Source organism: Anastrepha ludens, chromosome 5 (assembly GCF_028408465.1).
Source record: "Anastrepha ludens isolate Willacy chromosome 5, idAnaLude1.1, whole genome shotgun sequence".
In the NCBI taxonomy this organism is placed as follows: domain Eukaryota; kingdom Metazoa; phylum Arthropoda; class Insecta; order Diptera; family Tephritidae; genus Anastrepha; species Anastrepha ludens.
In genome coordinates, this window is record NC_071501.1 from 29,094,910 (window position 1) to 29,166,998 (window position 72,089).

Sequence of the window (72,089 nt, forward strand, 5' to 3'; positions counted from 1 at the left end):
TATCGTGAGATGATAACGAACTTTTTATGGCCCGAATTGGAAGATATGGATGTGAACGATATGTGGTTTAACAAGACGGTGCCACTTGTCACACAGCTAACGAAACAATGTCTCTTTTGCGCGAAAAATTTGATGGCCGAATAGTCTCACGTCGCGGCGATGCCAATTGGCCGCCAAGATCATGTGATTTGACACCGTTGGACTTCTTTCTTTGGGGTTATTTGAAAAAAGGTGTACGTCAATAAGCCAGCAACAATTCAAGAGCTAAAGGATGAGATAATTCGGCACATTAACGGTATAGAATCTCAATTATGCCTCAGCGTCATCGCCGATATTTTGTTTTATTCTTCATTGAGCCATACCAATATTATCATAATAAAGAGAAATGATAATAATTTCCTCAAAAAATTGTATTTGATTCAAAATCAACACCGGCCCTTAAAATTTAACCACCCTATATTTCAGCAAGACGGGAACCCGAAACATACCGCCAAAATTGTTGAAAAGTGGATCAAAATCAGGAATTCCAGTTTTTATAATGGCCAGCACAGATTCTGACCCGTGGTGAACTTCATTGGCACTAGAGATTGTAGGTAGGCGATTGAGGAGCAGTGATATTTATTACTTCCAGAGAGAAACAGCAGAAGCAAATTTATTAAATTTAATACTATAATTTATAGATTCTTAAAAATTTATAATTTTTGTTTTTTGGACCACTGGCAATGCTTCAGAATTAAGAAATATATTTTTATATGTTCGAATGGCTGTTCTATTAAGAATACTGCGCTTGCTTATGTAGGAAAAAAATGTAAACTTTAACCCTGTTCTTATTGTTTAGGAAGGTAAAAACTTTCAAATCAAACCCTGCTAGTACAGACTCGACATCAAATATAAAATTTTTTCTAACAGCGATTTCCCTTGATAGTCATTGAGATGTCTCTAACTGCATATGTATCAGGTCAGTCCATAAGTTCGTCCGTATTTTACCCATAATTTCACTTTTGTACGATTTTTGCATACAAAAAATTATTCGCGGAATATAACGGAACTATTTATATTATATTTTTTTTTTTTATATATTGTGCATTCAACAAGTGATTTTAATCGCGGATAGAAGCACGTGTTGTTAAAAAATAAAATGGAATTTTCGAACGCGTATAAGAGGCATGTTTTGTATTTTTTTTATGAAAGTGGTAAAAATGCAACAACTGCTGCTGCAGAAATAAACACCGTTAACGGAGAGGATACCGTGAGTGTAAGGACTGCGCAAAAGTGGTTTTCAAGATTCCGAAGTGGTAACTGCGACGTGGAGGATGCCCCGCGCGCTGGTCGTCCTGAAGTCTTTAACTCTGACGCCTTACATTAGGTTAAATCCATCGCATGGAACAGTTCACAGGCACCTGGTTCAGTTGGAAAAGGTTTCAAAGCTGGGAAAATGGGTTCCGCATACACTTTCCGTCGTCAACTTTCAGCAGAGAGTGAGTGAGTGTTCCCAGCTGCTGCAACGGCTTGAAAATGAAAGTTTTTTGAACCGTATCGTTACTGGTGATGAAAAATGGGTCCTTTACAATAATCCTGTTCGCAAACGCCAATGGTTAGATAAAAATGAAACACCAGAACCGACCCCTAGAGATGACCTTCACCCCAAGAAGATGCTCCTGTCTATTTGGTGGGATATGGCCGGTATTGTTTATTATGAACTTCTGGAACCAAACCAGACGATAACTGCTGATTATTATTCTCATCAGCTATCAAACCTGAATGAGACACTTAACAAAAATCGACCGTCTTTAGTGAATAGACGCAAAGTTTTGTTTCACCATGACAACGCAAGACCTCATACCGCAAGGCAAACATTAGGCAAGCTGAACGAGCTCGGATGGGAGCTAATGCCGCATCCATCATACTCTCCGGATATTGCACCTTGTCATTATCACTTTTCCGTGGACTTCAATCCCATATGAGTAATAAGAACTACTCCTCGAAAGAAGTTATAAAAAGGGATATCGAAGCGCATTTTGGCTCCAAAGACAAACAATTTTTTGAGTAGGGAGTTAAAAATTTGCCTGAACGTTGGGAAGACATTGTAAATAATGAAGGAAAATATATTATTGATTAATAAGTACTTTAAACATCTTTTTTATTAATTTTAAAACCACCTTTAAAAAAACGCACAAACTTTTGGACTGACCTGTTATACCCTATGATCAAAAAGTAGCGTGAATGTTTAAATAAAACAAATCAGAGTTACATTTTAGGCAAATTATTTTATCTTCTTCAAAATATGACCCGTTTCAATCAAAACGCATATGTCAAAGTTTAACCCAGTATTCCATGCACCCTGCTAGGCCAATGAAGGGACGGCCTTCAGCTCCCTCGTCGCATTCTCTTTGATCTCTTCTATCGACTGAAATCTCCTTCCACGAAGTGGTAACTTCAACTTGGGAAACAAAAAGAAGTCGCACGGGGCCATATCAGGTAAATACGGTGCTTGCACGATGGTATTTACTTGGTGTTTGGCAAATAATGCAGCACAATTTGGGCGCGGTGCGATGGCGCGTTATCATCATGCCAAATCCAAGAATTGTTTGCCCACATTTCCGGTCATTTGCGACGTACAGCATCTCTCTTATTGATTGTCTGGCCAGATGGAAGGTACTAATGGTGCACTATGCCTTGGCAATCGAAGAACCCGGTACTTTTTGATCATAGGGTACCTCTTTCATTAATACTGAGCTCAAGCTTGGAGTCACTTTTCGCGAGGGCAGACTCTATTTGGGATGTATACAATTTTCGGTTCACCAAATCTGAAGCTCAAATTGTTGGCTAGAGGCAGTCAGCTGAAAATCCGGCTTCACTCTCGGCTTTAGCGTATCTTCTGGAGCCATCCACTCCTTTCTTCGCTTTATGTTGATGTCTAGGCACCATTTCTCAGCTCCCGTGACGATTCGGTACAAAAAGCGCAGTTTCTGACCGCGTCTTGCTCGATGGCGGTGAGATGCTGAGAATCGATTTGGAGGCAACTTTCTTTGTTTTTTTTTGCGTTGAGCTCGTGAGGTACCCAGGTTCCCATTTTTCTGATAAATCCTATTGAATGAAGTTGGTTGGAGACCGTTCTCTTTAAAAAGTGATTTGATACGTTCTACATCGAATTCAGAAGGTTTGTCGCTGCGGGACGTGTCATCGACGTGGAAGACACAATTTTTGAACCATTTCCGTGATGTAGATTCCCCTACGAGACCTTTTGAATACACGTCGCAAATATCCCGCGCTGCCTCGGCCGCTTTTTGACCTCGATGAAAAACAAAGAAGAGCAAATGTCGAAAATGTTGATTTTTGCCTCCTTGAATATTCCAGCCTCAAAGCCTCAAAACTAAAAAAAAAATAAGTAACTCAAAAATACGATTAACATGGTTGTGTAGAGCGGTCGTATAAAACAAACAGCAAACAAATCGTTGTAAAATAAAAGAAAATATAAAAACGCTATGAATTTATTCCCCAACCTAATATCAGAAAACCAGTTATTTTTTATAAAAAAAAGTTGTAGAAATAGATGAACTTTTTATGATCCGAGAGATCCTGATTTAAGCCGGATTGAAAATTTATGAGCTGTTCTAAAGAAACGGCTAATATCTGACGTAATTTCCTCAAAGAGCATCGACGAACTATGATGGTCAAGAATTTAGAAAGAATAGCGTGACCTTTCACACTCAACTATTGAAAAACTGATCGAGAGCTCGCCAAGACGTATAAATAGCATCGTGAAGGCTTAAGGTTTGTGGAGAAATTATTAATATCAAGGTTTATGTAATAAAAATTAACGCCGAAAGAAATTGGCTGAATAGAAATTCTACTTATTTTTGTAATTTCTTTTTCATTTTTAAATATTTTGTAAACTTGAATTAATTATCTATTTTGAATTATTAATAACTTGAATTATTATTTACTATTTCGTAATAATCGAAGCATTTAACCATTTAACCTTAAAATTCCAGCCGAACCCTCCGATGCTAGCGCTGAAATACTTTTAGTTTGTATAATAATTTTATTGTTATGTAAACCTTTATAAAATAAAATAAAATAAATAAATAACCTTAAAATTTTATAGCATTATTTTGAAAAATAACTGTACAGCAATCAAAAATGCATAAATCTAGCAAGCACTCAGCCAGTTCTGCTCGCCACTGTACATATAAAATCGCCAATTCAGGACAAAACACAACGACACATGCACCTACATGGGCACATGTATATGTCTATATCGCCGTAAAATAGGCAATGAGGCAATGAAGTCACTCAATGAAACAGTCAGACAGCCATAAAGGCAGGCGACCGGCAGTGAGTTGCTTGTATTGAAAAATGTCATTGACGGCAAAAATGTGTGTAACATCAACGGTTTTCAATTCGCATAATGGACAGTGAGTTGCATGCGCGCACAAGTGTACAAATAAATAATGCATGCAAATGAACAAACAACAAATTTAACATGGGTGTGCGTTTTTGCTTTTATATGTCAAACGCAAATAGTCTTAAAGGAACTGTGGATGTTTTTTTAAGTTTAGGTGCGATCAGATATGGCGAGGAAAGTGATTTCTCAACTTAGGCTGCCATCGAAGAAATCTTCAGTCACTCATCGTGTGAGTGGTAGTAGGCGATAGTATCATGTGTGAGAAAGTTAATTTCAGCTTTCCAAAAGCTAGGAAAAATTCTAATCTAATGCAATAATTCGCATATCATAACTATAGGCAGGTCTGGAGAATATAACCAAGCCTTTTTTTGGAACAATATAACAGCCAACTCTTTTCAAATTATTTAAAAAATAGTTTCATTCGGAGATTATGTATGCCTTCTAACGAAGAACACAGCAATTCGTAAATCATACATAGGTAAAAAGTACAGGAGTAAGTCAATCATATTTACTAATGAAATGAGGAAACCATTTTAACTCAAAACGTACTTACTGTTCAAAGAGTACTCTAATCCTTATTGTTGTCGCTCAGTCTTTCGATAAGATTATAAATATTCTAAATTAAAAAATGCAGTTCATAGGTATATGTACGTACATACATTAGAAGGGCACAAAAAATTAGTTTTATTGAAATCAAGCGTTCAAGAAAAATGACTTGAGATTTTAGGCTTTTGTTAATTAAAGGCCTTCTTTGTTAATTAAATGTTAAATAATTAACTGCACAATCTTCATCAGTGCTAGTGTCCTCAGAATTGATTGGATTTACATCTTTGGATGCCATTTCCAACAAATCCGCTTCGTCAACTTCTCCTTCCATCAACACATCTTGAACCTCCTCAATAGCCATATCCACAATATCATCGCCTTCGACTGATTTAGCAAGTTCTCATATACCACCAATTTCATTTTCTGACGATTCAGGCACATTTTTTATTTCAACTGAAGAGAGCCATATTTTCTTCCGTCACGCATTTAACGGGGATGTTTTCAGCTCTTTCATCGACACAGATATGATGTCGATACAGTGCTTCGTTGAAAATTTCTTTCAAGCTTGCATTACATTATTTGATTTTGAGTTGATTACATCTAAAATCCACTGTAAAGCTATTCTAATGTAATAAGTTTTAAAGGTATAAATAATTTCTTGATCCAATAGTTGGAGCAATGAAGTAGTGTTGGATGGTAGGGACGTTGGGATGATTCAAATCTTGTGGGTGACATAGAGAATTATCTAATAGTAATAGCACCTTGAAGCTCAAATTTGTCTGCCTTAAGGGTACCCGGTGGTCTAGAGCACGAAAATTTCACCTATTTTCAAGATTTTTTTTTTCCATTAAAAATTTAAAAAACGATGTTTCAACTTTTCGGGCTTATTAGTACGTTTATTGAGCATACAAAAAAATTTTTTTTTTACTTTTGAAACAATATTTATTACAATAAAAATGCCGCTGAAGATGACCCTCTCGAAAAATCGAACCCGGATGGCGTAGATGATTTCGAGACTTCTACTCATCTGAAACACAAAATTCAAGAAGATTCTTAATCAGAAAGAGTGCAGTTATGGTCGGAACTAGAACAAATCGAAAAAATGAAAAATTGACAAAATGGCGCACTTTTGAAAAAAAGTTCGTAAAATCGGGTTTTTTCACTAGTTTTTTAGTTTAAAAAATAGGAAATTATTTAAATAAATCTATGATTCTAGTTCCGACGATAGCGATACATGTTGTGAACAACATATTCAAATTTCAAGTGATTCGGTTGAATAGTTTTTTTGTTTTCATCCCCGCCGTGCCGAAAAAAGTCGTTTCAAGATAATTGAGTTTAAAGTTTGAGGGACAGGAGCGCGCGGACCGCTCTCTACCTACTTAATGGGCTGTAGAAGCTATAATATTGGAAATTTCCGCATGAAAATTTCACAGTATATTCTTAAAAGCCTAAAGCCTAACTTTCGAAATATCGAAAAAACAAAAAATCGATTTTTTGGCATTAATAGACCACGGGGTCCCCTTAAACAACGTTCAACGTCTGGCAAAAAACAATTTAAGAACCAATCTTTACGCTCCCTGTACACTTCTTATTTATTTTTCATTTTTCTTGGTAGTCCGCACTTCATTCAAATTAAAGATTTTTCCCATGTGAGATGCTTTTTCTCCTTTCAAAACACGATCAAATTTGTATCTTTACTTCTAAAGAAATACATTTCTTCTTGAACGTTGTTTCTATATCTTTTTCGGGCATGGCTTGGGACTGAAGCTTAATCTAAAAAGTTATTCTTTAACACACCGTGGCTCGACGCAGGCTACCCACCAACAGCGTGACACACTTTTGTTTTCAGGCCACGAAAACGAAAAGAAACAATTTCCTCAACACTCACTGAGATAGAAATTTATACATCCCAGTGGCAACACTGTATCTTTAGGACGCCAAGCACCGCCGCGGCTTTAGAAGTACGGTACTTTACAAAGGTTTTTGCAATTTTCTTATGGTGTTATGGCGAAACCGTGTTATAAGATGGCGTGTTGAAAGAGAGCTACCTGTAGTACCCAAGTTATTCGGGCCTGAAATTAATTATTTAATCCGCGGAGGTGTGATACTGACGAACTGTCAAGATTTCGAAATGGGAAAGGGGTAAGATAACCTATGAATCGTAAAGAGACTTGTATGTGGACCAATTTCGGGGCTGGTATAACTATTACATCTACATGCATATATTTGGTTTTTGAACAGAAATTTTTATAGCACATGTGCATGAAATGATAGTTTTTAATAGCACTGTTATAATACTTTGGTTATGTGCATACGACTTTTATGTATCTATGTATCCTGTAAATTTTACGATATCAGTTGGTCCAATAGAACAGTTAAAATAAAACTTGCATTACTCCTGTGCTTTGGGAAAACGTTCGAAAAGCTTTCCTGGTAGATGTGGAACTGTGTGCGTAATAATCAGCCCATTTTTGCTTTTGGTTAAGTTTCTTTGCGCTTTTGGCTTTTACTTTCAGCTCTTATAAGTAAGCTTAGTAAGCTTTTGTTAACAGAATTTGGTGAAATTGTTTGCTCAATTATTCGTTCGTATAAATGGCATACCAGAGAATGCATACCTACATATGAAAATATTGGCAAGAACTTCAATATAATATAAGATTATTTTATGCTGTGTTCAAAAAAAAAATACCATAAAGATACGTAGGTGCTAAAATATTCTCGTCAACAACCGGAAACGCAAAGCTCTGTATATAGGAAGAAAAATGGTATGAGGTATTTATTACACTTCAACTTCAAATAGTCTAAAATGTCTCCAACTCTGCTTTTATTCATAGCAATTACATATTTATAGCAATTACATACATGGATTAATACTCGGAGATTTGGAAATGCCTACAAAGGAGCGACCGCTATCATTAAAAAAACGGCTTCTATCATTTGGTGTTCTGTGCCTGGGGTGCAAATCCGGAGTCCATCGAATGGTTGGTTGGTTGGTTGGTTAAAGTGGTGATTCTTCGAGAATCCAACTAGCGCTTCCGCACCATTTTGTTGCCACATTCTCGTTACCAATTTGTTCAACGGTTATTGACAGCATGACTATATCCAGTCTGTGGGGTTTAAGAACCTTGTTAGGTTGTTGACGTCTAAGCCAGACAGTTGTTCGAGACTCTCGAACAGCGTTTGGCCCAGGGTTAACATTCTGCCCTTCCACAGGGCAGGGCATTCACAGAGAAAATGGAAGATTGTTTCCTTTTTTCTCCGGTTGTTTATAAATGTAACAGTATGTGTTGTGAGGTATGCCCATTTGGCTGCTTGTTCTCCGGCAGACCAAAATCCAGTTATGACTGCCGTTAGTCTCCAGGCGTCCCGTCGTTTCATGCTTATTAATGTCGACGATTGATTGCTTTTATTCTTGACTCCTCCTAATGATGTGAATACCGATTCTGCAAGAGCGTTATTCATGGCAGATCCCCCTCTTGCCAGTTCATCTGCTTTTTCGTTACCTTCAATGTTCCGATGTCCCGGGGACCAGATTAAGGTAACTTTATCGTTTTCACTCAAGGTGGTGAGGCTATTCCCCATTTAGAGGTTGTTGTATCCGAACCCAGTTCCTGGATTGCAGCTTGGCCATCCGAAAGAATAGCAATATGTCACTTAAAAGAGAAATCTGCGAATAGTAGCCTACAGGCTTCCCCAATTGTCAGTACTTCCGCCTGGAAGACACTGCTGGTATAAGGGATACGCACAGATTTCTCAATTTTAAGTCTGTGAGAATATATACCAGCTCCAATACCACAGTCCATTTAACTGTCATCTGTACACACTGTAGTGTCGAAGTTATTCAGAGAGAATCCCTTATTCCATTCTTCCTTAGATGGGAAGAGAGTGGCAAAATTCCTATTGAATGTTTCCGTCGAGACGATGTAGTCAGTCCTCACCGAGGCTAACTGAGTTTGTCGCAGTAATAGACTGGCATGACCATAAGTTTTTTCTTTCCAGCGATCCGCTTCATTTAACCTAAATGCACTCATGGTTGCCGTCTTCTTAATATGTAGGTCGATTGCAATAACGAGCGTTGAGAGCCTCCCTAGGACATGATCTGATTGCACCGACCGTTATTGCACAGGCTGATCTTTGTGTTCTGCAAAGTAGCTTGATATTGTAATTTCTCCTTAGAGCTTTCCATCAAACTACCGAACCATACGATAAAATAGGTCGTATAACCACCTTATACACCCATAATGTATGTTTAGGTTGAAGACCCCATCTTCTTCCAAGCATACGTTTACAGGCATATAAAGCAATTTCAGCTTTCCTTACCCGTTCCTCGACGTTTAATTTCCAGCTAAGTTTGGAGTCCAAAATTACTCCTAAGTACTTTGCGCTGGGTGAAAAAGAGAGAGTTTGTCCGCTAATATTTGGTAGGGTAAAAGTTGGTACCTTATACCTGGTGATGAAAAGCACAAGTTCTGTTTTACGCGGGTTTAAACTTAGGCCACATCCTGTGGGCCAAGAGATAAGCTCGCCTAACGTCCTTTGGATGATCCCATTGATCGTATTAGGACACAGTCCTGACGCCATTAGCACCACATCATTGGCGTACGCCACCGCCACCATCAAATGGTAATCACGTACCAACCCATTCTGCTACGGTGACCGCCATAACTTGGAGTTGGCGACCTTTGGGATTTTGTCAGCGACAGGTGTCAAGTCACACCTCCTAAGTCTAATGAACGTGAGGCGTTTACGAACTGGAACATCTTTCTCATCCTTAACTTAAAAGTATCGCTCAGAAGAAATAAGAATAATAATAAGAAATAATAATAAAGCTCTAGATTATCGGCATTTGAAGGCTTTGAAGTTTTGAGCTTCCCTGTTATTTCTCTATCTTTTCCAGAATCTATTGTGCCAAAGAGCCTGCTGCTGGCACCTCATTTACGTTGTGATCTGTTAACAACCCAATGTCAGTAGAAAATTTTCGGCTGGTTAGCATCAAGTGTTGGTGGTGGTGGAGATGCTGTCTTAGCGACACATCCCAGGCCCAATTAGCACAAAAGATGCCATTTTGATACACAACTTGGAGAGCCACTGCTTTTTATTAGTCCAACCATGACTATGATTTGACTATGAATCTGCCTATGTCGTCTATTCTCTTTTTTGCAATTTGTTTCAAGTTAACCGTTGAAAATTTCCCCGTATTCTGATTTATCTCGTCAATCGTAGCGTAGCGTCGTCTTTTCATGGGCCTCTTTAGTTTCGGGAACAAGAAAAAGTCACAGCGGGCCAGTTCTGGGGAATACGGTGGCTGTGGCATAATTAGTGTGTTGTTTTTGGCCAAAAAGTCGTGCACAAGCAACGATGCGTGAGCAGGGGCGTTGTCGTGATGCAAGAGTCAATTTTTGTTCTTCCACAAATCCGGGCGTTTCTGGCGGATTGCTTTGCGCAAATTGCGCATAACTTACAGGTAAAATTCCTTATTGACCGTTTTACCCTGTGGCAAGAACTCACGATGCACAACGCCCCTGCAATCGAAGAAAACGGTAAGCAAAGCTTTTACAGTCGACCGAACTTGGCGCGCTTTTTTCGATCTTGGTTCGTGCGGCAGCTTCCATTGAGATGATTGAGTTTCGGTTTTCGCGTCATAGCCATAAACCCACGATTTGTCACCAGTTATGACCCTCTGGAGCAAATTTGGGTCGTCGCGGACAGAGTCCAACATCTCATTAGCAATGTTCATGCGATATTGCTTTTGGTTTGGTTTTGGTACGAATTTTGCGACGACCCGTCTTTGGCAAATCAATAGCACGAGCCAATCGATATGTCTAGGTCCTCAGCAACTTCTCTAACGGTGATTCGACGATTGGCCAATACCATTTTCTTCACTTTTCAATTTCACTTCATCAATTTTTTCGTCTGTTGTTGAAGTGCTCGGACGTCCGACATGCTTTTCGTTGTTCACATCTTCTCGGCCTTCTGAGAACATTTTGTACCACCGATTTGGTCCAAAGTAGCTTCTCCGTATGACACAGTCAACAGTCGGAATGCATCCGCGCACTTAACTTCGTTTTTCACACAAAATTTGATACAGGTTCTTTGATCCATCTTTTTGAATAGGTAAAAATCGAAGATGAGCCGAAGCACGTGCAAGCAAAGCAGCTGTCAACAATTAACTGAACATTCAAAATCCCCACAAAAAAATCGAGATTCAAATATACGTAACCTGCGAAAATTCAAAATTCACGATACTTTTTGAACACACCTCGTGTATAGGAAAAATTATTCCTTGCAGTGAACTTGCAGGTAGAGAGCGGCATATCTCACATCTCGCATATCAGATCAACGATATTGAATTGGAAATACCCTTTCGTCCAAGCTCGTTGGTACGTTGCTGTACTCGTATCAGCTGAAAAGCGACCAGCTCAACTATTCCGCTAAGGGAACTGCGATGTCTGCTACAGTTTTGAGGTATTTGAAGTGTTTTCAGTGTTTTTTTTTTTTGTATTTTTTGTTTTTGTGTTTTTGTTTTTTCAACCCACTCAAGTACGATTCTGTAACTACGCATAATCTATTTTTTCCTTGTTAGCGTCAACACTCATTACAAATTCTTGTTATTTATTTGGAGTCGTTGCACTACACGCTAAACATTTTTCGTAGAATCACAATCACCATAATGGTATTTATTCTGAACACCAGTACACGGTACTGGGCTGTTGTTTTTGCGCCGTCCCACGTGATGCCGGCATCTGATAGCCCACACAGCATCGACCTTCGCCAAGTAGACTCTGTCCGACCGCGACCTCTGCTCCCTTGCGTGTGCCAGTCCAGTGCCATTCTCGCGATTTCGTATAGCTGGCCAATATTTTGGACAGCAAGCAACTGTTAATCATTACTAAGTATCCTCAATGCTTCACTTTTGGTACTAAGTATGTTTAGGTACTAAGCGACAGCAAATCTGCGCTCATGGCCTTAGATAGCTCGCCAACCACTTGAAGGGTAGTTGAGTCCTGTTGCTAACATGGGTCTCGGGACACGTGGTTTTTTTTTCCTTGGTCTCTACGCGCTTACTGCGTTTCGAGTAGTTTATTATTTCAATTAATTTGTATTTTAGTGCAAATATTTTTATACATATGTGCAGTATGACATTCAGATAGGTTGCAAATATTTTCGATTGAATGCCTGCGATTGGATACAAGCAGTTTATTAGTTATTCTACTATATTACTATTATGATTAAGTCATGAGGTAGGAATGTTTGAAGTATTGAAGTTTTTTAAATTATGGATAATTTTTTTGACAAAATCATTGAATGATGTTATCAAACTAGGATCCTTTGAAATTTGTTTAATATTAAATGCTGGAATATCATCATGTTTCGTGTCTCTGTCGTGCACTGTGAAAGCGTGGGCAGTCGTGCAAAAGATGATGCATACTCTGCACAGTGAGTTGGTCACACGGGCATTAGTCTTCGTCAATGACTTTGAATCGCTTTAAGTATGCCTTATTGAAACCATGTCCAGTAAAGAGTTGTGTCAATTCGAATGATATCCCAAAGAGTTGTCGGTATAGTTGCGTATCTTCAAGAATTGGGAAGAAAGTCTTCGTAATGGAGCCAGTGCGAGCGAAATGCAGTGTATACTCGATCAACTCCTTGATTTGCAGCTTCTTTTGCCTGCTCATCTGCGCGCTCGTTTCCTTCAATACCGATGTGTGATTTGACCCAGTAAAACCCAATTTTGTATCCCTGGCGAAAAAGGGGCAGGTGCTGATGAATTGATGCTATTAAGGGATTAGGATTGCTCCGATTTTGGATATCTTCCAAACAAGAGCGACTGTCGCTATATATGACTAGTTTTTCCGTTTTCAATTCTTTCTGAGCCCACTTCAGTGCAGCGTCAATTGCTAGAGCTTCAGCCCTTGGAAAAGGTAGGTTTCTCAGAGAGTACACTCTGCCCAGCATGTGGAGAGGAGGATGAGACGGCGGACTACTTTCTGTGCGTCTACCCGGCCTTCGCTCGAATCAGGCTTAACGTCTTTGGCACTGATGTGTTAGGAAGCGAACACCTTGGCTCCTTTGCACCACAAGATCTACACAGATTCCTTCGAAGGTTGGGTAGATTTAAAGAAAATTAAAAAAGGAACCCGAGTGCAGTGCAATGGAATTAATGTTGTCAGAGTGCTGTACTTGCTAGTTTGTCCCGACAAAAAAACAGAAAGGTGTGTTTTTGTGGCGCGCTGTTCTGCCCACAGCTTTTACCTTTAGGCATTGTTGAAAATATCTTTTTTCTAATAAGAATTGCAACACATAAATAAAGCGGCATACTTACCGTCGCTTTAGCTCACCAATCTCTTGAAATGCACAAGAAAACACATAATTGAGTTTTTTTTCTTTTAAATATGTATGTATGCATATTTATATATATCTTTTTATTATTTTGTATTAGAAGTATGTACTCGTATGTATGTATCTTGTGGTATGTACTAGCATATAATTTATAAATATTATTTATATTTCAATGTACACATTTATGCATGTTTGGTATAGGTATTTAAACTTATGGCTATCTCATTAATATTTATGTAAAATCTAGGTATATAAAGCCTTGCATATTTATAGGCGCACAGACAGGTCAAAATACTAAATCATTTAGATTTTATGAACTCCAAAAACATGTCAATATAGAAACTACATGAAAATGTTTGTTAGATGGAAGTTTACATATATGTGTGTGTGTGTGTAAACATATATTTCTCTTATGTATACAGAGGGCATCATACCAAGTTCACCAAAAATTGACCAAATTCGTTTTGTGTTGTTTCTCTTTGTGAATATTTTCCTTTAGTTTTTACGTATGTATGTTTTTTGTATGTATTTGAATTTATATTAATTTGTTTGTTAAGAAATTTCTTTAACCTAACTAAATGCGTAGATTCTCTCATTCATATATTTTATTCGTACAATTTGAAAGAGTTTTTCAAGAGTTTGAAGCTTCGCTTGGTTTCTTTGTTTTGCTCCTTTCACAAGCTTCTAAATTTTACATACTTTTTTTGTTTTTAAATTTTGAAGTGTTTACACTCAGAACTCATTTTGCAGATTTATCGATTGTTTTTTTTTTTGTTTTTCTTTTTATTAAAATTTAAATAATAAATTTTTTCTGCAGTGTTTGTTGGTAAGTAAATCCTGTTTGATTCGAGCTCATATATATTTTTTTACTATTTATTATTGCATTAAAACTTTAATTTTCAACTAAAATAAGTCATTTCGAATGCTTTGCAGGTTAGTCAGGGCGGAGCGCAACGCGATCTTTACGAAAGACGTTGCATTGATTTGCGTCGAAAAATTCCTCATCAAAAAAAATTAGAGTGAAGCCAAGTCTCGACCAAAATTATAACAACAAAAATCACAGTGGGACTTAGTGCGAATGCCACCCATATTCTTAAATTAATTTTCAAATCTTTAAAGAAGCTTACTCTATTAAGACTCGTTAGACTTTGTTGTTGGGAGGATCGTTCTTTTGAAAATTTTGAAAAGCGCGAGCCTTCACAGGAGCTGGCAAGAAAGACGTTCGATTGATGGTCGGTATTATTACAGCACACAACCCATGGGGTCAGCATATGACCACCATTGGAGTCATTGAGGACCCAATGTGCCTGTCTTGCTTGGAGGAAATGGATAGCACTGAGAACTTTCTCTGTGAGTGCCCTGCCATTGCTAAAGCAAGGCTACGAATTTTGCGTTCCGATGTCGTGAGAATGAGTAATATTCGTTCTCTAAAACTGGAGGATATTTACAGGTGTACCAAAGAATATGGAAAACTCTCAACTACCTCTGTCTCTGTTTCTATTCTTTCCTATCTCTTTCTCTGATACTTTACTCCTTGACTATATACCCTCTTACCAGAGCTCTAAATATGCGCAATGGGCTTTTTAGCCTGAGTGTTTTAGGAGCCACCAAATCCCTTGGTGCTCTTTGGCTCGACCAATTCAAATGTCAATTTCAAAATTTCAGTTTCAACTGGCTAAAGCGTGGGATTTGAAACTTGCTCAAAAGCAAATGGCACAAATTAATTAATGGCATAAAAATTAATTCTCTGTAAAGAACTAATACCTGTATCTTTCTTAATAAGGCTAAAACAGGAAATAAGCGACGTATTGATTTTAGGGTTTTTAACAACATAGTCAATAATGTCTTCAGTAAAAACCGTAGGCTTAAAAAAGGCTATGTGAATCCATTTTTTTAATGCCACAACATTTAGTTCTATCTCGATTTGCTTTTTTTGCACTATGCAGGAGGCTGCGAGGCAGTGTTTGCACCAATACTGCTTGTCAGCAGCAGCAGCAGCAGCGAATGATCAAGAGTTGACATCGGTAAAAATATGAGAGGTGTTAGCGTTAACTCCCACAGCAGAGGATGTAGCAGCAGAGAATGCAGCAGACTATTCAGCAGAGATTTTATCAGTTACAGAAGTAACAGCGGCAGCGGCAGCGGCGAATGAGAGAGAGGCATCATCATGAAGTAATCGATGAGAGGAATTGCCACTGACTCCTACAGCAGAAAATGAAGCGGGAAGTGCAGGATAATCAGCAATAAAATGTGGAGATGACGTTCGGATATCACCACAGAGCAACATTTTTTCATTTTGCCTTATTTTTTTTTTACTAATAGGACTATGAATAAGTTCGTTACGGTTTTACAACAGATGGCGTAACTTGATTATTATTCCATCGATCCACATTTCCAAACATTCATTGGAGAGCTACTGTCGTAAGGCACAAACGTCAGTATAAGTTTTTTATTTGAAGCGTAAACAACAATATTTTTACCACACTTGAAAATGTCGAATTTCGTGCCAAATAATGTGTTTTTGCGGGGAATTCTTTTTCATTATTTTAATATGAAGAAAAAAGCAGCCGAAAGTCATCGTATCTTGGTGGAAGTTTACCATAAGCATGCTCTATCTGAGCGAACGTGCCAGAAGTGGTTTGCACGCTTTAAAAGTGGTGATTTTGGCTTGGAAGACGAAGAACGCGAGGGTGCGCCGCCAAAGTTCATGGATACCGAATTGGAGGAATTGCTCGATCAAGATCCGGCTCAAACGCAAGAAGAGGTTGCAAAAACTTTGGGAATTGATCAATCAACCATTTCCAAACGTTTAAAAGCCATGGGAATGATCCGAAAGGTAGGCCATTGGGTGCCGTATGAATTGAAGCCAAGAGACGTTGAACGCCGTTTTATGGCATGCGAACAACTGCTTCAACGGCACAAAAGAAAGGGTTTTTTGCATCGAATTGTGACTGGCGATGAAAAGTGGGTCCATTACGACAATCCAAAATGTCGGGCAACGTATGGATACCCTGGCCATGCTTCAACATCGACGTCGGCGCAGAATATTCATGGCCTGAAGGTTATGCTGTGTATCTGGTGGGACCAGCTGGGTGTTGTGTATTATGAGCTACTGAAACCGAATGAAACGATTACGGGGGATGTCTACCGACGACAATTGATGCGTTTGAGCCGAGCACTGCGAGAAAAACGGCCGCAATACGCCGATAGACACGACAAAGTTATTTTGCAACATGACAATGCTCGGCCACATGTTGCACAAGTGGTCAAAACATACTTAGAAACGCTCAAATGGGATGTCCTACCCCACCCGCCGTATAGTCCAGACCTTGCGCCATCCGATTACTATCTCTTCCGATCGATGCAACATGGCCTGGCTGACCAGCACTTCCGTAATTACGATGAAGTCAAAAAATGGATCGATTCGTGGATTGCGGCAAAACCGACCGAATTTTTCACAAAGGGAATCCGTGAATTGCCAGAAAGATGGGAAAAAGTAGTAGTAAGCGATGGACAATATTTTGAATATTAAATTTGTAACCATTTTACGTCAATAAAGTTTCAAATTTCGAAAAAAACCGCACGAACTTATTCATAGTCCTATTAAAATTCGTATTATGCACACTTTTCGAGTAGTGCTTTAATTTCAGCAGTGAGCGCACATAAGGCTCGGCGCAGCGAAAGTTAGACTGCAACAATTGAAACTCAGCTTGCATTGCCTTCGTATTGGTTAAGAGTTGAATATTATCATCTCGTAACTAATTAACAATAGCAACAATGCGGCTACTCTCAGTTCTGAGTGCAGCAATTTTAGGTAATGTACCCCGCAATGTTAATTGATAGCGCATGTCAACATTATCCATATGTGCATGAACAATTAATAATTCCTGAGATGGAGAATCAGAATTCAACATTGTTGTTAGATGCGGAAATGAATCGCTCAAATTATTACTTTTTTAGGCAGAATTGCTACAGTCGTTTTCGGTTTTTTATGAGGAGCTTTTGAGTGGGTGCCAGTACATGGGTGTTCAAATTTATAATTTTCATTCTGCAAGTTTTTCTTTTTTGACTTGTAAGTAATATACTTGCCGGTGTAAGAGAAAAAATACATACTTTTATTTTCGATAGAATTTTTTTCGTATTTTACAATAAACAATTAAAAATAAATTTCTTTTCTATTAAAGTTTAGTTTAAAAAATTTGGTTTAAAATAAATAAAAGGGTTTGCTACTGTAACATACAGGGTTGCCAATATTCGACGGACCCATCTGGCAACCCTGTATCTTTTGACAGAGACGTCAGATCGCTTAATGACATACCGCGTTGGAAGCGCCAGTCCAGGCAGATTTTTACCATGGAACAGTACACGCCAAGCGAGTGCTCCCAAATTGTTGAAATTTACATTCAACAAAAGAAGTCAATTGTGAAAACTCAACGTGCGTATAAAAAATTAAATAATGTGAAAAGTGCGCCTTCTAAGAACACCATTAAACGTTTGTACGAAAGGTTTTCGACTAGTGATGCTCTTTCTAATCCAAAGAGGCCAAATCAAAACCGACCAAGGCGTCGCCAAGGACATCCCAAAATCGCCATTCTCAGCAGTTGGACATTGCTCGGACCACTTAACAACGAATTATCCTCATTGATTTGCATTTATTTCCGTATAAGATTCAATTGACGCAAAGATTGTTGCCTGCGGACAAGCCTCGTCGATTGGAATGGGTCCGAAGAGTCATCGAAATCCGTCGGATCCCTCGAAAATGGGCAACCCTGTAAACAACTAAATACGCATATCGTAAAACTACTTTGAATATATTCTTGAATAGCCAGGCGGCCAGTAAATCTTTGAATGCGCCTATACTAAGATTAAAGACTGCACAGGAATGCCGGGCACACCTTAATCATATTAGCGTCGCATTCAAGGTCAGCTATATTTGAGTTCCGGGTCACAGAGATATTGAGGGAAATTGTAAGACCTTTCCAGAGAGGATATTTTGAAGGCCATGACCTTCCAACCCTATGATCAAGAAGTACCGGGAAGGTGATGTTGACTGTTTTATTCGATTCCCAAGGCGTAATGAGTACCTTCGGGCCAGACAGTCAATAAAGAATATTATTTATCCGTTTTGAAGCGTTTGAGAGATGCCGTACGTCGTAGACGACCGGAAATGTGAGCAAACATGGATTTTGCATAATGATAACGCGCCATCGCACCGCGCCCAAATTGTGCTGGATTATTTGACCAAACTCCAAGTAAATACTATCGTGCAAGCACCGTATTCACCTGATATAGCCCCGTGCGACTTATTTTTGTTTTCCAAGTTGAAGTTACCACTTCGTGGAAGGAGATTTCAGTCCATAGAGGAGATCAAAGATAATGCGACGAAGGAGCTGAAGGCCCTCCCCTCGTCGACCTACCAGGGGTGCATGGAGGACTGGGTTAAACGTAGGCACATCTGTGTTGCTTCAGATGGGTCATATTTTGAAAGAGGTAAAATAAAATTTGCCTGAAATTTACTTTGTTTTCTTTTATTTAAACATTCACGGTACTTTCTGATCACAGCCATTGGCTATTTGGTAGGCATGTCTTGAAAATACTTATAGGAGTGATAAAGATGAAACGACGGAACGTCTGAACGTCTAAACATTCACGGCAGTCATAACGGGCTTCCGATCTGTCGCGGAACAAGCAACCAAAAAGGGCAACCCTCACAACACACACTGTCAAAGGTGTAAGCAACCGGAGAAGGAGGAAACAATCCTCCATTTGCTCTGTGAATACGCTGCCTTATGGAAGCAGAGAATATCTACCCTTGGCAAACCACTGCTCGAGAGTCTCGAACAACTGTCTGGCTTAGACGTCAAGAACCTAATAAGGTTCTTAAACTGTACAGACTGGATATAGTCTTGCCATAAAATGACCCTAAACAAGTTGGTATCGAAGATGTGGCAACAAAATTATGTAGAAGCGCTAGTTGGATTCTGGATGACCCAAGTAGGTGTTTTCTCACATGAATATTGCATAAGTTGTAGAAATGAGAAAGAGGACGAAACAATTGAGCACGTTTTTGCTGTTGCGATAATTATCTAAAATCGGAGCAAATTTTCTAGGTAAATATTTTTTCAATTATCTTACGGAACTCTCTGGCGTGGGAATGGGACCAATGCTGCGCTTCTTAAGCGCCACAAAATGGTTTCACGAAGAAAACCAAATCAGGTTCCCGTGTCGCACAGTAGTATCACAACGAACCTGTAAGGTATAAGTGAGTTGGTCGTACAGACCGGGTACCAACGTAACTCATCCTAACCTAACCTAACATACAGAAAAAATTCTGTAGAAAATATTTGTGTTTTTTCTGTTTATCTCTCCTTTTAATTTTTGTTTCTATTTTAAAAATTAATTTTATTTAATGGAAATTTTTTTAAATAGAAAAACAAATATTTTTTCGATAGAATTTTTTCCGTACTTAACAATAGATAAAGAATTAAAAAAAAATTGTTATTTTAAAATTTTTTCTTTTATTTAAAAACAATTTAATTTAATTTAATAAAAAAATATTAGTTGTAAAATAAGGATAAATAGGTGATTTTTTTTCTCTTTCACTTACTTTAATTTTTTTCTATTTTAAAGAATGGTTCTTTTTTTGAAATTAAAAAACAATTATTTTTCTAGTATTCTAGCGTTAGTGCACCAGCCTGCCACCTCAGAGGTTGGGTGTTCAAATCCCACGTAAGGCACGGTCAGGCGGCCTCGGTAGTCTAGCGTAAGTGCACTAGCCTGCCACCCCAGAGGTTAGGGGTTCGAATCCCACGTGAAGCACGGTTCTCGCACTTTTCCAAATTTACCTACTTTCCCTGTTTCTGTTTGTAGAAAAGAATCTCTTTCCTCAAACCCAAAAACGTATCCTTTCCATCCATTGTGGGTGCTAAAACAAGCAACAACAAAGAAAACTCATACAGTTACACATTGCATCAGTGGCTCCAGCAACGACAGATGGTCATTCCACTATTTAGGACTGATAGCGGTCAGGTTAATCATCTACCCTGTCAGAAAGCAAATAGATTAACGAAACCAACGCAAGACTGAGTCTTGTCGAGGCCCTATGCTCCCGAGAGGAGTGAATAAGGAGAAAAAAAATTACGGAGAAACTTCTGTACAAACTTAATTTTCTTTCCCTCTCTCTTATTTTTATATTTGTTTTTGTCTATTTAAAATAAAAAAAATTGTATTGGAAAACAATTTAATTTAAAATTAATAAAAAAATTATTTGTTATTGTAAAATACGGAAAAAATTCAGTGGAAAATATATTTGTTTTTCTCCTACTCTTATTTAAATTTTTTTTTCATTTTAAAAATTCCTTTTTTTTTATTTAAATTAAATAATAACTTATTTTTTAATTAAAAAGAAAACATTTTTCTCATTTCTTTCCAACAAATTTTTTTGAATCTAAGCTTTTTTAAATTGTTTTTTTCTTAAGACAAAAAAAAATTGTTTGGGGAACGAGTATTAATGAACCCCACTGTATTATTGTACATATTTAAATTATTATCTTTGTGAACTAAAACCATTTCTTTTTTGTCATATCTTTTTCTTCTCTAAATGTTATTGACATACATAAGTATGTATGTATTTCTATGCCCTTAAAGGTATAATCCAGAAGCTATCATAAAGAAGTGTTAAGCAAAATTGAAAATTATTATAAAATTTATATCAATTTAAAATTACATATTTTCCCCCTATAGCAAAATATTATAATATAGCCAAATTTGTAAGTCTTAACTAAGGTTCAAATGCTTTCTCTTTTTCTAAATACGTATTGTCTTTTCTAAAATTGGTAATAGTTATAATAAAATTTCACTCTCGAGTTAATGAAAACAATTTCGCCCATAAAACTTCAAGAATGCAATTTGTCGCTTACATTACATTTAGCTTTATTACACTCAGACGGATATTTTTCTCATCACTAAAAACATTTTCCACTTTGATTTGCAGACAGTGCAGTTGATACGATAAAATGGGAAACAAATTTTAATACTAAGACAGCCAAAAACTAGTATTTTTTTATCGAAAATAGTTCATTTCTTACACATTTATTTTTGCTTTTTTGCTAATGTTCAAAAGTAGTTTGTAACTAAAAAAAGTTTATTAATGAAATATATGTACATATATATACAATATTTTTTTTAATTAATAGGAATTTAATGTTCACTTATAATGTTAAGGATGCTTTTTGAATTTTAATATTAAAGCTTGAAATTTATTGCTCTTAAAAATTGTTCACAAAATGCCAAAATTTAAAACTTAGCATAATTGGATCTATACAAGTAAAAATTGGATCAATAAAATCAAAAAAAAAAATGAAAAAAGTAAGCTAAACCAAAAATCATAAATAAAATAAAATATAATTAAACATTAAAATAAAAGTAGAAATGAATATTTTAATAAAAATTATATTAAATTCTAATAAACATGAAATTCAAAACAAGAAAAAGTCAAGATAGAAATAAATATACAAGTAAGAGTAAAAATAAACTTCAAAATAAAATAGAAGTAAAAGTTAGAAAAAAGTTGGAAAAGTAAAAATTACAATAAATAAAAATAAAATTTTAAGCAAAATAAAAATTTTAAATAAAATAAAAGGGAAAATTAACGAAATATTAAAAATTTAAATAATAATAATAATAAAAAAAATAAGTGAAAATAAAAGCAAAAGGCAGAGTAAACACTTAATTAAAAATAGAAATATAAAAAAAGTTAAAACTAAAAAAAAAATTAATTTAAAAACAGAAATAAATAACAAATAAAAGCAAATTCAAAATTCTAAATAAAAATAGAAACATAAATAAAAGTAAAAGTTAAAGAAAAATAAAAATACAAAAGTAAAATTAATATTTAAAAATAAAAATAAAAGTATAATAAAAGGTTAGGTTAGGTTAGCCTGGTTGGCAACAAGCCACGTATAGACCTTTTGGTCCCTAGCGATACCAGATGGAGACCGACCTCTATGAATACCGACAGTAGAAATCATGTAGGATGTCAGCGCTTTCGGCGAATCTAAGCAGAGCTGGGAGATCCGCTTTTGAAAGGTCCTCCAGACCCTCAAACAATGAGGATCCCAGGCATTTTAAACGCGTTTTTAATAATGCCGGACAGACGCACAGAAGGTGTTCTAAAGTTTCCTCAACATCATCTCTGCGCTTCCTGCATTTGTTCGTGTGCAGCCAATAGATTATGACTTGTTAGCATACCTATGATAGTTCTGCAGTCCTTTCGCGAGAGCGTAAGTATGAATTGAGTCAGTGTTTTTGTCGTTAGTTCTACACATAACTTTTGCTGTTTGGCATGTGGTCAGATTAGTTCACCTAGCTTCCACTCACCTTTTCATGTAGTCGTCCGTTTCGTTGTATATTGTATTTAGCGGTTTTGGTATGTCGTTGTCTTGTTCAAAAGGTAGTCTAACAGCACATTTGGTATCTCATCTACTATTTCGTTCCCCATAATGCCTTTGTGACCAAGTACCCAGTAGATATGCAGCCTACTGTTTGCGGCTAGCCTTTCTATGGCCTCTCTGCTCCGTCGAACATTTTTGGTCTTAATACAAAATGAGCTTATTGATTTTATTGCTGCTTGACTGTCCACGTATATATTAATATTCTTGAGTTCTTTCTTGTTCTAGTGTAGGCTAGCTCCGGGGCTTTCACCACAGCAAAAACTTCCGCTTGGAAAATAATGCTGTGGTCTGGCAGCTTGATCGGCTGCCTTATCCCTAGTTTTGAGCAGTAAATGCCCGCTTTATAGATGTGAAAAGTTCTATGCCAGGCTTCATGCCTTTGTGCCATCCCTCCGCTTCAATTGTAGTGTGAAACCTTCTCTCCCAACTAAAGTACGGAGTCATGTAGTCTGTGCAACCTGACCTCCACTTTCCTATTGAGTTGTGACCGAAGGTTCTGCAGGTGAATACTTAATAGATCTCATTATAGTTTCTTTCTTATGTCTTCCAGTTCAGCATTGTTCCTAATGTAATAAATGCCATCTGCCAGTCTAAGCGGACCATAGATCTTTCGGAGCACTCTTCTTTCAAAACACATTAGCTGTCTCGTTAGCTTTCAACGACCATAGTTCACAGCCTTATGTAAGCACAGGTCTTATCAATGCTTTACACATTCTTAATTTTTACTGACTCGATAATATTTAAGATCTGAGCAATTTTAGATTTGCATTATATGCTTTGTTGGCTGCCCGTATTCTGTCATTGATTGCTATCGACATGTCCCACACTCCAGATCATTGGATACAATGTTTGAAATAAAGTTTAACATATAAACAATAATAAAAATAAAATCAGCAATAATAAATAAATAAAAACAAAATTAAAAGTAAAAATTAAAAGAATATTAATAATAACAAGAATAATAATAAAAAATATATAAGTATATTAAAAATACAAAAAATAAAAAAATAAAAAAGAGGAATAGTACAATAAATATTTATTTAAAAATAGAAAAATAATAAAAGCAAAAACTGAACTAACTAATACTAAAAACATGAATAAAAGCTAATGCAAAATATAAATAAAAAAATAAAATAAAACTTAAAATAAAAAGAAAAACTAAAAAAAGGATTAAAAAATAATAATAAATAAAAATTAATAAAATTAAAATGGGAATAAAAGTAAAAGATAAGTAAAAGTAAATATAAAAGTAAAAGTAAAAGTAAAAGTAAAAGTAAAAGTAAGGGTAATAGTAAAATAATAAATATATATATTATATATGTGTACTTATTCATTCCGTCATGTAAAGATGCAAAATAGGTGTGTAAATCCGGATCAAGATCAGCATCAGACGATGTAAAGAAAAACGGTTTGTAAAGAAAACTACTTTTTAATACACAAATACAACAAATACGTTGTGCGGCAAGGCAAGTGCATATTACACGACATTGACTGAAAGCCTACTAAGTCAGTCGAGAAATATTTTATATATCTCTACCTCATCTAGAGAGAAGCCGGACTCATTTTAACTGATCGATTTCCTGCTCTATAACCGGCACTCTCAACTCCCTAGGCTAAATAAACTCCTTCCTAGCAAAGAGTTCGTGAATATTCGATCCATAGCTACCATCTAGGTGTACAGGCATTCAGGGATTCGCACAAAGAATATAAATTTAGAATAAATCTTAGGAGTTGGTATGATTAAATTCTAAATTTTTAATATAAACGATTTTTTCGTTGTCTACCTAAAAAGTTAGTCCTTTTGGGCGCATTAAATATTTTTAATATCTTAGTTCAAAATATATTTTTTTGTTTAAACATAACAAAAACCAAAAGTTATGATTCACAACTCACAAATCTTTGTAGTTCGATGTTTTAATTACGCGCAGGGGTATAAATTATTTGCCAAAAATATTTCTAAATATTTCGTAAGGAACTTAATTTTTAGTCTGCCGCAAATGAGTTAATGCTTTCTGGAGTTTCGTAAGTGGTTATGAGGAACTATGAATTTTGAGTTTCTTTCGCGGAAATATTTTCTTCTAGACGTAATCCATTTCTTTCGCATGTTTTTATGTTAATTTTTAAAGCTTTCTTTTGATTTTAGGATAGTTTCTTTCGGTTTTTGTTTTTTTTTCTTTTTGTTTTGAGTTTGTAGCAACTGCACTGTCTACTTCGTTTGCTTTTTTAAATTTTTTTTATATTCTATGCTAACAACAAATACAGAGGCAACAGAGACAGAAGATATACCTAAGTATGATGTCTTGAGCAACTTTCGATTGCTTGTTTAGAATTTCATTTTGAATAATTTTTTATTGTTATTTTGGTTTTTTCTTTGTTTTACTCGCTCATCTTTTGTATGTATATATGCACATACAAATATATCTGTAATAAGCTGGTTAGGAGCGATAAGTTTTTATGATACACTCTCGCTATTGTTGCATATTTTGATATGTTGGCATATATTTATATGGTTTTTATTTGTTTAAAGTTTATATCCTTTTATGCTGCACTTACTTTACTTGAGCTTTGGTTAATGTTAAATGTTTGTTTTGAGAATTTTCACCAAAAAAAAATTAGAAAAAAATAAATTTACATATTTAAATATCTAAAGAAAATTTCTTAAAACCCAAAAAAAAAATAAAAAATATATTTGAAAAAGAAACATTTTTGTTTAAATAAAAAAAAAAATATTTAAAAAAATTTTAATAAAAAACAATTAAATATTTTAAGTTTAAAAAAATGTTTCATATTTATTTTTCAGAAATAAATTTCTTAAGCAAATTTCTGAAAACCCAGAAAAAATATTAAAAATATAAACATATTTTTGTAAATAAAAAAAATTCGGAAAAAAATTTTAATAAAAACCAAATAAATATTTTACTTTTCAAAAATAAATTTCTTACGCAAGCTTAAAAAAAAATATTTTTTGAAAATATGAGAATAATCTTTTAAATAAAAAACAACATAGCAAAAGAAATATTAATAGTTCATTTTCCTAAACACACAAACGTAAACAAATATTCCTAAAAACATTTTACTCAAAAATATTTGAAAAAAGTATCTGAAAAAATACTAAAAAAATGTGCATATATACACTTACATATGTATACATATGTGTTTAGATATGTTAAAAAAAATTTCGCCATATCAAATTATAAAAAAAAATTATATATTATTAATATAAATAAAATTTCTTAAGCAACTTAAAAAATATTAAAAATATAAAATAATTGTTTATATACAAAAATTTAAGATAAAAATATTTTATTAATCTAAATAAATTCTTTTAACCAAGTTAAAGAAATATTAAAAATATATATTAATATAATAAAAATATAAAATATTTGTTGTATAAAAAAATTTAAGATAAAAATATTTTATTAATCTAAATTAAATTTCTTAAGCAACTTAAAAAAATATTAAAATTATTTAATAAAAATACAAAATATTTGTTTATATTATATAAAAAAATTTAAGATAAAAATATTTTATTATTCTAACTCAATTTTCTTAAGCAACTTTAAAAAATTTAAAAATATATAATAAATATATAATATAAAATATTTTTGATATAAAATAATAAATAAACAAATATATTTAAAACAAAATAAAGAGTGGTTAAATATCAAGGGCCGGTGTTGATTTTGAATAAAATACAATATTTTAGGAAATTATTCTCATTTCTCTTTATTATGATAATATTGGTATGATTCAATTACGTATAGAACAAAATATTGGCCAAATAGCCACCGCGGCCTCGGCGGCACACCTCCACCCGGTGGTCCAAATTTTTGATGACACTGAGGCATAATTGAGGTTCTATGCCGTTAATGTGCCGAATTATCTCATCCTTTAGCTCTGGAATTGTTGCTGGCTGATCGACGTACACCTTTTCTTTCAAATAACCCCAAACAAAGAAGTCCAACGGTGGCAAATCACATGATCTGCGACGTGAGATTATTCGGCCATCAAATTTTCGCGCAAAAGAGCCATTGTTTCATTAGCTGTGTGACAAGTGGCACCGTCCTGTTGAAACCACATATCGTGCACATCCATATCTTCCATTTCGGGCCATAAAAAGTTCGTTATCATCTCACGATAGCGAACACTATTCACAGTGACGGTCAGGCAGTCATTTTTGGAAAAAATACGGCCCAATGATGCCGCCGGCCCATAAACCGCACCAAACAGTCACTCTTTGTTGGTGCATTGGTTTTTCGGCAATCACTCTTGGATTATCATTCGCCCAAATGTTTCCTCACGAAGTGCGCGATATGCATTTTGATTTGAACGCCCGTTTTCATAATAAGCCTGAATAACTTTAACGCGTTGCTCGATTGTACAATATATCTTTCCACAGTTCAAATTGAGATAGACTGAAATTGAAAAATGACAAATGAAATGCAGAAAAAAACTGACGTGTGGTTCACATTCAATATCGGCCGTTGAAATTTAATCACCCTTTATTAGAAAAAAATGTACACCTTCTAAATGTTAAGAAAAATAAAAATTCGTTTAAAAAAATTAAAAGTACATTCGCAAGCAATGTAATAAAATATATATGTCCTTTAATGTGTAATGTTTCATTTGGGAATTTTTGCATAGAAAATTATATAAAAGATGCTAAAAAAAATTTAAATACCTACTTGGTTTTTCTGAAATAAATTTCTTTGAGAATCTCAAAAACAAAAATAGTTTATTAAATACATAAAAATATTACTTTCAATAAAAAAATTGGAAAAGAAATATTTTATAATATCTTAGTTTTCTAAAATAAATTTCTTAAGAAACGTAAAAAATGTATTAAAAAATTTAATAAAATCAAAAAAATTTATATTTTTTTAATTTGAAAAGAATTTTTAATTTTTTAATTTAAATTTTAAATTTTTAAACAACTTAAAAAAGTATATTATTAGAAAAATAAAAAAAATATTTTAATTGTTTTATTTTTTTTAATTTATTTTCAAATGTTAAACAAATATATATATTTGCATAAAAGATATGGTGTTACAAAAAATAATATTAAAATAAAATTTATGTTCCTTTTAACAAACTACTTTTCAGCAGTATTTTTCAGAAATAAATTTCTTAAAGAATCTCAAAAAAATATTTTATTAAAAATATAAAAATATTATTTTCAATAAAAAAATTAAAAAAAAAGTTTATTAGATCAGTTTCCTAGGGAAACGAAAAAATATTCTTAAAAAAAATGTATTCAAAAAATTGTATTAAATCAATTTTTAAAACAACTATACTCTTTTATTATTTTTAGAAATATATAAAAAAAATTTATGTTTTTCTAATTTTTTTTAAATTTATTAACAAATGTTAAAAAAAATATAAATTTGTATAAAAGATATGGTGCTACAAAAGGAAATTTTGAAATAATATTTACGTTCCTTTTAAATAACTACTTTTTCAGTAGCTCGACAAAAGCCTTTACACTTTTCGCAAATTGGCACAATAATATTTTTTTTTAATGTACATAATTTTTTCTTAAAAACATTCCCCTTTCATGCAAAATCTGCCTTTAAGCAAATGCAGGTAAAATACTTTCCCCCTTCCTCTTGGTTTTGCGTTGTGTTTTTTGTTTCTTTCCTCTGTTTTGTTTAGAAGCAAATTATTCTGTTGCTTAAAAATTTCCATACATTTTACAAATTTGCCGATCATTAAATTTAAAAAAGAAATTATTTTCTTTTATTTTCTCCCTCCCCCACCACTTAAGTGTCCATATACTCGACACGCGCTATCGGCAAACCCTCTTCGTCCTGCTCGAAGACAACAACTTTACGTTTCTTGCGTTTCACTTTGTATTCCGCATGCGTGGGTCTTGCCGTTGGATCGATGCTGTTACCGTTACTTAACGCTGCTGATTTATTTATCGTCGTCACACTATTTCTAGAATTACTGTTACTCTCTCGATCGTTGTCTCGTTTCGATTTGACATTCGCTATCGTTTTTATTCGTTCGTCATCGCTTAGGCTTGCTGTGCGTTTCTTATTCACGCCATTACTGTTTTTGTTATTGTTATTATTATTGTTCGCTTTATTATCTGTACCTTGGTCCCTTTCGTTTTCCTTCAACAACTCACCTGTGCTTTGTGATTGCTGCTTTCGTTGTTGTTGTCGCTGATCTTGTGGTAATTCATTTGGTAGCGCTGGCAGATCGCAACGTTTTTTCAAGTGTTTATAAACGAGTTCAACTCGTTCCACCAAACGATTTACATATTTCGTTGCTGTTCGATCTACCACCGAGGGTGCCTTGATGCAATCGTTGCCACCGAATTCACAAACCTATAAAGAAATTACAGATAGGAAAGAAATGTTTAGAGTTAGCACTTTTTGAAGTGAAAACTTCTTTAGAATCGTTGGGAGTGATTTGAGACTCGATGAAACGAAAAAGCGACACTACGAAGCGTTATATGTTGATATACGTATATGTGTGTGGCTGCGTACTGCTGAGCCACGCTAGTATAGTGAGTATTGTAGTATTTATACTACACCTATTACTTGCTTTGGAGTTTAGTTCAAGTGTTTGTATGTATGCTAGTACGTATGTATGCGGAGCCACGGTGAGCGAGAAGGCATTATGTATACCTATATAACACATTATCTAATACTTGCTTAGACCAAGCGTCCTACGAATGTTTGCGTGTATGTTAGTACGTCTGTGTAATATACGCGTTACGACGCTCATAATAGCAACCGCGTGTGCTGTCTTGCGTCCGTATTTTTATATTCGTAAATATTTTCATTTTTAAATATTTGCCGCAATTGCAGGCGATGTTGCAATATACCACAATCAAAATGACGGTGCTCGTATTGTAACTCCACAGATAGATCTGAATGAATTTAAGTGGCGACTTTAACGTAAATTTTGCTTTGGACACAGCGGTTCCTTTAATTGACTCTCTCAATACAACATTCAATTTAAAAATGTGTAACAATCGCACTGAATCGACAACACGATCAAAAACAACAATTGACGCGGTATTTCAAAGATATGGTGACAACATCGAAACCAAAGCATTTGTATCATATTTTAGCTATCATAAGCCACTAGTATCATTTGTTGAAATTGAAAACATTGGGGATGAATAATAATAAAATGAAGAAAATAAAATATGAACTTTATAATAATATTATAATGAACCTATAATTATCCCGCTCCTAATGCTGCTTTCGTCTCATTCTCTCTCAGTTTGTTTTACGAAAGGTTTCACTTCTATCGCGTCTAACGGTTAGACTGGTATTTTTTTTTGTGTTGAAGAGAGCAAAAAATAAGGAGCCGGAAGACAGATTGAGTTTTATCTTATCGTGTGTTATCTCAAAAGCAGAAGCAGGACCCTCAAAGCGCTGAAGATCCTACGTCACTAAATTTTCAAACTCATAACGGTGATTACCGGTCACTGGGTGATCGGAACCCATGCGGAAAGCTTGGATTTCCGTACCACCTCCCTTGTAGAAGCTGTGGGGATCCGGCAGAGAAAGACACTGTTGAACACTTTCTTTACAAATGTACGGGTCTGGGGATAGGCTCTTGGGGAGCCTATGTGCCCCTCGGGGATAGTTTGAGTCAGTTCTCCAGCCTAAATTCCGTTTATCTCCTCCATTACATCAACAGTAGGGATGGCTGTAAATGGTTTTCTTCAGTTTTTGGTATTTTTTGCAGGGAGTCGTCTACATTATTGTATCAAAACGGCACTCTAGTGCTATTTGTAGTGTACCCGTGGTACTCTTGCCATTTAACCTGCCTACCTAACGTTGAATTTAGTCATTTCACCCAGTATGTGCATCTCAGCTCTTAAACATGGGGAGTATAATCCCCTACCTATAGAGTGGTAGTTATATTAGTTAGAATTTTGGGATGGACTCGTTTAATTATTTATTGGAAATCATTAGCCCGATATGTGAAGGAGGTTATAGCTTAGAATTGGAAATCATTAGCCCGATATGTGAAGGAGGTTATAGTTTAGAATAGGTTGAATTAGATAGTTCGCAGAATGGATTAGGGTTCGCGAAACGGAGCTTAGATGTTTTAAACAAGCCTTGTGTTAACCGGAAAGTTAAGCAGCAGATATCGAGACGATTTCAACACATCTCCATCCAGACTGATACCACAATGGAGTCTACAAAGTTATGTAGAGTCTCAACGGATAGATTTTCATTAGCTGTTACCCGGTTACCCACACTACTAGAAGGGAAGCAATTACTGATAATAGCCTTTATACTCTTTACATACAGACAGATAAATTATTTCATAAGCTCGTTTAGAATTTCACACTTTTGATGCAAAGGAAAGACTGAGCCCACCGTGTTCGTGGACGACAAAAAGGCCTCGAAGTTTTATTGAGCCTCACATCACAGATTTTCATCGAACAGTGCTCAGTTTACCCTTACGACAAGAGAATATTCCTCTTGTAGCTGGTGAGTAGTTACTCTTTAAAAGTTAGAAGCCTATTTAAGGCGAATGAATGAAATACTAAGCGTATTGTAATCGCGGTCATATGCGCGCTGAAAGTGAACGAACTATCGAAAATTACTCTCAGTAGGTAGTTAGGAAGGAGGCCTAGTGGTTGCTAATACATATGACACTCTCAGTAATTAGGGTTTTTTACAGTCAGTGTTGTCTGTGTGTTATCGATTTGAATGTTGCGTACAAGTTTGATATATTTCCTTCTTAATGCAGAAGTTGATATTATAAGGAAAGAAGTAAGGCGCCTTACAGTGAAGAAGCGAATAAAATCTAATAGCTGACGATTTACCTTTGCACACAAGCACTCATTTTATTACGGACGTATAGCATAGAACGGATTATGGTGTTAGTGAAACTTCATCTGATGATTGGGCAAGCTTCGAGGTGTAGAACTTTACCGGTACTGGGGAAATAAAACCACCCTGCTGTTTGTATTATAATACCACCCTGATCAAAGAGTTCCCGGATCAACCGCTAGGTGAAGCTCAAAGTCACCTCATTTGAGTTCTGGTTTTTTCTTGTTACATTCCACATCTGTGATAAACCTTCCTACCGAAATTTTATCGCCATTGCTTGACATTTGTAAAAATTACGCCGGTTTGAGTGAGTCTCCCTTTTATGAGTCCGACAGGAAACCCAGACATCAGACAAGTGAGTGGAGAGCTTCGAAAGAAACAAGACAAAAAAACAAAACACGTCGTTTTCAGTCATAAAAATAGCGATGCTCACGGTTTTTATGGATTACAACGGTTTTGTACACCACGGATTTTTGTCAGAAGGTCAGACGCCACACGACGTCAACGTAAAGCAATTCGCCAAAAAAGAAAATATTTGCGGGAAGAGAACCCATGGACTTTGTGTCATGATAACGCGCCATTGCACACTGACGCCATTATCGGCGAATTTTTGACCAAGCACGAAACAAATACCATTCAACTGACTACCTGCGGTTTCTTTCTGTTTGATCGAGTCAAAAATCACGATGGGGACCGCGTTTAACAATCGATAGGAAGTAATCGAAAAATCGAAGACGGCTCTGATGGCTATACCGAAAATGGAGTTTCAGAAAACTTTACAGGTGAATCAAACGCTGGCATAAGTGCGTTTCAGTTGATCGGCAGCACTTTGAAGGCGATAATATCATTTTTTAGGAATAAATTTGTATTTTGAATTTTCTGAATATATTTAGAGAACTTTTTGATCAACGTGTATATGGTTCTGAAAATCTCTCAAGTTTTTCTCAAAGTCTTTTCGAAAATAAAGTCTTGACATACCACCTGATTCTGAATAATGGTCTGTAAGTAGTATTTAGTATTAGTAATTTTATCCACTTACTCGATAATGTTGCAAAATGCCATCAGTTGGTGGTACATTTAATGATCCTTTTGCCGGCGAAAATTCCCAAACAAAATGGTTGCCAGCTTCGATAACCGATTCCGGCTTACAAATGTATTTAGAACGTTGTTTTTGGGGATGGAGTTTTAGGCGCCTAAAAATAAGTAAAGAAATGATAAAAGTGAACATCAAGTGAAATAATGGAGTGAGAAAAGGTATAGCTTAAGTGCTTAGTTCTGCCATAAGTTTTGTTACAAGTTAAGCTCATTATAGATATGAAATTATAATACTTTTTTTAATGAAGTTAGTTTTATTTAATCTTGTAGATATGATTTTAAATTTTCATTTGAAATGATCTTCAAATGATGGCCTAATCTAATAGCTATTGCAGCACGCCCGACTTCCATGGGTATTAAAGTCGCTGCGCGAACCAAAATTGTGTGAGACTCTCCAAATTTCTGTGAGGTCTTCGACCTTCCAATTCTACCCACAAATTATAGTCCAATGGATTCAGATCTGGACTTTCAGACGACCAATCCTCCGCGGCTATGGAATATTGTTTTTTAGCCACTGCTGGGGCGGAATCTTGCTTGAAGATCCAACACTCTCCATTGAAGGGAGTGCTGCTCAACTGCTTCACCATGTCTTCTAAGACATTCTCCTGGTACACTTTTGCTCCGGTCTGAACCCCTTTTTTCGCAGATATGAAGAGTTGTAACGCCACTACAAGACACTCGCCACCAAACGATCATGGAGACTGGATGGATGAACCCTTGAAACAACACTTTTCGTGTCTTTAGAAGTTTTACCATAGGCTTTGTTGTTTTGCTTATTATTAAAAACTTTTTCAACACTGAAATTTTCTCATCTGTGAAAAAAATATTTTCTCTGTTAAGTCTAATTTTCTTCAAGCGCGTTGTCAAAAGATCACCAGTTGACCGACGGAAGGCTTTCGTGTGGAGATCATCTCTAAATTAGTCTTGACATGGATTTGCATTTTCCTGGACATGATTCTCCGCTTTCTAAAGCAGATTTCTGTGAATTCTTTCTCGAACTGCCTTGTGGCTGCACTGGTCCGAACCACGTGAGGACGACCACTTCTTTTTCTGTCTATCACTTCAGACGTTTCAAATATTCTTGAAATATTCAGTTTTTTCAGCAGTTGGTAAATCTGACTTCAACTTTTACCACACTTTTGTAATGCAATCACTGCAATGCGATTTTCTTTAGTTCCCCACTCCATTGTTAACAAGCGAAATTTGCCGCGAAACTGAGTTAATTTATGAGTAGACAATTCATACGAAAACAAGCAAAAATAACGAAATAGAAAAGGCTAAGTATATTCAGGACTTACAAATAGTTTTTCAGGACATTTTCCATATTCTTAGAATTTCTGAAAACCTTATTGCTTCCCAGGAAAATAAAAAAAACACATAAAACACCAAAAAGGTTTTCTGCAGTTAAATGTTTCGTAAGCTAAAGAAGCAGCGCAACGATGCAATTCAAAACCTTTCGGAACAAATTAATAGCACGAAGAGCAGCTCTTATTATTATTATTATTGCATTGTGGAACGCACTGCGACTTCTGATGTGGGATATTGCGCTTGACTGCTAGCCTAAAATTGTTGGCTTCAAATGAATTTGAGTACCTCATCAGGCGTTTTGCTCCATTCTATAATAAATTTAGCCGCCTAGGTGTATGAGTCTCCGTCTTTAGAGAGCTGCATATTCGCAGAGAATGTGATCTAGATAAACTAATAACCCTTAAGAGTTTATTAAAGGATATTTAACTCTTATTTTCCTTTTATCTACAAAGCCTTTTTATTTAAAAAATGCATTTGCAGCTTTCGCCACTCAATTCGACTGATTATGGACTGCTATTGGCACTAAGAAAATACTTCGTTACTAAAATTTTTTTACATTAAACCACCTCGTTTTTATCAGACCAACAAACTCACTTTAGTAAGACATTATCCGTTTCACTCAGCAAACCCCTCATTTCCACTTAAATTACAATCGCGGAAACCATAATTACCAACACTTAATGTAGTTGTTTATTTGCCGGCTTCTTGCTGAAGTTCTTGAATTTATTAGTCGCAACTCATGCGCCAATATTCGATTGAATGGTGCACAGCTGCATACATTCAAACTTAATCCGTTTATGTACTCACCTGCGCGTCTTTCGTTGTGTCACCAATGAGGCGCGTAGTCCGGGGTTTTTATGGGCGTATGGCTGTTGTTGTTGTTGTTCCTGCGATAGCATCTGCGAGTGGCTTTGCAATATCAACGGATCGTCGGGGAATTGTAGATAGAAGAAGGCATTTTGAAAGGAGTAGGCGCCAAGATTGCGATAACGGAAGCGATGATTGAGCGAGCTGAACAGCAACAACAAAGTAAATAAGATAAGACATTACAAGTTACAAAATGACTATTCCATATAAGATATGCTTGTAAACAATTGAGCGAAGGAGTTGATTTGAGGTTAAGCTGCAAAGCAGGCAGCTCGAAGCAATTAGTGCAGATATTATGTTAATGTTAATAGTCTGTCTGTTTGTGTGATAGGCGGCTACTTCCACTGCCATCATCGAAGAAAGCAGCGCAGTGATGTTGGCTGCAGCAAGCGCACACACATCTACAATGCAAACACGTGCCATGTACCTACGCAGGGCATCAGCTGCTGCCTTATAGGCAGCATATTTGTGCGTATATACATACATACATACATTGGTGTTCACAATAAAAGCAGCGCGACGTATTACAAAGTTTAGAATATTTATTTAATTGTTGCTTCTTTTTTTGTTATTTTTGTTCAACGACATATTTCATTCTACAGAAAAAGCAAGACTTTGTACAAAATTAAAATAAACACATTAAAAAAAACTTGCATAAAAATTTCAATATTTTTAGTCAGAGTTTTTAAGAAGATTCAACATTTTAGATGCAGTTTTATAGCCTATGCAATTTTAGTGTAGCGCTAGTTGAAATATTTCACTGATTTTTATAATTTTTTCCACTACCGATGTTATTTATTTTCTTGCATATAACGAATGCTCAAAGTTTTATTAAAATAAAATTGTCAAAAATCTATGCACCATTTTACCACTTCAAGCTTGCACTTTATTATAGCAAATTCAATGGGCTATCAAGCTGCATACCTAAACTTTATCTATATTTAGATGCTTAAAAAATTTTAAATTTTTCAAAAAAATGCTTAACCAATAAAAAAAATTTAAATTTTTTTAAGAAAAAAATTAAAAAAATAAAATTGTTTTAGAAAACAATTAAAAAACTAAAATTTTTTTTAGGAAAATTTGCTGGTTAAAAAGTTTGAATATTTTCAAAAAAATTTTAGAGAAAAAGAATTAAAAAAACCATTTTAGGAAAACAAAAATTACAAGATTACAAATTTTTTTAACAGCATATTCTGAAATATTTTAAAATCTATAATCTTTAAATCTAAAAAATTTTAATTTTTTTTCCCAAAAATTTTTTTTTAGAATTTGAAATTTTTATAAGAAAAAAATTAAATTTTTTTAGAAATAAATTTTAAAATTTTCTTAGAGAAAAATTAAAATTTCAAAATTTGTTTAGGTAAAAATTGAAATTTTAAAATTTTTTTAAAGAAAAATTTAATTTTTAGAGAAAATTGCTAGTTGAAAAATTTGAAATTTTTCTAGAAATATTAAATTTTTTTTTAGAAAAATTTCAAATTCTAAAAAAAAATGTTTGGGAAAAGAAATTACATTTTTTTCTAAATTGGTTTTTTTTTTAAATTTTTTTTAGAAAAATTTGTTGGTTAAAAAGTTTGAATTTTTTCAAAAACATTTTAGAGAAAAAGAATTAAAAACAATTTTTAAGAAAACAAAAATTACAAGGTTAAACATTTTTTCACCAGCATATTCTGAAATTTTTTAAAATCGAAAATTTTTAAATCTAAAAAATTTAAATTTTTTTCCCAAAAATTTTGTTTAGAATTTGAAATTTTTCTAAGAAAAAAATTAAATTTATTTAGAAATAAATTTTAAAATTTTCTTAGAGAAAAATTAAAATTTTAAAATTTGTTTAGGTAAAAATTAAAGTTTTAAAATTTGTTTAGGTAAAAATTAAAATTAAAAAAAAAATTTAATTTTTAGAGAAATTTGTTGGTTGAAAAATTTGAAATTTTTCCAGAAATATTAAATGTTTTTTTTAGAAAAATTTCAAATTCTAAAAAGAATGTTTGGGAAAAGAAATTAAATTTTTTTTTCTAAATTTGTTTTTTTTAATTTTTTCTTTAGAAAAATTTCAGTTTTTTTAACCAACATATTTATGTAGATAAATTCTGGGTATACAACTGGTTAAAAAATTTGAAATTTTTTCAAATTATATTAAAAAAAATTAATTTTTTTTAGAATTTGAAATTTAAAAAAAAAAAAATTTATTAGAAAAAAATTTTTAAATTTCTTAAGAAAAAATTTTAAATTCGAAAATTTTTTTAGAGAAAAATTTAAATTAAAAAAAAATTTTGCTGCTTGAAAAAATTATTTTTTTTAATAAAACTTTAATTTTTCAATTTTTCTCTAATCAAATTTTTTTAAGTTTTTTCTCAAAAAATTTAATTTTAAATTAAAAAAAATTTTTTTTTTTAGAAAAATTTCAAATTCTAAAATAAATGTTTGAGACAAAAAATTTTATTTTTTTAGATTTAAAAAAAATTCAAATTAAAAATTTTTATCCAGCTGTATACCCAAAATTTATCTAAATATGTTGGTTTTTAAATTTTTGAAAGTTTTATGAGACAAATTTTTAGAGAGAAAGAATTAAAAAAAAGTGTAGAAAAAAAAATTGTAAAATTTAAAATTTTTTCACCAGCATATTTAGTTAAATTCTGGGTATACAGCTTTATAGCCCATGGAATTTAGTATAATAAGTGTAAGTATTTTTTTCCTAAAAAAATTAAATTTTGTACTGTCTGAGTTTGAGTCGTTTTTGTTGAAGCATAATTAAATTGTTATAAAAAAGTAAAAAAAAAATATATAATTAGTATAAAAAAATATTACTACTATTTTTGCAAACACCGCTGTACACATCCACTTGCTTCTGCTTGTCTGCGTGCCTGCTAGCCTAACGGTGTTTGCGTATTTTGTTGTTACTTACTTAATTAATTCGTTGAGCGTGTCGTTGTGGCGTGGCACAATGAATTCATCCAAATCCACCATCGCTAAATATCGGTAGCGATGCATTGTGCGGTAGAGGCAATCGTTGAGTGCCGCGAAGAGTCCCTCTGTGCGTATTTCCTTTTGTGAGCGCATACGCAAATTCCACGGCAGGATATTAATCGTTGGCTTAGCAAAGTGTGTACTTTTGTAACGCCTCACCGATGGCAATGTTGGTTGTAAAGGTGGTTTTGGTGGAAGTTGCGGTGGTGGTGGTGGTGGTGGCTGCAACGCGCCGGTTACTTCACCTTCAAACGCTGTAGCTGCTGTCGGCCGTGTTTGCAGAGTTGAATCTGAACCTGAGGCAGCCGTGTGATTGGCACTCACACTGTTGCTTTTGTGGTCGACACCATTACCGTCGTTGTCTTTGTTATAATTGTTATTGGTATTGAGATTGTAGTAACCACTAAGCACAGCTGGGTCGTTTATAATTAAGAAAGGCATGGCAAAGAAATACAAAGAACAAGAAAAGATGTTGAGTTTAAATTGGAATTTAAGTTTACGTTTTCTACTTCCGAATATATACAAGAAAATTGCTGAAACCTTATAATATTATTCAAGAAGTAATTTCGCTTGAAAGATCCAACATTAAGTTACTAGCAATAATAGAGGATGAGAGCCAATTTACATGATGACTTTTCACCCTGGATGGTAGTTTGCTTTCATTGAACTCACATTTTCGTATTCTTATTCAAACAGAGTACTTTGGGCTCGCGCTAACGAACGAAAGAACCACAGCAAATTATCACCAACATCCAAAAAAAAAATCCGAAAACAAAAAGTCATCGTATAAGTTCACGAAGTCTTTCGAAGACTTTTTTTTCGCAGGTAGTGGTCCCCATTATGGTATCAAAACGGCTCGTAAGTACTACTTGTAGTGCACCTGGGGTACTCCTGCCATCTAACCTGCCTACCTACCTTCGAAGGCTTCTTTAAAAGACAATGTGCAAAAAACCCAGGGTGAAAACACTTTGTGTAAATTCTCTCTAAGAAAGTGGCCCTTCAAAATAAAGCTACAGGCACATAGGCTAATTCAGAAGAAATGTTGTCCGAAAGATTTAATATGGTGCCATTGGGACTGTGAAGCATAAGACAGTCCTCGAAAGATCCGTCTCAAAGTAACGAGAACTGACTGACCTGAAGTCACTAGGATTGATTCAAGAGGAGTTGTTGCTTGTAAGATTCAGCACGGAGTCTGTAAGACTAATTCAAATGAGATGTTCCTCAACACATCCAACAAGAAGTCAGAGAGGGGGTTTTAAGAGGGGATGGTTTACAATAAAAATTCTCTAGAACCGACTCCAGATGAGATGTTGTAAAAAATCTAACGCAAAGTGAGTGGAAGCTACTGAAGCAGACTAAATGTTGCTTAAGGATTCCCAAAAGATCCAGCAGGAAATTACATGGGCTGAATCAGTATGACATGCATGTCGAAATGATATAAAACCGAAAAAAGTAAAGGCAATTGGATTGAGTAGAGATGAAAAGTTGCTTCAAAGATCCTACATGAGGTCATTATAAAATAATTGACTCGAAACATCTGACCTGGGCTAGCTAAAACTAACTGCAAATTACATATTCCTTAAAATATCCAGCATGAAATCACTTAGATGAGATATCCAGATGAGACACAAAATCCAACGCGAAACTACTGGAACTGACTGGATGTTGCTTAAAAATACAACACGAAATCAAAAGAATTGAGAACTTGCTCGAAAGAAAAATCACTTCCAATAATTGAAGAAGAGAAAATGAGTGAAGGTTCTAAAAATAAGTCTCAAAGACTGACTCGATGAGTCAAATTGAAAATTTGCCAGAAAATTTCCACATGTGGCTACATGGACTAATAAAACATCTCACATAAAGTTAATGGGACTGACTCGAGATGTAATGGCTCTGAAGAATCAACATGAAATTACTGGGGGAGGCTTTAGAATCTTCATGAGATTTACACTTCGACATCATGGTCTTTTGTGCCCTTTGGGAGAGACTTTACATGGGAAATGGCTTATACGGTCAAACCTGAAATTAAGAAGGCCACACTAGTCACTAATTGTCTTCAGAATATCCAACACGAAATTATTAAACTAGTTCGAAATGAGGAAGTGATCAGGCGATCCAACATGCAGACCCGGGGACTGAAGTAGAAAAAAATTTAATATATAAACTGAATACAATTCAAATAATGAGGCTGGCAGCATTCAAAAGGATCAATAAGGCCGCGCGGCTGGAAAGATAGGTCGCGTTGACGCTTTAACTGATTGTATTACTAAGTGTTATTATTTTCAATCAACGTAGATCCACTTTCCATGATTGGCCAACTGTGGGGTATACGCTGTGTTATATATATATATAATTGGCGCGCACACCCTTTTTGGGTGTTTGACCGAAGCTCCTCCTCCTATTTGTGGTGTGCGTCTAGATGTTGTTCCACAAATGGAGGGACCTACAGTTTCAAGACGATTCCGAACGGCAGATATTTTTATGAGGAGCTTTTTCATGGCAGAAATACACTCGGAGGTTTGCCATTGCCTGCCGAGGGGCGACCGCTATTAGAAAAAAGTTTTCATTAATTTTGTTTCACCGAGATTCGAACCAACGATCTCTCTGTGAATTCCGAATGATAATCACGCACCAACCCATTCGGCTACGGCGGCCTCGGTGTTACCTAAAATAATATACACATTTCCATTCAAATGGAATAAATATCTAAAGTATGTGCGAAAGCCACTCAACCAATTGGCAAATGGCTTACGAGGTACAGGAGCCAGATTTAACGAGTAGGTACTGGTTTATTAGCCTTTTGAAGAGGTTTTCATTCTCGTGATCAAATGTTTCATGTCAAGTAGGATTTAATAAACAGTTGTCAGTCGCATTTAGCGGTAGCTCGGAAGATTATAATCACAATTTTGATTAGTGGTGCCATTGAAACTGAAAAGGCGTAAGAAGAAAAGAGGAAGGGATACTTAAGTTTAATGTTCACACGTGAAAGAGAGATCATAAGATACAATTATTTACCCACCAACTGGGTTGAAAATGCGACCTAGAGATGACAGCCATTATAGTTTGTGCATCTAACTGCAAACGAGCCACCTTCAAAACACAGGATAATATCATACTACCAAAATGTGTCTGAATGTGGTTGCCGGTCGAAGATTGTCAGTGACTGTTTGGAATTTCAGCATGACAGAAACGGGTTGTTTGATCGAGCTTAGAAATAAACAACCAAAAGATATCTTTTGAGCGCTCATCTGACGTCAAAAAACTGCTCGCCGACATAATGGGCTGTTCAGAGACGTATAGATTTACATCCAGATTACTTTTACTAAAGAATGGAAGGAAAGAAGGATTCCCACAAGTAACACTTGAAATCACACTTATTTTAGAAGAGATAACAACAAGTTTCCTACGCGACATCACAATGAGCTATGAGCCTGTGTGTGTCCAATTAAAGGAAATGAGAAAGTGGATATGCTAGACAAAGCAAACGCTAATCTTCCTGTAGCTACCATAGCCGGTATACTACCACCTCTCAACAAACGACGATTAGATAAAGATGCAGCAAAGATTGAAAAAGCGAATTTAAGATGGGAAAGAGGCAGCTCATATAGGATTGCGAAAATCATGCTACGCAAGCACAACGTCAAGTCTACAAACTATATTTTATTTCTTTCCAGGGAAGAGTGTAAACTTGTAGTGAGGATACTAACGGGACACAGTCTTACTCCATTGTATGCGGCCAAACGGAAGCTAGAGCAGAACGATACATGCACAATAGTAACGAAGTCCGCGCGAGAAGAGCACCTACTCTGCCACTGCCCTGCATTAGCAAAACACGAGTAAACTGCTTCGGTTCCGCATCATTTTTAGCATTAGAAAATATGGCAAATCCAAAAATTAGCAGCCTACTTAAATTGTCCCAACTGTGTATTGAAGAAGAAATATAAAATAAACTCTCCATACTAACACTTTATATCACTATGGATCATTTTTTCTGGGCTATGTGCAATCTAGTGGATCAACCAAGTCTGACCTAACCCAACCTGAGTGTGTCCCATAGTAGACAGCCATTTCAACCTAGTCTAACCCAACGCTTTTCAAATAAACTGCACCCCATCACACACTTACTGGATAACCTTATGGTTCCTATGGGTTTCTAAAGAAACCAGTCGAGTTAGATGCATATCGATTGGACCATCGAACTATACATCGATTTGGATAGTCCGCCGTTGGCGATCAACGAAAGTGCCGACGGACATCTAAATATCCCCATTTACTGCCCGGAATTTATAGAGATGGTAGGGAAGTTATCATAGGTAGCTTTTCTATGTCTTCGTCGGCCTTCATTCTTTCTTCTTCGAAACCATCGACCACAAAAAATTTTACTTTGAAGCCTCTGCACTGAGAAAATAAACAGAAGTCTATTCACAAGCCTTAATGGACTCCTTCCAACCCTATCAGTAAATTTTAACTTTCCTTGCAAAGCTTTTAATCAATCCTTTCCGACACATGAATGATAAAGCCTTGTATTTCTGGTATTGTGAACTCAAAAATCGCAAGCTTTAATATTACTTTAATAAAACTCAGCAACCTTCAAACGAAATCAATTGTCCTCAATTGAACTTACCATCCACTTTAGCGGCTTCCTGGCCCATTAGTGAAACACCCTTGCCCATCACCTCTGCCAAATCCACATCCCAGGCCGTCGATGTGTTCGGTATATCGCCGTCAATGTAGTGTTGCAACACACAAGTGGCATGCGGTCCCAAGGTATGATTGTAAAATGTGAAGTGAGCAACACCCATGAGAGCGTAAAACTCGAGAAACTCCATTAGGTACAATGCCTGATCATAATTGAAATGGAAGGGTTTCACACAGACGGCGATTTTATCCGGTATCTGTTCATCGGTGGGTAAGCCGAATGGCAAATATTGTGCACCCGCCGGTGACATTGTCGCGCGCATTTGTTGTTGCTGCCGACTTGTAGTTGCATTAGTTTGCGCGGCAATGCTGCTATTCACTGGCACCGGTGGAGTGCGGAGATGCGCGAAGTCCGAATCCCAGTCTGTGTTGCGCAGTAGTAAGAGATTACCTGGTGGGGCGCGTAAACGCGCCACAATGCTCACATAATGCGGCACTTCCAGCTCGGCTGGGCGCACTGGACAGAGCACAAAGACTGCGCTGTATTTGAGGTTCCAATTTTCGCGTATAACCTGGAAAGTAAGAAAAGCAACAAACATTAAAAAGGCGTAACGTAAAGCAAAGCTAAGTCTATGTTAAAAGACAGCAAAATCACAAGTCAAAACTTACCTTAACGCGTGCCATCACAGTCGCGGACGCATAGGGCGGCGTATGCTGCTGCTGCTGCTGTTGTTGTGGCTGCTGTGGATACCAAAAGCGACACCACACCCGCTCGGGTGTACGCGTCTTTGTTGCGCCTATGACACGCACCAATTTCGCGCCATCACGTCGATCGTAATAGGCCGAAAAGACGAAGAACTTGAAACGTGTGCCATTGACAACCTGCCAAGCACCATCATTTGGCTGCACGCCAAGCGGAAAATGTGGCAACGTCTCCTCCACTTTTGCGGGCAATATTTTTCCCCAGGGTATGAGTGGTGTGCCCATAGCGCCCGCTCGCACTGCACTTGGTCCCGGTGCACCGCTATCAGCGCTAGCACTATTTCGTGGTGGTGAGGCAGAAACGCTGCCAGAATTGAGTAGAACACCCGCCACACGTCCGTTTGCATCGCCATCGGCATCTGTGCACATGAATGAATGCATAAATAAATTGAATAACCAAATAGAGAGAGAGAGAGAGATAGAAGAAACAGAACTTAGGTGATGATGGGATGACATTCTATTGAATTGACTAGTGGATAACTGCATTTTATCTGTAGACATGCATCGCACGCCAAACCACTAGCCATCGGAGGCAATTAGAAATGTGACCGAAATGTGCAATTTCCGCCTTCACAATGGAATTATTTCACTTATCCACTCATCCATATTCATACGTACATATGCCGTTATATGGCCATCGACACAGCCTTGACAATAGTGGTCCTTCAGTTTGCTGAAAGCATTTTGCGGCATTCCTTTCTAACTCTTCTCCCACTTACTGCTTTTATTTTTGCTATGTTATTTCTCATGATTCTTACACACATACACGCGCGCATATTTGCTTTGCGATTTTCAATTATTTACTCACCTTGAATTTTTAATTTATTATCACGAAATTGTACAAATCCCAATTTACTATCAGTCAATAGACTTTCATCCAGTAAATCGTAGTCATCCTGCAAAGAAGGAAATATTAAAATTGTTTTAATTAAAAACGGTATACGACGGTATATGGCAAAATAGGCTATAAAGCGATTCCATGTTAGGTGATCCAAGTATTTAGGACATTGTCGTACATTTTTCTGAAAATTGGTTTCATTGTAGGCTTGAGTGTTTCCAAATAAGAAGTAAACTGAAGCAATTTAAGACAAAAATCATCATTTTGAGATTTATTCAATGTTGAAAATTCAGGTAGAGAGCACTGATTTTTCACTGATTGGCTGTATGTGTTTTATGAGTACTCTAATTTCAAAGGTTAATGGAATCTCACTATGAAACTTTCAGGGTTTCATGAGCATAGTCACAGCATTAAAAGAAAAAATAAGAAACAAATCTGCGAGGGAACGGTTTTCTAGAATAACAAAAAAAATAAATTTTGCCAACAAATATTTGCCCAAAAAGTTTGACCTAAAATTTTTTAACAAAAAATTAAATTCATTAACTAAAAATTAAATTTGTTTCCAAAAAAATTCAAAAGTATGTTTTATCCTAAAAAAGTTACAAAAACAACTTTAAAAATTAAAAAGAATCACAGATATTTTACTTTCAAGAGTTTGAAAACAAAACTTAAAAAAAATCTAAAAATAAATCTTTAAATTTTAAAAAGAACCATAAATATTTTACTTTAAAAAATGCTATGAAAAGAAATTTAAAAACTTTTATTATAATTTTTTCCAAAAAGTATATTTTGTTATAAAAAAATTGCAAAAAATTGTTTAATGATTAAATGAATCAAATATATCATACTTCACTTTAAAAAGTTCTATGAAAAAATGTTCAACAAAAAATATAAATTTTTTCCAAAAAGCATAAAAATCCCAACAAAATCTTTAAATTAAAAAAATAATTTTTAATTTGTTTTATTATTAATTAAAAAAATTATAATTTTACATTAAAGAATTTTTAAAAAGTACATTTTATCCTCAAAAAATTAAAAAAAAACTATTTTTTAATGCTTAAAAACCCGAAAATATTTCGCCTTAAAAAGTTCTATAAAAAAATGTTCAACAAAAAATTTAAATTTTTTCCAAAAAACTTTAAAAAATCCCGAAAAAAATCTTTAAATTTAAAAATTCTATGAAAAAATTTTCAAAAAAATTATAAATTTATGTTAAAGAATTTTTAGAAAATATATTTTATCCTCAAAAAATTATAAAAAACTGCTTTTTAATGCTTAAAAAACCGAACACATTTCGCCTTAAAAAGTTATATAAAAAAATTTTTAGTAATAAAAATTTCTTATAAGATATTACAAATTTTACTTAACCAATTTTTGGAAAATATATTTTGTCCTAAAAACTAAAAAAAAAAAAAATCTTTAAGAGTTAAAAAGAATCGAAGATAATTCGCTTTGATAAACTATAAAAAAATGTATACAAAAAATTAAAATCTTTTTCCAAAAACATTTTTAAAAAGAAATTTTTATCTTAAAAAGCTACAAAAAAAAAATAAATGTTAAAAAGAGCAGAAAATATTTTACTTTAAAAATTCTATAAAAAAATGTTGTTAAATAAATTTAAATTTTTTCCAAAAAGAACTAAAAAAACATATATTTTGGCCTAAAAATACCGCTAAATGTTAAAAAGAGCGAAATAAATACCTTAAGCACTCCACAAAAAAAAATTGACAAACAAGTTGTTTCAGAAACATTTTTAATAACTATATTTAATCCTAAAAAATTCAGAAAACAAACTTTAAATGTTAAAAAAAAACCAAAAATATTTCGCTTTAAAAATTCTATAAAAAAAACTTCCTACACAAAATTTTAATTTTTTCCAAAAAGCATTTTCAAAAAGTATTTTAAAAAAAATTACAAAAAAATGTTTAAATGTTAAAGAGAACCAAGAATATTTCACGTTATAAAAGTATAAAAAAATGTTTAACGAATATCAAATTTTAAAAAAAAAAAAAAATGTTTAAGCGTTTAAAAGAACCAAGATACTTCAATTCTTTAAAAAAATGTTTAACAAAAAATTTAAAAAATTTTCCAAAAACACTTTTTTTAAAGTATATTTTACCCTAAAAACATTAAAAAGTACTCCATAAAAAAAAATTTAACACAAAACTAAAATTTTTTCCAAAAACACTTTTAAAATGTATATTTTATTCTGAAAAAATTCCAAAACAAACAGTCTTTAAATGTTAAAAAGAACAAAAATTATTTCACTTTAAAAAGTTAAAAAAAAAATTGTACATAAAAAAAAACATAGAAAAAAATTGTACTTCAATTTGTTGTTTTTAATTTGTTCAGCCTATTTATTATTCTCAAGCCTACAAATAAACCAACTTTCAAAAATATATATTATATATAATAGGACTCTGAATAAGTTCGTGCGGTTTTTTTTCGAAATTTGAAACTTTATTGACGTAAAATGGTTACAAATTTAATATTCAAAATATTGTCCATCGCTTACTACTACTTTTTCCCATCTTTCTGGCAATTCACGGATTCCCTTTGTGAAAAATTCGGTCGGTTTTGCCGCAATCCACGAATCGATCCATTTTTTGACTTCATCGTAATTACGGAAGTGCTGGTCAGCCAGGCCATGTTGCATCGATCGGAAGAGATAGTAATCGGATGGCGCAAGGTCTGGACTATACGGCGGGAGGGGTAGGACATCCCATTTGAGCGTTTCTAAGTATGTTTTGACCACTTGTGCAACATGTGGCCGAGCATTGTCATGTTGCAAAATAACTTTGTCGTGTCTATCGGCGTATTGCGGCCGTTTTTCTCGCAGTGCTCGGCTCAAACGCATCAATTGTCGTCGGTAGACATCCCCCGTAATCGTTTCATTCGGTTTCAGTAGCTCATAATACACAACACCCAGCTGGTCCCACCAGATACACAGCATAACCTTCAGGCCATGAATATTCTGCGCCGACGTCGATGTTGAAGCATGGCCAGGGTATCCATACGTTGCCCGACGTTTTGGATTGTCGTAATGGACCCACTTTTCATCGCCAGTCACAATTCGATGCAAAAAACCCTTTCTTTTGTGCCGTTGAAGCAGTTGTTCGCATGCCATAAAACGGCGTTCAACGTCTCTTGGCTTCAATTCATACGGCACCCAATGGCCTACCTTTCGGATCATTCCCATGGCTTTTAAACGTTTGGAAATGGTTGATTGATCAACTCCCAAAGTTTTTGCAACCTCTTCTTGCGTTTGAGCCGGATCTTGATCGAGCAATTCCTCCAATTCGGTATCCATGAACTTTGGCGGCGCACCCTCGCGTTCTTCGTCTTCCAAGCCAAAATCACCACTTTTAAAGCGTGCAAACCACTTCTGGCACGTTCGCTCAGATAGAGCATGCTCACCATAAACTTCCACCAAGATACGATGACTTTCGGCTGCTTTTTTCTTCATATTAAAATAATGAAGAAGAATTCCCCGCAAAAACACATTATTTGGCACGAAATTCGACATTTTCAAGTGTGGTAAAAATATTGTTGTTTACGCTTCAAATAAAAAACTTATACTGACGTTTGTGCCTTACGACAGTAGCTCTCCAATGAATGTTTGGAAATGTGGATCGATGGAATAATAATCAAGTTACGCCATCTGTTGTAAAACCGCACGAACTTATTCATAGTCCTATTACGATAATGTTGAAAATACTTGGATCACTTGAAACGGAATCGCTCAATACGGCAACCAGCAACGGACATAGGCGAAGTCACACTTTACGGTGATATCGCGAGATTTGAGGCGGTATATCTTTTTTGGTGTTCAAACTAAATTTTCATATAAATTTTGCCCATTTCACCAAGCTCTCTTGGATAAAGAGTAATACCTGTACTAAGCCCATTAAAATATATACATTGCTGATCCGTTTATCATGCGCACGGACGGACAGACATGACTAAATCAACTCTTCTCTTCATTCTCAGCATTTCGATGTACATATCTATCTACCTAACCATATCTATCTCGCTTCATTTATGCAACTAAGAACCTAATTTGAAGTTTCCGATTATGACTCCAACTTCTCCGATAGTAAAGGACTTTTTTCGAGCGATCGTATACAGCCACTCAATAGAGAATCCCCAGTTTATTTCTGCCATGTACATATATGACCAGAATTTTTGAAATAAGGTGCGCGAAGCCTGTTGGGAAAATGCGAATGTCAAAATGTCAATGAATTCTTGATCTCCTGCACAATTTTGAACAATAAAATCAATTCGCGCTTATGCAAAACAATTTGTTCTTGCCATAACATATACAACTACCCACAGCCATGTATGTATGTTTGTATTACGGGTATTTCTTGGTTTTGCATTAATTACCGATTTTAACACAACCTGCAACAATTCACATTGTTGGGATGCTAAGTACCCGAAATATGAATGGTAGACTTTTTGCAACCATGAATAAAAGCACATTTTCTCACACATAAAAACCGACCAAAGTTTTCGAATGGCAAGAAAAAAAATGTTGATAATTCAGATAAAAAGAGTTAAAAGGAAATTAGCTTTTGTAAAATACATATACTTGGCTCTACATTTTGCCATTCACAGTCTTTATTAATAAATGCAAATCCATTTTTCACAAGCGGGGCAGTGGCAAGCAAAGCTTGATGCAGGTGGAAAAACTGAAGCAAAAAAAAAACAATAAAATAAAAATAAAAAATAAAAATTAAGTGAAATTAATGCAATAAAAAGTTGTGCTATCCCACGATACTCCTACACAGAGGAATCTATGCAGCCAGATAGTTGCACAAACACACACACACACGCAAACACAACTCGGCGCGTTGGGTCAGGAGTTCGTTGCGCACAGGTGAGCTGAGCGCAAAGGGTATAAAGTAACAGGTGGAGGTGGCATGAAAACAAAAAGCATTAAAAACGATAAAAGCAATAAAAGTAGTAAGGACAGAATTACAAAAACAACTACATGCAATGCATTGCGAGAAAGTCTACAACTGCTGTTGAATTATGATTTTGCATAATTTTCAGCGTCAGTGCGACGCGGCGCTTTACCGCTCCTTGCAGTTGCCGCGTTGTTCAGTTGTTGTTTTTCCATTTCGAATTACTGCAATGTTTTTTACTGCGAAAATCCAAAAGCAAAAAAACAACACTCAAACTCGCTGCGCTGCAACTCTGCCAGGCTTAACTTTTGCTATTGTTGCAGCGCATTTTAATATTGTTCAACCACATCGCTCTTTCTTAAGCTCGACGCTTACACACATACATACATGTATGGTATATGAGTACAGCGCGTTTCATAGCTATAGTACAGAGACTTATTGACAAGTTTTGTTAATTTATTTGTTTCTCATTTAACTTTCAGATTTGTTATTATTAAACTATAGCTCATTCAAACCCAAAATCTACATAAATCCAAATTTCAAACTGTGTAAAAACTAAAAAAATTCAACAAATTTTCAAAATTTTTAGTCAGAATTAAAAAAAGAAAATCGAGTATGCAGTTATATAGCACAAAAAACGTTGGTCTAATAAAGTGCAAGTCTGGAGTAGCTAAAAAGTCACGTTGTCTTGTGCATTTTCTCCATTTTCCACATGCTCGACATATTTTTATGTGGCAGAAAATACCCAGCACAGTTAGCAAAAAACAATTGCGAAAATTATAGTGGTTCTTAAGCCACTTAAAACATGTACTTTATCTCACCAAAATTTACTAGGCTATAAAACTGCATACCCGAAATTTTACTAAAAATTCTGGTTAAAAAGTTTAATATTTCGACGAAAATTTGCTGAACTCTTTTTTAATAGCCAAATAGTTTTAAATTTAGATTTAGATACTTTTTCTAAGAGAATTTTCTATATTTCCAAAAAAAAAAAACAAATATCGAAACTAAATAAAAAACAAATTTGTTTTCAAAACTTTTCAATAAATCCCTGGCGCTGACTTTTTACTATCAATGACAAAATTGATGGACTTACCATAAAGAACCTGCCTCCAAAATGTATTAGACCTCTTACCTATATATATAATGCGATGCTTAGACTCAACCACTACCCAAGTCAATGGAAATGCGCCGAGGTAATCATGATACCGAAACCTAACAAACCAGAGCACTGTCCGTCTTCATATCGTTCAATTAGCTTGCTGGTGACCTTCTCTAAGGTATTTGAAAAGATACTTTTAAGAAGAATGTTACCTGTTTTAGAGGACTGCGATATAATACCTGGACGTCAGTTTGGATTTAGGAGGGTCCATGTGACTCCTGAGCAATGCCACCGAATTGTTCAAATTATCAAGGATGCTTTTGAATATATGTAAACAGTATTGCACTGCGGTATTTTTAAATATCAAGCAAGCACTCGATAAAGTTTGGCACTCAGGGTTACTCTATAAAATAAAAAATTGGCTTCCAGCTCCTTACTATTTAATTATAAAGTCATATCTTAGTGGTCGTACGTTCTATGTCCATGAAAAAGATGAATCTTCAGAGTTGTACTCAATTAATGCTGGAGTTCCTCAAGGGAGCGTATTAGGCACCGTTCTATACACAGTATTTACCGCTGATCTACCGATTAACAGTAACATAGATGCTGCAACATATGCTGATGATACAGCTTTTATTGCCACAAATTGTAATCGTAATGACGCATCACTTCACCTACAACAACAACTGAATATGGTTGAAAAATGGCTAAAGAATTGGAAGATGGAGGTTAACACTCAGAAGTCTGTTCAGATAACGTTTACTTTGAGAACCGGGATTTGTCCTCCCGTATTTTTGAATGGCTCTACCATACCTGAAAGTGAAACTGTCAAATACCTCGGAGTACATTTGGACCAAAGAATGACCTGGAAAACCCACATTAAAGAGAAACATAAACAACTCAAGTTTAAAACGAAAAAAATGTACTGGATCTTAGGCTCGCGATCACAACTTAGTCTCGAAAATAAAGTACTGCTCTACAAAGCTATCTTAAAGCCAGTATGGACATATGCAATACAGCTTTGGGGAACAGCGAGTGACTCAAACATTGAAATCCTGCAAAGATACCAGGCTATGACTTTACAAAGCATTGTTGGTGCTCCTTGGTATATAACTAACTTCGAAATTCACAAAGACTTAAATGTACCTTATATTAGAAATGAAATCAACAAAGCCTCTCGAAGATACCTAGACAGACTGTCGTACCATGAAAACTTACTAGCAAGAAATCTTCTACACAATAGCATGCCTTAAAAAAATTCATATTTTGGATCTCCCAAACAGATTTGAGGAAACATAATTGATTTGTAGCGAATACAACTGTTTTACAATATATTGATTGATCTCAATGGAGCGCAATCAATCCTATCATAATTCTTATATTTAAGCCATAATTCTTATATTTAAAAAATTTGCTGATTGTCAACTGATAGATTGCAAATAAAATTTATTCATAATAAAAAAAAAAAAAAATTAATATACTTTTTCTGAGTATTCGAAATTCCTGTGATTCGAACTAAAGCTTTAGGAGTCTTAGAACTTAAAAAAAAATCATTTTTGCATTCAATTTATATATTTTTTTCTTGTAGCAGAATGATTCCAAAATATTTCCTCAAAATTTCAAATGAACTAAATAAATGGCTTCCGAGTTATTCGACAATAAGAGCGAGTCACTCGTGTACCTACCTATAGTCAAGGCGAATACTTTAACTTAAAAACCGTTCGATAAGTTTTAATGGATTTTTTAAAGTTTATTGAAAAATATTACTAACAGATCGAAATATTTATATAATATTTTTGTAAAAAGTTAGGTTAGGTCGGCTGAAAGGCATCGCATAAATCTATTTGTCCTTACTGGTACCAGTGGATTTGTAGTGGATTTCTTGTAATAAGCCTACATCCTTTACAAATCTAAGAAAGCCCTGAAGCTCACACCCCGAAAGGCATTCTAACTTGTCATATTGTAGAGCCGCCAGGCATTGCATTCGGTTTCTGGCTAATGCAAGGCAAGAATATCGAAGGTGTTAATGGGGACAGGAACAGATATCGCGCTATTTTAAATTCGGAAAAAACCGGCACACGGTTGCAGCAGCACAAAAGAAATAGAAGTCGCAGTTCTTCGGTCATCTTCATCTCAAAATTGTCTGAAAATATTTCTCCCGGTAACCCATTTTTTTTAATTTAAGAAAAGGATAGAGCCACAATTTCTGTAAGTCGCGTAGCATGGGAATATCCCATGCTATCCGAGCGGTCCAATCAATCGTCGTTGTCTCTAATACCGGTCGCCCCTCGGCATAAAAATTCTTATAAAAACCCATCTACATTTCGGAGGCGGCATAAAACTGAAGGTCCATCCATTTGTGGATCAATGCCAAGACGCGTTGGACCCTTATGATAGATACTCTTGTGAATGCTTCAATTAAGATGGTAGGCATGATTTTTGAAGATATATTGAGCCGATCTTGTTAAAGTTTTGCAGAGTTATTTTTGCAAAACAAAGTTATAAAGGCAAATTATGACCAAATAATAATGGTAATACCAAATTTTTCTAAAATTCATTTTCTAATTTTTTAAGTTTTCTTATTTATATATATCTAATAGATTTTTTTTTCGAATGGATCCATCATGAGTTATTCTGGCAACGCCAAGGGAACTTTACTCTGAATGATAAAACATTTTTATATTACATTGAGAGTTACTGGTAACACAATGGACCCAAGAGGTCAAAGTGAGATCTTTTTACAGATATGCCAGCTCTACCTAACCTAACCCTATATTTGAGAAGTGGCAAAAGCGTAAATGTCGTATTTCATTTATTTCATTAGTAAAAATGCTGTATTTTTAGCCTTCACCCTCCATGAAAGGCATTAAGAAAGTTTTTCCATCGCTTCAACAGTAACTACATATAATATTTTCACTGATTTCCATATAAAAAATATTTTCGTTTGAGAATCAACAGAAAAATATTAGGCTGAAACAATTTTCTTTTATGTATTAATATTTTTTTGCACGCCCCTGTATATATAGAAACACGCTCGCATGCATGAATAATATTAATGCTGCATTTGCTTATGTCAGTCAGTGATTCTAATATTGGCCCTTTTGCCGTTGGCCTCTGGTAGTTTGCTCTTCCAGAGTGTTTAAATATTTGTTTTTGGTTTTTCCATAGCAAAAACTTACCTTCACATTATCATAATCGGGCATTGAATCACCCGAACGTGAGCCAAAGTTATTTGCATGGCGCACCACCATCATCCCGACGCGAGAACGGTCGTCGATCATGAACAGCTTTGGCAGCAACAAGGAACCAGAGCCAACCAGAGGTGGATGAGTGAAGCAGTTTTGGAAAAGAAGAGAAAAAATGTGCGACATTATTTTACAATTAAAATGCAATATTGTTGTTCTGTGTTTTTTTTTTGTTGTTTTCGGTTCAAGTAAAGTATGCTAATGCATTATCAAGTCATAATTAAATAAAAATATGGAAACTGGAAAGAGTAGAAAAAAATTCCAAAGTGAGAAGTGTAGAAAATGTCAGGTGACTTATAGAAATCATTAAAATGATATTATGAACTTTGTTGCTAACGTTCAGCGCAGGTTGTTGGTTACTAATGTGAGATTTAAAAAAGTTTTTTTTCTTTATCAGAAAGTAAGTTTAAGATACTATCGAAACCTGCTGAGTTCAAAACCTTTCTTCTTTTAGTGATATTAATTGCGTAAATTCTTTTCAATATCGAGCACTTCTTAGAGGCATTTTTTCTATGCAGAAACTCCGCTTCTAAAAAATAAAAAAATAATTGGCGCGTACGCTTGTGTTAGGTTGTTGGCAGAGCTCCTTCTTCAATTTGTGTGAAGGGATCTAAAGTTTTAATCCCACTCGCAAATGATTTTTATGAGAAGCTTTTTTTTCATGGCAGGGATCGGTCTCCATCTGGTATCGCTAGGGACCAAAAGGTCTATGCGGGGCTTATTGCTAACCAGGCTAACCTAACCTAACCTTTTCATGGCAGAGATACACTCGGAGGTTTGCCATTGCCTGCAGAGGCAGGCATTTGATATTCATGCACGGAGATTGCAACCTTCGCACTCTGAAATGGTAGTCATGCACCAACAAAATCGCTAACAGCGGTCGCCAGAAACTCCGCTTCTGGTCACAGTCAATTGGTCAAGGGACAACTGGCTTTGGCTCAATAGTTTTCGCTATTTCTTCACGTAACGGTAAGATGACTTTTATCAGTAGTACAAAGCGGTTAATAGAATCTTATCTGAATCTAGTCACAATTTGCTCTTTTTCATAACCCCCAACTTCCTTCCTCTCAGTGGCCTTCTTTCCTTTCACTGACAAAGAAAGGTTATTTCCCATGTAACCTAACCAAACTTGTGGCCACGATAGATGGTTCCACATTACCGGAATGACTCGAATTTATATTAGGTCAAGGATGTTACTTTACCACCACCAACAACAACAACAACACAACTCCAGGAGTAGTTCAAATAAGTGATCAAACCAATAAAAGTAGTGTCGAAGGATGCTTAAACTGTGTTCTCTAATCAGGAGCTGCATTTACTTTAATCCCGACGTTTGCAAACTTTTCGAATGCACAAAGTGTATAGTTATAATCGCTTTCGACAAAAATTTTAGAATGAAGTTTCCTTCAAAGAGAAACTGGAAGAACCAGTGACATAAAGATGGATAAAGGTCAGAAGGTATGCTACGAGAAACTTAAAGGTTCTCTCGTTTTGAGTTCCAAGCTCCACAGGCTCTGTTACGTCTTTCAGGCTCAAGAAAGATAAAAAATATACTTGTGACTTGTGATCCGAATTTTATGAGGGCGGTTCAATAAGTACCCGTGCTTGGTGACAAAGGGCGTTTCTGAGGAAAGTTGGTATTAGCATCTTGTGCTGCCATCTATCAAACGACGGCAAAACAAATTTCAAACTGATTAATAGCTTAGTTTGGATATGGAAGCTATTCGAGTCAGACGTGTTTCGTGATTTTCGCTAAGATGGAAAAATAGCAGCTTCGTTCGGTAATTCGCTTTTTGTTTTTGAATGAGAAAAAATGCGAAGAGATAAAAGCAAAGTTGGATGCTGTCTACGGGGACGCTCCGCCATCTATGGCCAAAATTAGGTATTGATTCAACGAATTTAAACGTAGGTGAACATCCGTTTTTGATTAGGAACAACCAAGACGCCCGACAGACGTAGTTACCATTCAAACGTAATATTTTCCATGATAAGTTGGCGATGAAAAAATTGTCGGCCCGATGGTTGCCGCGATTGGTCACAAGCAACGACAAGCGGGTGCGGCTATCAATTTCGAAGCAGTGTTTGAAGCAATTTCAGCGACATCCGAAGGAATATTTGCGTCGAGTTATCACCGTTGATGAAACCTGGATTCACCATTACACACCAGAAACTAAGCAACAATCAAAACAATGGATTTCTAGCGATGAATCTGCTCCAAAGAAGGCGAAGACAATCCTATCCGTCGGAAAAGACATGGCGTCGATTGTTTGGGATGTGAACGACGTCATTCTCATGGATTCAGGGAGGAACGATCACTCGACAATACTACAGTGAGTTATTGGACCGTTTCACAAAAAAATTAAAGGAAACACGACCGCATTTGGGGAAAAAGAAGGTACCGTTTCACCATGATAACGCCGGAGCTGCAGCGACGAAATGCATGAAATGCGTTATGATTTGCTGCCGAAAATCTCTAACATAAAGAAATGGCTCGCGGGGAAAAAATGTACTTCAAACGTGGAAGTCAAAGCCCAGACACAGGCATATTTTGGAGTGTTCGAGAAATCCTAGTTTTTGGAGTGGTTAGAAAGCTGGCCGCAGCATTGGGAGAAATGCATCTTTTTAAAGGGAACAATTAAAAATGGTGTCTTCATTTCTAGCGCGGGTACTTATTGAATCCTTCTTGTAGAGAACTCGATCTGAACTCGCCAGTCATACGTACGAATGTATGAGAAAAAAAAATGCGGCATTATTTTTATTACTCTTTTTATGGTTTACTTTTACTCACCTCCATCAGCACGATCATACCGAATACGCCGAAAAATGCAATAACAATCAGAAAACTCATGCCAGCTCGCTCCCGCGGTCCCCAATTCGGCTTCTTCCCGCGTTTGCCCGGCGCATTGCTTCGGCTGCCGCCGGCACCATTGTCACTTGCACCCACTCCTCGTCCAACAACATGTGAATGCGCGTGGTGTGAATGATGATGATGGTGGTGGTGATGATGGCCATATTTATGATAGAGCGCATACTCATCATCGTCATCATCTCGGCTCGTTAGTAATGTATTCGTTGAATTTGTTGAGTATACGGACTGCATTGAACTATTCGTACTTTCGTTTGTAGTCGATCGCTTGAGTGAATTTTTTGCACTGCTCAATTTAAGTGGCGCTGAGATGTGTTGTTTTTGTGCTTGTTGTTGGTCATCTTGTTGCTGTTTCTGAGATTTGTCGTTGTGATTCTGTGGAAAGTTACCGGCTGTGGTGGTTTTTGTTGGAGTGGTTAGTTTAGATGCCCCGGCTATGGAAGGGTAGGAGCCCATTGTGTTGACTGGGGAACGGTTTACGGTATTTGTTGTAGGCGGTGAAGTTGAGGAAAGTAATGTATTGGAGCCCCCCTTGGTAAGTGTTTTCTTACGCTGTGGGGGGCTCCACTTGAGAGACATTTCTTATAATTTGCCACACTTTTGCGAGACGCTATGAACAAGTTTTTGCGCTAGCGGTAATGCACTTCAATTTTTGTCTGTTCAGATCTCACTTTCACTTTATTTACACAAAATTAACCGTTGAGTTGAAAAGTTATACGCAAATTTTTATAACTGTTTTATAATTTTACTGAAAACGCAAAAGATTAAAAGTTAGCAATTGCTATTTATCACCAGCGATAAAACTAAAATATCTAGGTCTCTACCTAAAAAAAAGGAATGCTTCAGAATGTTAGTAGCTGTACCAAAGGCCCCATTTGTTTTATTTTGCACCAGACTCAGTTTAACTGCTTGAAATCGTATGATCTCTCTCTATTCCTTTGCTATCTGAAAAATTTTTGTATATCCTTGCTCATTCTGCTCGGGAGCGTAGGGCAAGACTCTTCCATCGTACACTTCTGGTTCGCGCAACATCGACGATCGCCAAGTGATCATTGGCCGACCGCGGCTCCCTTGCGGGTTCCAGTCCAGAGGAAAAAGAGTATTGAAGATACTGAAGAATAATACCTGCATTTTTCAAGTGGAGATTCTAAGAGATATTAGAGAAGGTTTCCCAGGGATTATTTATTTAAGAATTGATTTACTGAAACTGAAGATCACCCGTTCCCACGGCAGTCGGTTATCCGCTACCTGTACAAATCGAAGTTACATCCATACCAAGACTGTGACTTCAGCAGCATTCCAGAAAAAGTTATGGAAAAAATTAACAGTCTTACAACAATAACAATGACTAAGGATCCGCTTCTCCTACAATAGCTGCCCATAAATTCGAGAAGACAAAATAAAAGTCTTCTAAGAGATATCAGCATGAAGAATGTTGAAGCTTTGACTGGTCGCTGTAGGAAAGTGAATATCCACTGACAAGCAAGAAGGCTTACTACTGTACTTATAGGTGAGGTCTAGTTGCTAATAACGAAGTCTTCTTTCCCTGTAATAATGAGTCGAAAAAGTACTGCAGTATAATTAAGAAATTACATTCCCAGGAACTGGGTGTCGCTGCCTGCCGAGCAGAAAACGCTATAAGAAACACTTTTTATGAGTTTTCATATCAGCAATGGGCTTTCAACCTTGACCTGGTTGGTCGGTTGGTAGAGATGCTGTCTGAGCGACACAGCCCAGGCCCAATTAGCACAAAAGATCAAGCATTTCGAAACAGCACTTGCAGAGCCCCTGCTGTTTTTAAGTAGAATCATCTTAATTTGACTATGAATCTGCCTATGTTATCTACTTTATTTTCTGCAATTTCTTTCAAGTTAATCATCGAAAATTCCTACAGCATTCTATGTCATAGAGCACCCAGACTTGGGCACTCACACAGATAATGGAAGACTGTCTCCCTAGAATCTTCTTGATTGCAGCTTCTACATTCCTCGTTAATCGGCCAGCCCATTTTCCTAGGATGATCTCCGATAGGCCAATGGTCGGTTATTGTTGACGTAATTCTGCAGACGTCTGTTCTTGACTTTCTTAATAGCTCGTTAGTTCTGGACTGGCCACGTTTCTTTTGCTATTTTGCAGGTATCGCTGTTGGTCCATCTGTTAACAGCCTCCTTCTGGAATTGCAGGAGAATCTCCCTTTTGTAAACGCTTCGGCGGCAGCCCACTGCTACCACTTCGGATGCTCTAGAGGAAGCTCTCTGTCTTGTCAGCTCATCAGCAGATCTACCTAAGATGGCAAGAGATTTTTTGCATATTTAGTGTAAAATGATCACGAGGCACTAATCACTCCGAATTGAGATGTTTTACAACAGAATCTACCATAGCTAAATGAATGGGTTTAGTCAGTAAAACAACAAAGACTGCGAATTTACTTTGGCAGAGGAACTCTAAGAAAACAGATGAGTTTTATCTACTGTTCGCCAGGAACCAAATGATTAGAAGACAATGGGCGTTGGTTGGCAAAATTGTGATATGTTTTTGCCTGAGAGAATTTGTCATTTAGCTATCATGTAATCTATTATTTCTTTATACATTTGACATCTGAGATATTTATTGCCAAGTAGCCAAGTGTAACTGTTTTTTCTTATCCCTGTTTGGATCTTCCATCAAATTTATGTATGAGTAGTTACTTCTGAACCCAGTTCGTATTCTTTTTACCAGCAAGTACTATTACTTTTGTGTTGATTGGATTTGTGGATGTGGACAAATTGTCTTAGTTGGGCTATTTGATAATTTTTTCAGATCTCGGTGTTGTTATTCTTTGAGTGCATGAGTTAGACGGCAGCTTTCTGCATTATTATTATAATTTTTTTTTTTTTTTATTGAGGTACAAGTTGAAGTCCGAAATAAACAAGACCGGCGTCATAAAAATGTTGTTGATGGTGTTTTGTGCTCTCTATTCATCACAGTACCTCATCCAGACCCAGTTCCCTTATTAAGATGAGATAGAGCTCGGTTGGTTTGACGTTCTTCTGGCTGCAGTTGGCCAAGATGTCTCAACCTTCTCCGCGCTATAGCGTTGTATTCCAGGAGAAGGTGCATTCGAGTATTCTGAAATTGGTCGCAGAAGGGGCAAGAATTCGCAGATGACTACGCAGCCTGTTAGACTAAGGTTAGGTTATAATGGTTGCCCTAAGAGCGGGCTCACTTGGACGAAAAAATCAAATTCATTCTTTGTGATGCCATTGCAAAGTAAATAAGATGAAGAAAACCTATAGAATGAAAGTAGAGGAAGAAGAGGGAGGGGGGAAGCAGGTGGGGTTGAGTATTTGTGGATTACGAACGATGACTGATTTGCGGTTGTGTTAACCGCTTTTTGATGCTGATGAAGTTCATCAGATTTTCAATATCAAGGCCTGCTATATCAGCAGGCGTAGGAAATAAATGAGAAGCAATATGTCTTAGTCACGCGAGAGCAGAGCACCTAAGGAAAATGTGTTGAGATGTTTCCACCTCATCCTCCATATAGCTGATGCAAAAAAGACTCGAAGTTTCATAATTCCAAGTCTCACGGCATGCATACTTCGCAGAGTGCCCTGTGTGGACACCCACAAAATTTGAGAGCTAAGATTTTGTCATCATTAGAAGATCCCTCGAACTCCACCGATCCACACGTGACCAGAAGGACTGTTAAAAGGACGCTTTAGCTTTAAAAAGGAATTATAAATGTATGACTAATTACTTGTTAAATGTAAGATGTAAAAAAATACATAGTAAGGACGCGCAGAGTGACTACTGAGAAACTCCATAAGAAGCGCTGCAATCCGCATAGCTTAAGTTCATGAAATAACGAACAATTTTCTTAAAGTGTGTTAAAAAGGTGCTGTTTACCTTAAGCCAGCAACATTGAAAATGCTTACATACACATTCGCAAACCTATCCATGCACACACATACATGCACAAGAGTCAAACTACATTAGTTGTCATGGTAAAGTGCAAGTAACAGTCGCATTAAATTATCGAAATAATTGCATGTCATTCACCCTCAACTTAACTGGCAGCCCAGTGCCAAATGCCCTCAACACCAAAACTACTACCACTACGAGTGTAGCCAACCAACTGTTGCCATTCGAATCGCCAGCAGAAAAGTGTCAAGTGTCTTCGAAGCAAGTAAGCAAAAATGCAACAAAAAAATCTTCCATGTAAACAGAAATTGCCGACATTAAAACTTTGTAGGCAAATAGAGGACAAGTGACTACCAAGCCCTTAGAAGGGGATCACCGAAAAAAGCATAAAAAAACCAACGCTTGTAATTCAAATCGTCGAAGACGTAAATGAAAAAAGCAAACTAAAAGGATTGAAAAAACTACAGGTGTAAACAAAAATATCGTGTTGCTTCGTTACAATTACGAACGCACAAAAACAACTGCAACAATGTCAACAAGCAGATGAGAAGAAAACCCAACAACAGCCGCCATATCGAGACTCATAACAATAAAGTGTCAAAGTCAACTGTTGTCGCCTAAAAATGGGTAGCCAAGGGGCCGAAGTGTGTGACGAGCGGGTCGGCTTTGTTTTGAATGGCAAAACGCCGCGCCATGCCGCGTGTGAGCCCAAGCAACACATACACTCACACACACACTTATTCCTGAGAGAGCGCACCTGAGAGCAAACGCGGCGCACAGCTGTGCGAGAGCGCGCCAAAGGCTGTGCTGGCTGTGAAGAAGGAAATTTCGCGTTGCCTGCCGAAGTCAACTAACTCCTCACTTGATTTTGTGTGAAAAATCAATAGGCGGCGCCAAATGCCACTCAAAAGGATTGATGATTTGAGTGTATTATATAAATCAAAGCGCTGTTTAATCTGAATTTCTGCATTCTTCAATTGTAATGCACACTTCCGGCTTCGTATAAAGCCTTTCACTTGCTGCTTAATCCTCAGTTGCTGCAATTCACAACGTTTTAGATGCGTGTCCTTGCCGCTAACAAACTCCTCTGGAAGTGAACTTCTGTGTATACCTTTTCACTGAATTATTGACTTTACAATGCAATTAACGCATTCACTTTATTCAATTTTATCACTCGTCTTTTTGTGAAGGTTTTCCTTTAAGTTTTGTTACAATACAATTTTGTAAAAATTAGCACTTTTTTTAATTCACTTTTCACTTCCGCGTTTAGTTTGCTTGTGCTCTGTCTATTTGAAATTTTCGTTTGTCTTTGTCGTTTGCACCTGATTTCATTCATAGGCCACTCTGCCACCAACTGTCAAGTGGTCCTCGTCGTTGCTCAGTGGCGGCAATAACAATCGTGTTAAGGACATGCGCGCTGCTCGCTGTGTCAACTTGGGTGGTATTGCCAGTTGCAAGCGAGCAATTTTGTATATTGAAATTTTCGTATGTAAAAAAAATTGTGAAATGTAAATATTATATTAATTGTGACAGGCCCGTTTCAGTGAATTCGGCATACTTAAACTTTCGATGGTAATTTTCTCAATACTAAAGTTTTCCAAACACCCGATAGCTAAAATTAAATCGATAACTTACTCCAATTTTTACGGCATACTTAAGAGCGAGCAGTTGCAAAGATTTTTTGACGGTATAAAACTGGCCTCAAGAGAGGTTTGTGAAAATGAGCTGAAGCTAAGCAAGCTGAAGGCCGCCGGAGCCAAATGGGTTGGTACGTGACTAACATTCGAAATTCAGAGAGAAAGTAGGTTCAAAAAAGTTTTTTCTAACACCGGTCGCCCCTCGGCAGGCAATGGCAAACCTTCGAGTGTATTTCTGCCATGAAAAAGCTCCTCATAAAAAATATCGGCCGTTCGGAGTCGGCTTGAAAGTGAAGGTCCCTCCATTTGTGGAACAACATCAAGACGCACGCCACAAATAAGAGGGGGAGCTCGGCCAAACACCCAAAAAGGGTGTACGCGCGAATTATACATATGTAAGTATTTTTATAATAGGAACGAGTTTTTTTACGAATAGATCGTAGAACGAGGTATTATAAAACTAACTTCAATATGGAAAAGGATTATCGAACAAAACTGCGCATATTAAATCTATTTGATCAGATAATCCTAAGTTAATTTCATCGCCGAAATAAAACGAAAAGATGTTCAGGGACATAGGACAAACGCAAAGATATAATATTTAAGTTTTTAATCGGATTCGATTCACATTTCTTCATAATGGGCGAGACAAAATTCAAGAGTATTGTTGTGTCGTAGACGGTGGCAGTTTGCTTATGATTACAATAATTTTTTTTGATAGAACAATTGCACTGTGTACGAGGTCTGTTAAAAAAATAAGGTGAATTTTAATTTTTCTCACAAAATATTTATTTATTCATCAACTTTTATTCTATCTCCTTCAAATTAGAGCCCCTCAGATATATATTAATACACTTGTGTCAGCGTTTTTTCCAATCCTCGAAGCAGTTCTGATATACAATTTTTGGTAGGTCCTTGAGCTCTCTCAACGTTTCGGTTTTTATGTCCTGAATCAGCGCAAAATGCCGTCCTTTCATGAGCCTCTTCAATCCTGGGATCAGGTAAAAGTCGCAATTCGCCAAATCTGGTGAATACGGTGGCTGTGTGGCATGATAACAGTGTTGTTTCTGGCGAAATAATCTCTCACAAACAAATATGAGTGAGCAGGTCCTTTACCATGATGCAAAAGCCATGAATATTTATTTTCCACAATTCCGGGCGTTTTTTGTCACACAAACGGCGCATAACTTCAAGGTACATAATAATCAGTATTTACCGCAAAACCTTGTGGTGAGAACTCCTGATGCACTACACCGTAGTAATCGAAGAAAACAGCGACCAAAAATTTGGCATTTGATCGGCATTTGCTTTTTTTGGTCTTGGCTCTTCTGGACTCTTCCATTGGGACGATTAGGCTTTGGTTTCGATGTCATAACCATATACCCATGATTCGTCACCAGTTATGACCCTTTTAAGCAAATCTGGATCATCGTTGACGTCATTCAACAATTCCTGAGCGATGCTCATGCGACGTTGTTTTTGGTCAACCTCGCTGTCCACGCTTCATGCCCAAAATTTCCGAAAAGATTGCATGACATGAGCCAACCGAAATACCGATGTGCTGGCATCCTCACTAACTTCTCCAATTGTGATTCGATAATTCTCCATAATAATTTTCTTCATTTTCTCAACATTTTCATCGGTTGTTGATGTGCTGGGGCGTCCAGAGCGAGCGTCATCATTCACATCTTCTCGACCTTCTGTGAAAAGCTTGTACCACTTGTTAACATTTTTTTGACTCAGAGTACTCTCACCGTATGCCATTGTCAAAATTTCAAGTGTTTTGAGCACATAATTCCAGTTTTTACACAAAATATGATGTAACTTCTTTGATTAATTTTTTTTTTTCGGTAGCAGAAAATCGCCGAGCACGTAAAACACTTGTCTTATTTATGCCTGTCAGAAACAAATTCAAAATACGATATTGCGTTTCAATTTTCGTATCCAACATTTCTAATTATATTGATCAGTAGCAGATCGTTTTTTGGGTTCTGCAAAACTGCAATAACAGATTTGCTGTCGCTGCAAATAATATATTTTTTTGCTTACTTAGGAGACAAACATTACCGTTTCATACAGCTGAGCAGGCAGGGCACCGATTGTGGCATCGGCGCTATTTATCACAGCAAAAGTTGTGCTGGTGTTCAATGTAGATCCCTCGGTGAACATAAGAGCAAAAAATAAAAGATAATGTATTTATGAACAAAATATGTATACACTGAAACAAAGTATAAAATAAGTCCCATGTTGAATGCTAAAAGCCAAGAAGGAGCCTCCCGGAGCTAGTATAGACGTATACTTCACCGCGGTTATAGTGATAAATTTGAAATTTCTACGAATACTATAGTACCCGTAGCCCAAGTGAAGTCTTAAGAGAATTTCTTTTGATGTGCAAGGGGTGTATCTGCTTAACGACGGAAACTGGCACTACTACTATTGAGCTGATGAGCGGGAAGCCTTTCCCTCCTCTGCAGTACCTTTTGCTTCTATAATCAAATCGCTATAGCCAGTAGAGCCACTGTTTCCACACGCCAAAAAGTTTCCAGGCAAGAACAGCAGTTAAATGTTCGATCATCCGCCTTATTCGCCGGTTCTTATGCCGAGTAGCTTCTATCCTTTTTCTTAGGTGAAATTTGTCCGAAACCATTCGGATTCTTATTTGCGTTTGGTTTGGGTTTTCAATAGTTGTTTAGTTGTTTGACGTTAGCCGCCGTAGCCGAGTGGGATGGGACGTGACTACCATTCGAAATTCGGAGAACGTAGGTTCGAATCTCCGTGAAATAGCAAAATGATGAAAAAGTTTTTTCTAATAGCGGTCGCCCACCGGCAGACAATAGCAAGCCTCCGAGTGCATTTCTGACATGAAAAAACTCCTCATAAAAATTATTTGCTTTAGTTCGAAGTCGGCTTAAAACTGTAGGTCCCTCCATTGTGGAACAACATCAACACGCACACCACAAATAAAAAAAAAAATAATAATAATTGGGCGCGTACACTTCTGTTAGGTGTTTGGCCGAGCTCCTCCTTCTATTTCTGGTGTGCGTTTTGATGTTGTTCCACAAATGGAGGGACACCACACCACAAATAGGAGGAGGAAAAACGGTCAAACACCTAACAGAAGTGTACGCGCCAATTACTTATTTATTTTATTTTTAATAAGAAAATAAACGTTGTATGGCGAAATTTTTCCCATAATGAGGAGCTGAGGGTTAATGTTCTCTCTTTAGATTCCTTTTTTAAAACCACGTGAAACAAGTTCCAAACCAAATGAACCATTTCAAGTTTTGCTCCAAGATTTTAAGTTTCTTTTCAGCACTTTTAGTTTATCGGACCCAATTTTTACCATCTGGAATGCGATACTATCCTCACTCAATAGATAATTGGCGCAGATAATCCTAAATTCTTCAAATTATTCAGTTTATTATTTTTTTTTACAGCTGAACAGGTTTAGATCTCGGCGCTTAAACAACTGCAATCTTTTTGGGCCCAGCGCAAAAGCAAAAAATATCCGTACGCCTTGGAGACTGCGGCGAGACTGTCTGTTGGGCGAGAGGAAGGCAATCAATATTATTAAAGAGGCAATCAATTACCTTAGGCGAGAGACTGCATTTTCTATCAATGGCCTCTTTGATTTACTACAAGTCCATTAATAGATTCGTTTTATTTATCCCCATTTCTATAAAGAATCAGGCATAGATTTTCATCAACATTTTTCTGCAATCTAAAACTGATTTTATAAAAGAGCTGAATACATAAGTACCCGATGGCGCAAAATTTAGTTTTTTATAACTTTTTCATTAAATAAAACAAAATGGTTTTGAGTGATTGAAATCTTTATTTTGACCTTTACTCGCTCCATTGTTTGTTTACTGCAGTTGTTTAGTTCATAAGTGTGAAATATGATTGAGATACGACGGCCATTTGAAAAATTATAAATCTTCCGATAAGTTGATTAATTTTGCGCCACCATTTATTATTCCCTAGAAGCTTGAGAATGCCATGCTGAGATATCTGGTCTATGTCGATGACATCTGGTTACTATCATCCAAGTTTTCTGATCTTAAAACTGGGCCAACGACCCTGCATCGTTCAACTGGTCGCTCAATGTCGCTAAAACTAAAACTCTGCATCTCAACCACTTACCACAGTACCACTTGAAGTCCGAACAGAAATTTGTCAAACTTTCTACTAAAACTTGGCAGGAAAGACGTTCGGTGGATGGTCGGCATTATTACAGGACACAACCCATGGGGTCAGCATATGACCACCATTGGACCCAGTGCGCCTGTCTTGCGTGGAGGAGGCGGATAACACTGAGCACTTTCTCTGCGAGTGTCCTGCCTTTGCTAGAGCAAGACTACGTTCCGATGTCGTGAGAATGAATAATATTCGTTCTCTAAAACTGGAGGATATTTACAGATTCACCAAAGAATATGGCAAATTGTCACAGGGCTAACTACCTCTGACTCTGTCTCTATTCTTTCCTATCTATTTCTTTGATACTTTTCTCCTTTCCCCCTTGACTATCTACCCTCTTTGCAGAGCTCTAAATACAATGGGCGTTTTAGTCTGAGTGTTTTAGGAGCCACCAAATCTCTTGGTGCTCCTTGGCTCGACCAATTCAACCAGTTCGGTCACGGGCTATTTTGTTACCTGTGGAGCATTGTCGTCGCTAGTCGAGGCTCTGATATAGATGCTGAGCAAAGAGTATGCAAAGCGAAGTCAGCATTCGATATTCTCGCGCCTCTATAGCAAAACAACAACCTAAGTGTTAGTACCAAATTAAGGATAGTCAATGCTTTAAATCTGTGTTGCTATATGGGTCTATCACTTGGAAAGTTACAGTGGCAATCACAAAACACCTCCAAACTTTCACCAAACGCCGCTTTCGACGCATACTACGAATCTTCTGGCCGCAACGTCGAGTTGCTTAGGCTACGAAGCAGGCCGAGCTTGCCTGTGGCACGCGAAGAAGGATGAATGAATGGATGGAAGAAGGACAATGAATTGATCAGTTCAAGTTCGATGAGATGACGGCCACGTGCCCAAACATGCGCTACAGTAGGACCCGTTCCAACCAGTAGGACGTGCAGTTGGAAGATCTCGTATAACCTGGCGAAAATCAAACGAGTTCGAAATGGCAACCCTCGGCTTATCATGGAGCGAGTTCAAGGTCATATCGCAAAACCGCATCCGATGGCGTGTTGGAGTAGTTGACCCCTTAGGCTCCACTAGGAGTTAAAAGAAAAGATATATAGTATGTTGCTGGACCTCAACATCGTCTGATTATTTAAGAATCTTTTTTTGGCAAATTCGTACGAGCTCTTGAACGTACACATAAAGGGTGATCAATTTGGAGGTATCGGACTTTAAATTTAAATAAAACAACCTCTTTTTTATTTTAGTATAAACCACTGACGACTTTAATTTTTTAAAGATAATCCCTGTCAAATGTTGACCGCAACTGTGTCGTAATTCGGCCATCCGTAAACACCAATTTTGAATGACTCCCTAAAGGACTTTGGTCAGGATCTCGTGAATAACTTTTGTGATTGTTGGCTTCCAATACCTCAGTCGAAGCTTGTTCATCCGCAAACCATTTAGTCTTTACAAACTCCCACAAATAGAAGTCCAAAGGTGTAATATCATACGATCTTGGTGGCCAATTCAGTAGTCCGAGATGAGAGATGAATTGCTGACCGAAACGACGGAGCAGTGAGTCCATCGCTTCACGGGCTGTACGGCAACTAGCACCGTCCGCCGTCTTGTTGGAGCCAAATGTTGTGGAGACCACGGGCTTCAATTTCCGGTATCCGACATTTACTGTTAGATTGGCGGCAGCCTCCTCTTTCAAAAAATATGGGACGTTTATTCCTTCAGCCCATAGGCCACACCAAACGGTCGTTTTCAATGGATGTAATGGCTGTTCTTGAATGACTTCGAGTTGCTCTTCAGCCCAAATACGGCAATTTTGCTTATTGGCCTAGCCATTAAGCCAAAACTGAGCCTCATCGCTGAACGGTTATGTAAACCTAAGTTGGCCTGAACGCGCAATGAACACTTTTCACAGAGCGTCGATTTTCGTCATATAATTGAACGATTTGTGAACGTTGCTGAGGCGTAAATCTTTCCTTGATGAAATGTCAATAAATACTGAAAAAAAGTATGTATTTAGTTTGACAGTAGTCACGTGTGATCTGTCAAAACAAAACCCCTATTGGAAAAAGTACCTCCAATCTGATTAGCCTTTGCATTCTTGTAAATATTATGGAATTTTTTAGATACTTATCGAATTGTGTAAATAGCGCGAAATTTTTACCTTGGCGCTAGTTACTATTTCGTTTTGAATATTTTTTTGTAAACAACAAATAAATTTTTTTTTTTTGCTACTAAGATTCACTTTCACTGACATTCATTTAACGCGTACATTTTCTGGCACTCAAACTGATTTTTCTGTCAATAAAACAAAGAAAACTTTTTCATATTTACACCACGTGCGACAAATCATCAGAACAACGTGACAGTCGCACAATATTTTCCACCTGAGAAGTAGTGGAAATGCAGTTCTAATAAAGGGTGTCAACAACAACGAAAAAATGACAACACACAATACATACGCACACTTGCATACATACTTTTGCATGCGCTTTATGTGATATGTTGACAAAACGTGCCAAGCATACGGACGATCAAAAAGTGTGCGCGCACAAATGAAGCTGTGTGACGGTGTGAGTGTGCACAGATGTGTAGGCTTGCAAGCTTCCTGCAGCTATTTACAATTTAGTGCAACACTTGTTTGCCCGTCTAACTTGGCATGCCGCACTTTGCCTGTCTTCAGGCGCTTCCTGATTCGAACAGGCAGGACGTACCTGGTGTGTTGGTTGTCTATTTTTTTTCTTTCCGTTTTCATTTACTTTTTGTTATATTAGCAAAGCAATTTTTGGTCGTTTGATGGATAATACAGGACATAAAACTAAATTGATAACGTTAAAGAGATGATGCCGAGATTGTGATATGATTTTTTTCACATATTTCTGTCCAACATATTTTGTGTAGCTACTTTTTAAGCTTGGATTAAAGTGCATAAGCACACATGTATACATGCTTAGGTACACATTTATGTATTGTATTTGAAAGCATGTCCTCTGTTTAGGACATCCTTTGAAATAGAGTCCTTTGAAATTACCACAGCTGAGGCGCAAATAGCACATTAAAATTGTTTGGGCCTGTTGGCAACAGCTATTCTTCTTGATAAGCTTTACTTCTCAGCAGCCCAAAAATTAGAATACCAAATATTTATGTATGTATGTATGCTAATAACTATGCACAGAATGTTTCAATATACACAGAGCTTTACGCATTTTAAAGCTAATCTTCCATGCAAGACTTTGTTTTGCCATAAATTGTCCAAACTTGCAAAACAGGTGTGTCTTTTTACCCAAAATATGTTAAAAAATCAAAAACTTTATTTTCATACTTCTACTTCATGTTGATTGGCGCGATAACCGCTCACGCGATTTAGGTCGAGTTTAAAGAAGCTCTTCTTCGTACTATCCGGCGCCTGTTGTAAACACCACCTGAAGCCAAGTCGTTCTTCCCATGATCTTTCCAACGCAGAGGAAGCCTTCCTCCTCCTCTGCTTTCACTAGCTGGTACCGCATCGAATACTTTCAGAGCCGGAGCATTTGTATTCTCTCGGACGATTTGACCCAGGCAACGAAGCTTCTATATCTTTATTCGCTGCACTATGTTTATGTCATTATAAAGCTCATACAGCTCATTGTTTCATTGCCTGCGATACTCGTCGTCCCCAACATGCAAAGTCCAAAAATCTTCCGCAGAATCTTTCTATCAAACACTCAAAAGGACGTCTCATTGGATAGAACCGATACGATAGGACGGGCATAATGAGAGCCTTATTAAGTGTTAATTTCGTTCGCCGAGAGAGGACTTTACTACTCAATAGCCTACTTAGTCCAAAGCAGCACTTGTTGGCAAGAGCGAATCTCGTTGGATTTCAAGTATCACTTTTTTTTTGTGATGGGTGATGTAAGGTTCAAAATGCCTTTGCGACCGTCGTCTGCTACATCGAGCAACGTGACCTCTAAAACAATCTCTCCTCTGGGGACTTTCGCGTTACTACTTCTTGCATTACTTCGGGATGGCGTTCAGGTAGTGGACCAATTCTATTCACCCATGTGTGGGTCCACCATACTTGTAGCCAGTTTTCATGGTAAAAGCTCATCTTCTTGTGTCTCTATTTGAGCGGCTTTGCTTTCCTGCACTCTGTCGGGTCTATCTTTTTTTCGCAGTACCGCGTTCCAGCTGTCCTCGCGTTCGAGTATTTTAATGATTATGCTGCTCTGCGCAATGTCACCAATCTGCTTTCTCAGAGTATCTCTTTCCTCAAACTATCTGTCACAACTAAAAAGCGTGTATTCGGCGTCATTGCTCAACACTTCGCAGTATATGCACTTGGGATCGCTTACCTTGCACATGCGGTATAAGTATCTCCGGAAGTATTCGCGGCCCGAGGGGAACTGAGTTGAGAAGTAATAAACTTCCCCGAAGTTCCTTTGGATCCATTTGTCTTTTGATGGAGTAAGTTTCGCCGCCAATCTGCCAATCGGTTCAGTGGCCCATTGGCTTTGTCACCGCAGCAATGTTTGGCAACTCCTCCTTGAGATGCTAGTGATTATGTGTTTCTTCTTAGAGTCCCACGCATCCATTCGTTCGCGGGCCATGAGATCCACAGGTATCTCTCCGCTGATCACAAAAACTGCAGCGCCAGAGACAATGCGATAGGCTGAAGCAACTCTGAGTTCCGCTGTTCGTTGCACAGCCTCCAGTGCTTTGCGATTGGTTCTGCAGTTTAGCGCATTAGCGTCGCTGCCGTACAGGAGAATTGAGTTTGTGGCCGCCATGAGTACCTTTCTTTTGCTCTGTGTTAGCCCACCGATGTTTGGCATTAATCTACTTAGCATACCCGTGACCTTTGCTGCTTCGGTAGCCATGATCCATATCTGGGCCCAGAAAGTAAGCATGCAGTCAAGTTTAATGCCTCGGTACTTCACTACTTTTTGGGTCACTAAGAACGTATCGTCTATTTGTATGCTGACCTCGAGTGGCATGTATCCTCGTGCTATAAGGATGATTTCGGTCAAGTTCCAGGTCGTGGTCCTCAAGCCATATTTGCGTCCTTATCACAATTTGGTTCAGCTTCCTCTGTGCCCTGTCTGGTATAACCTGCGCTATATCGTTCGCGTATCCCACTAGATATGTTGTCGTAGATTCCAGAGATCGAGGCCGAGAATAGAGCCAGACGTTACGGCTTTTGTTTTCTGGCCATTTGATGTATCGTACAGCAGTTCACGCGCACTAAGGTAACTCTGGAGAATCTTTAGCAGATATGCAGGTATTCGAAACCTTTCTCGGAGTGCCTTTGTAATGTCTATCTATCGCAAGCTGTTAAAGACGTTTCGTACATCAAGCGTTGCCAGGACGGTGATGTGATTCGGGTAGTGGCATCTGCGTTGAGGGCGGTTTGCGCTGCTTACCCCCTCCTCTATTGCACCAAGGGAAACCGCGTCGGAAACCGTATTGATTTGCTGACAATCCTCCTGCACTCTCAACAGACTCTGTGAACCTGCGCTGTATGAGTTTCTCAAGCAATTTCCCGGTGCTGGTCTAGATGTTAATGCTGGTTCCTAAATAAACGAAGTTCTTCTCATTTGGGACAGAATTGGCGGAATTATTCTTCCCTACTACATCAATGTACAGAAGCTGAGCCATTTCCTATCACAAATTACAAAGAAAGCTCGCTCAAAAACATAATAATAAATAAAATGTTAAGCATCAGCCTGCGATATAAGTTGGTCGGCTAGCTTGTGCTTCAATCGAGATATAGACATAAATTGTATTTCTGGTCTGATTTTCTTCATATTAAAGTGATAAGCAATGATGAGTGATAAGAAGGGGAAAAGGAAGAAAGGATTTTTGGTCGGAGGATGATGACTATAAGGTGGCTAATGGCATTTGCGGTAACCGCTTCAAGCTAATGATGAAATTCACCTGGTGAGTGAAATTTAAGCCTACTAAAGTATTTCCCCAGGTGTAGCACAAAATGAGAGCTCAGATGTCTGAATCTTAGCGCAACGAGAGCAGAGCAGTTGAGAAGAAGGTGCTAAAAAATAGCAGCCTCTATTGGCACAATACGTTCTGGATACTGTAGCAGGTTAAACTCCTGCCTATCCAGAATCGACCCCGACATACTAAACATATGTCCAGCATGTGAAGGCGCCCCGCACGACACTAACCACCTTTTCACATGCCCCATCAAACCCGTTCATCTAACACCCCTCTCCCTCTGGACCCAACCCGTCGAAACAGCCAGTTTCC

At 36.5% G+C, this 72,089-nt stretch overlaps 1 protein-coding gene across 2 annotated transcripts; it reads right to left on the reverse strand.

The window, feature by feature from the left end:
• Window positions 1-28,156: 28,156 nt before the first annotated feature.
• LOC128864555 (uncharacterized) lies at window positions 28,157-56,789 on the reverse strand. 2 transcript variants are annotated; one of them, XM_054104277.1, is made up of 10 exons: window positions 56,074-56,789; window positions 53,220-53,327; window positions 44,002-44,089; window positions 43,101-43,552; window positions 42,418-43,003; window positions 37,732-38,206; window positions 34,767-34,970; window positions 32,596-32,749; window positions 28,877-29,078; window positions 28,705-28,797 (listed from the first exon to the last, which is right to left on the reverse strand). In XM_054104277.1, exons 1-10 carry the CDS (start codon window positions 56,728-56,730, stop codon window positions 28,787-28,789), a joined length of 2,937 nt encoding a protein of 978 aa, XP_053960252.1. In that variant the 5' UTR covers window positions 56,731-56,789; the 3' UTR covers window positions 28,705-28,786. The 2 variants fall into 2 exon arrangements, with proteins under 2 accessions (XP_053960251.1, XP_053960252.1); XM_054104276.1 differs by having other exon boundaries at window positions 28,157-29,078.
• Between the last annotated feature and the right edge of the window lie 15,300 nt (window positions 56,790-72,089).

What these genes read in the sequence shown, in the direction of transcription:
- LOC128864555 (XM_054104276.1), bottom strand. Translation starts at nt 56,730, where the DNA reads ATGTCTCTCAAGTGGAGCCCCCCACAGCGTAAGAAAACACTTACCAAG. An exon ending in GTATGATCGTGCTGATGGAG is followed by an intron (nt 53,328 to 56,073) that starts GTGAGTAAAAGT and finishes TTGCTGCCAAAG; the next exon opens with CTGTTCATGATCGACGACCG. An exon ending in ACACAACGAAAGACGCGCAG is followed by an intron (nt 32,750 to 34,766) that starts GTGAGTACATAA and finishes ACTTATTTTTAG; the next exon opens with GCGCCTAAAACTCCATCCCC.